Here is a 72089-nt window from a genome sequence, read left to right as displayed (position 1 = left end):
CATGAAACTTCTGCAAGTGAACGATTATCCCATTTCATACCAAATTATTCTTTTTTAGTTTTACGGATTGGCTAACAATGTTCTTATTGCCTTGTGCTCATTATTGTTTTTAATCCACCATGCATAGATGATCGAATTCAAATGTTATTCAGGCATTTTATTCAACTTGTACCAGTGTCAAATTCTCTTGATGTTTAAATTTGAAATCACTTCCAGAATTCCTTCATCTGAGTAGTTTGTCTCCCTATCTTTGAATTTCCCCACAGGTATATTCATGCCCGTCTTCGTAGTTTTACCCTCAAAACTCTATCCGCGTTTACAGAATTGAACGAGAATTCTTCCTTCCAGGTGGGTAATTCCCGATGCTTCTTTCAAAGGAGATTCTCTGCGCTTATCTGGTACAAAACTGATGTGGAAATTGAATTTCTCAAATTCTGGAGTTTGTATCTCACGTGCTTCACTAGTTTCCCTTTTGATGTAATTAATTGTAACTCATAGATTCGGTATTGTTACTTTCATTGACTTTATTTTGGGGTTTATTATCTATGATGGGATTATCGCCCAATGTCAGTCAACTGTAAACAGTTAATTATCTTTTGATGTGGATGACGAAGGATTTTTATTTTCCGTATTTGTTTTAAGCATATACTCAACTTCAAAAATCAACAGTAGTCTTATTGAATTTAGATATGCTCGTGTGAAAAGATTTTGGTCTTGTGTGCGTGCAATGTGTTTGTTAATTATCCCAGTATCAAACTCCTCTATCTTGACAACTTAATGGGTTCTGGTGCATAGATTCGTTGCAATTTAATGTTTTCATTGCAATTATAGGCTTATATTAAATGATCTAAAATCTTTGATTACCAATTTTTTTATCTTTGGCGTAGTGCTTGAAGGAGCTCTTTCTACCATTTTAATATTCCTACAGTAACTGCAATGAGGCGGTGTTTTTGCTTCAAGGTGGATAATTTGTCCTTTCAGCAAATTTTATATTCTGCTTCTTTCTCCCACCATATTGGTTTCCCTTCCAAATTAGGCTACATCCCTTTCTCAATTCTTATTTAGCTTCAAACTTGGCTGCAACTGCTAACTAAAAAATCTCTTTTATGAATTATATGAATATCTGTAATGAACTTTGTCTTTATATCGGAGATTCGAAATTACCCCAATTTCAACGAATACTAGTAAGGTCTTCGTATGCCTACTAGTTGAATTGTTCAATACTACCTTATAATCCTTAACACCCTCAGCACATGATCCCTTACATGATCATTAAATTAATTCTCCTTATTTAATTTTACTAGCTCTACTCTAATAATATTTATGATAAGAACCATTTATCCAATAATATTTATGATAAGAACCATTTATCCGAGGTTGTAAGATTTAATGGATTTACAGGTTCTACTTTAGTTTATTATATCATAACCTCCTGATTTTCCTCAAACTAAAAGTCCTCGTCATTAGTAATTAATTTAGAACTAATTGTATCCCTATGGAAACAACTACTTTCTGCATGCACATAAAATAAGTCAACATTCTACTATATAAAATTTTATTGTTACTCCCCACCATTAATATACTTAATACACCATACAAAATTAATTCAACACACAATATTAAATACTTCAGCAAAAAGCATCAAATGCATAACAAGTTTGAATAAAATGAAAGAGCATAAAATAAGATTTAAGAAAACCATCAATGAAGTACTTGGAAGTTTACACCTACTCACCACCCAACCTAGAAATGTTTTCTTCAGTTCACCCTCGAGCTGAGAACTCCTTGCTAAGAATCAATTCCTCATTGATACCCTTCTCAATTATTAAATATTTGTCTTTCATGATAACGTTTATTTTTAGTGGTGTTTGGCTTTGGTGGATATTATTATCCCCTTGCCTACAATTTTCCCATAAAATCTTGCCTTTGTCTTCCGCGATGCTTTTATGTTTTTTCCAAGCCTAGCATGCATCTCCACCTAAGAAACTTAATGGATATTTATCTCTCATTAATTAAATTTACCTAGAATTTTATCTAGAATTCCTATAATGAAAGAGTTATCCATTCTCATTCACCCATGGGATTTTCTTTGGTAGGAGTCTCATTCATAGGTGTTCTTGTTTCCAAATACACAAGTTCCACTTGTTATTTATTATTGATTATTCATTTACACAATATTTTTCATGACTTCTTTATCATGCCACCCAATACAATTCAATCTTACCAAACGATATTCTAGCAATGGAAGGATATTACTCTAGAGTTAGATCATAAGTCAAAACACGATAATATTTAATATGCTACACCAATTGCAATTGGACCAAAGAAATAAAATGAGAAGATCCGAACACCTTCACCACCACTTTCTAAAGCCAAACACACTTTGTCTAAATATCTTCAAAACTTTCTCCATAACACTTTCCCCATAACAGAGAATTTAAATCCAATGACTCACAAAAAGGAAGAGATTGATTTTTCTATAGGAGCTTTGAGAATTGAAATTGAATTTTATAAACTACTTTTGGATCTACTTTGTCTCCCTCTATGACTCTCTAAAGATACTACAACCACCAACATGATATCCATATAAAATAAGGAGGATGACAAAAGCCTCAAAACTGAGTTTCTCTTTATCCCACATTCAAAGATCTCACTAATTATAACTAGTACAATCATATAAATTAAATGGATGATAAAGCTAATTAGGCATCAATTTATTATAAGCATTAAAACCCTTACTTTGTAACACCTCTAGGGTGTTAAAATTTAAAATAAATAAATAGATAGATAGATAGATAGATAGATAGATAATCATGAATATTTACCTTCATTTTATGATGGAGATTCCTAATTTTTAAATAACTACGACAAAAAAAACATTAAAATAAAACTAATAAAACTAAATTATCTCTTGATTTTAAATTATATATATATATGAAAAGTTTGTTAATCATGAAGATTTACTATCATTTTATGATGGAGATTCCTAATTTATAAATAACTATCACAATCTGAAGAAAGAAATTATTAATTATTAATTTAATGTTGTTGATCATTAGGGAGAAAGAATGATGTTTATGATGAACAACAATAGCTAGTTAGAAAGGTTGGAAAAAATAATTTAATGATATTTAGTTATTAACTTAATTATTAATTATTAATTTAGTTTTGTTGATGTTTATGATGAAGCACATTAGTTAGAAAGGTGGGAAAAAATAAATTAATGAGATGAATCCAAAAGACATAAATCAAAGTTTTCCTAGTCACATAAGTTTAAAAAAAAATTAAAAAAAATTGATTACTAATGATTAAATATTGTATCCAAATAAAAGAGATGTTCATCCTTTTAAACAACGAACATTTTTTATGGTTAGAATTGTAGTAATTTTTATTTAAAAATGATTAAAAAATGAAATATAATGTACTAGTGCAACCATGTAAATTAAATAGTTGGTAAATGTGAAAAGGTGTCGATCCATAATAAGCACCAAAACACTTACTTCATCATATATGTGTCAAGTTGCAAAAATTAAAAAAATCATAGAAAAATAACTAACTTATAACTTTTATTATTATTATTATTATTATTATTATTATTATTTATGATAAAAAAATCAATATATAAGTTCAACATATATTTTAAAAGCATATAACAAGATTATTAACCATAAAGATTCACCTTCACTTTATCTTGGAATTGTTAATTTGAAAATAGGTTTTGTTACAATACCACGAGCAGTACCACATGTCCAAAAAACCATAACTCATTCCCATACGTCCTTTTTTTCTAAATTAATGAATTCAATTAAACTATAAAAAATGACATACTACTTTTGAAATAAATTTGAACATTATATAGGAATTAAATCTCTACCATCCACTCAATAATTAGTAATAATTAAATTAAAATTATGCAAGCCCTATTTCAAAATAGACATGTTAATAAATCTTTAGGATCACATAGGATCCATAAGATATGGATCATAGAAGCCTGAATTCAGTTATAAATATATTGTTTAATATATATAATTTATTTGAAAGCTTTAACCCTTACATGTAAACCAATTCTTAAAAATAGAAAAATATAGGATAATTATATAATTAATATTATTATATTATTTTTTACCATTATAATCCAACCATTAGGGATCAATTTTCTCTTCTTGTTTACATTATTATTTTCATATTGACATCAAACTTTTCATCTCCTCTTCTTCTTTACACTATTATTTTCATGCTGAGATCATATATTTTATCTTAGTCATGACGATTAGCCACACTAGCTAGCTCAAATGAGTGAACCTAGCAATCTGAATGTGATTTTTTTACCAAAAGACTTTTTTTTTTATTACAATAAGGATCACATAAGCCTAAATTTAGAAAATATATGATGTTGAAAACCGAATATATGCTTAGACATTTTTGTCTTTGACTACAAAACCAGAAACGAGGATTGATTTTTCATTTATTCATTTTAATGTTACTTTCTTATAAACCACCAATTCATTAACCCTAAACTACAACATAATATTAGTTCCCTTTACCATATTTACAAAATATCATGGAAAAAAAACCATGCACAAAATATTGGGTAGGTTCCCTTTATTTTTTTTAGTGCACTAGTGTAGGGGGTACCCCCTCTTTCAAACCCCTCAGCAAGAGGGTTGCTACCCCCTATTATGCCTAGCCAAACACCCTATGATGCCCAACGTAGCGTAATAAGGCTTGAAGCTAGTCATACAAAAATATGATGATGATGATGACGATGATGATGGTTAACGTCCACTGAGACCAAATTGGTCTATCGGACCTATAATTTTCTTCCTTAGTTTCTAATTGTCTGGCTCCTCGTCTTTCTTGGAGAGATTGATGTTGTAGCTTTCTTTTTGTTCTCTACAGTCTTCCAATTTTCTTTATCTTGCATCTCTTTCATCTCTTCTGATTCTTTAGACATTGGTGTCGTAGCTTCGCGATCTAATGTGTTCGTCCTTTTGAAGATAGTCGGAGAAGAAGTTTGGTCTAGGAGATTTGCTTCGCTGTTAAATGAAGATTTATTTTCTGCAGTATTCGAACCCTCATAACTGCTTGAGGGGTTGTCGAGTTTACTCTTTTGTTGTTGGGCGGGGCTTCCCCCCTGCTTTTCTTGAGAGTTGTTTCTTTCTTGCCCAATTTCTTGTGATTTAGAGTTTTCGTGAGAGTATTCTTCTTTGATGACAATGTAGTGTTCCTTTTGTGCTCCTTCCCACCACGTAGATCTGTGGTGATCTTTTCTAGCAGAATTTTTCTAGGAGGCTTTTGGGCAATTTTTGGCTAGGTGGCCTGTCTCAAAGTAGGATTGACATCTGAAGAGTACACTTTCATAATCGAGTTTCTGGTTCCACACATAGTCTTTAGTTGTTAGGTGTATTTCCGCTGGGAATCTGGAGCTGAAGTCCATTTCTACACAGATGTGTGCATAGGCGGTTCTAGCATATTCCTCTGTTTCTAAGCACCTGCAATAAAATTTCCCAATTGCATTTCCAATGGCTTCTAGCGAAGAGGAATTCCATAGATGCAAGGGTAGGTTTGGTAATCTTACCCAAACTGGTGCTGAGGTTATCACTGTTGTTAAGGGATAATACTTACTTAACATAATTCAGAAAATTAGTATATAAATTTCAAAATATCAATTTTTTTTAAATAAATTAAAAACATATATAAAATTTAATAAATTAAAATAATGTTATGGCAAATTTAATTAAAAATAAATATATTAATAAATACTATAAAACATTTTTATTTTAAAATTTCAATAGATTGCCCCGGATGGGGGTGAGGAACCCTACGCATGAAGCATCACTTGGCTCATGTTTGTAAACAATTGGCAGAAGGGTGGAGGGACGACCTCCCGGCCCTCTCAAATCACCTCGCGTACGGGGGATAGTTACGGCAACCATGTGAAATAACTTAGTGCCTCAACTAGCGCAGGAGGCAATGATTTAAAGCACATGATGAGTTATCGAAAATTCATTTGCGTTGGAGTTTCAATACGTTTTCACGTTCCAGATTAGTATTCTGCTCACTGATGAAGGAAGTGTCGTCAGTTTTTCAGGGCATGGTGGCAACCCTGGAGTTTCTTCTGAGACTCTTGGCTCTGCAGGTTAGTATCCTTCTTGTTCCAATGGTGGTATCCCATGTTTTTTTGCACATGCAAAGTGTGATTTTCAGAGTCAAATCATTTTTATTTCTGGTTCATCGGGAGATTGGAAGTTGTGGGCTATTGGTTTCTTCGAGGTTGATGGAGGCGATATAGGTGGTGGTGCCTATGGGGGTGGTGGCGGCTCTATGTGACACAGGGGAATGCCCCGATATACCCACAATATGAATATAAAATGCATAATCTCATTCGTCCCAGGAATTACAATGATGCCAAATTGGTCCCAAAATTTCATAAGCTAAGGTTAAGGCCCCTCATTTACTCCTCGTGTCCTAACATTTTTTTAGACTTTCTATACTCTAATACTTCCTTAATATTCTATCAGAACTCTATACTCAACCCTTCATTAAACTCAACCCAATCCTTAATCTTGCACATATATAACCAACCCCACTATATAACTATGGTTATTTGCCTATTCCTCTGTCTTGGAACATTACCTGATGCCTCCCTTTATCGCAATCATAATCTTTCTCTATTGTTAGAACATACCTTTGGAACTCGACTGGCGATATGTGACTGCCTTCCCATCATTGATCTCATTCTCGCATCAACGTTTGTCGCGATAATGCATCAAGCCATCACGTGCCTCCATTGCGTCTCGCATGTGATATGTGATTATAGCTGGCCTTCAAATAACTTAAAGCTGCACCTATAACCTCTTCGGGTCCGCTCTCCACAATTCTTTATCGCGATCCTTCTCCACCATCGATCTTGTCATCGATCTGATAGTAGATGTCTTTTCCTGATCACCAAGCTACCCCAATGCTCTGTGACCGTTGATCTAGTTCCGCTTGATATGACGATCCAAAATGACATCGGGTGGAACATTTATGTGAGGTTTAATGACTTTTCTGTACCCAATGGGAATTATAAACCTTCAATCTATAGAAGTTCAGGTCTGTCCCTGTCGTTAAAGCCCGATCTCTTTACGACCTGATATTCGTTGGTTGACAAGGTCTTTAAATCCTACGATCCAGATTGATTCTTGTCTTCTCTTTCTGCCAGTACTTAGATTGAATCTCTGTCATTCATTTCTTAGCTCTATCTTATGACTTAATCATGGCCGCCTATCACGAACAAATCTTATCCGTTGGTCTTCTAGATCCAATGGCTACTATGCATCAACACTTTGCTTCTTCGCTCTTCCCTTCACTTGGGCTTCTATGCCAATTCTTTAATATTTTCTATGGATTTGGGTTTCCTCAGGGTTTTGTTCCTTCTATTGTTCTACTACGCGACTCCCTCCTAAGCTTAAATCTATGAGTTTTTAACACTGCCACTCCAGAATCTTGACTATGATCGTTCGAATGGATCCAAACAATCCATTAGGATTCTTCATATCGTTCTTCTTTCTCTATATCTCTCCTCTGCTTCTGCTGAAATCCACCTGCATATATATATGATATAGAATCTCTAATTCACACACAGATTATAATTAGCCTATTCCAACACACACATAACTCAAAATTGAGTTTTTTGTATTAATAAACATGTATTTACATAGAGAATTCCTTCCCAGCCTGATCTTTTATATCAGTGGCCTTTCTTCTCCTCTTTCCCGTAGGCTTACAGTGTAACTAACTGACTCACTAGCTACCCTCTAGCTACTGACTAACTATTGACTGACTCGTTCTCGCCTTTTAGGCTTACCTTTATACAAAATGGTTATGTTGAACTAATTCTAGTTCATATCCTTAATCTGTTGAACTAACTCCTCAATGTTCTCTAAGTCCACTTTTAACTCCTACTTATCCCTAAGAGTCCTCTCTATTTCCTCGAATCATGAAGCTAATAAGAGTTACAATTGATTTCTAACTCTCTCATCATCATTAACCACTTATGTTCTCCTACACTTGAGACCATTTACAAATATCCTCACACTTATCTAATTAATTCCCACTTTAACCACTCAAAACATTAACAACTACATATATAGGAATCCAACTTCCTTGAAACACAATATCCCATATGTCTACTAAAATACAATGATAGTTTGGAGCTAATGCTCCAGCATCAGAATCCCAAAGTAGAAAACATTTATGATCTCCTGATCATGTGTCTTCACGTGTTGATAAGAAACCTCGAGGGTCCCAAACTTTTGTTTGTAGTTGTCCGAATGCTTTGCACCTTTTTTGTTATTGTATGTCACCTGTATTTTGTTTCATCTTCCTCTCCTTGTCAATCAGTTTCAAGTTTTGATTGATCATTCTTCTAGTTGCTGTCAACCTCCTCCATATGGACTGCTTCATCATTAACTACCATAACTCTTCAATCTCCATCTCTAGCTTATATTTGGGTTGGTCCATATTCTGTCATTTAATGTTACCTCTTTCTCTCTGCTTCAGGTTGTTGTTGATGTCCACTAACTCTTCAAATTGTTGTTTATTATCTTCTCTTTGAAGTTGTCGGATTTTTACTGCCACCATTTCATCCTTACCCTTTTTCATGATTATCTCGTTCTGCATTGAATCCTAACTTTCCAGTATTCTCTCTAGTAACCTAGCATCTTTGTTCCATGTATTAAATACTTCCACATAATATTTCTCTTTCATTTTTATTTGGCTGCTCATCTTTGCCAAAATTTCTCTAGCATCTACAACTAAACCTGCACTTACAAAACAATTATTAAAATAAAAAACATAAAGCCTCAGTGCCTCTTTTTCCTTTGACAACACATCAGTGTGCTGCTATGATTTCTCCACCTTTATCATAACATCAGTATGGTGATTTGAATTCTCAAAAGAATTCATGAGACTGTCAGTTAGTCTCTCTTCCATACCATCTTCTTCAATGATATCTCTATGCTCTAGTTCAGAATAATGAACTCCTCTTTCTGTGATGTCAATTTGTTGAACTTACATTACATCTCATTTTCTTTATGATTGTCATTCATGAAAATTTCTTTGTCTTCCTTTTTCAACAATCTATTGTGAGTATATATCCTCTGCTTTTCCAACTCTCTTCTTTGAAAATCTAATTTTCCATATAACTCAATAACTTCAATTGGAGTAGAATTTGGAAATTTCCCACAATTTTCCATACCTTCTTTATTGACAAATCATCAAATTTCCTTTCTCCCTTTATTAAATCTTTTGCATAGACTTCTTTTTTCTTAACATCTTTCAGTAGATGTCCTTCTTCTTCAATACATTTTGCCTTGTTGTCCCTTTGTAACTCTTCTTCCAGAGCTATCCTTGTCTCATCATCTGCATTAATACTCTCCTGCATTTTCTCTTCATCAATAGCATTAATCAAATTCATTTGATTAGCTTTCTGAGATAATATTCCTTCATTATTCATCAGAATAATATCCTAATCTTCCATCTCTATGACAGCCTCCATAGACTCATCCATAGACTATTCCCGCTGTATCCAGTCAAATTCTTCATTTTCTGAGAAGTTTTCTTTGTCACCTTTTACTCCTATATCTTCATCTATTCTGAATACATCTTCAAAAGGTTTCTCTTCTTCTGCAGTACCTGCAATCATGTACAAATTATCAGTTTTAAAATCACAAGACCTTGTGGACTCACTTGATACTTCAGTCATCATATTTCCTTGTTGTTCTGAATCCTTCATATGATTCATAAGATCTTCCACAGATCTCCAATTTTCATCTTCACCTAGAATTTCACCCTATTTTGGTTTACAAATGGACTCTTCAATTTCTAACTCAGTTTCTCTGAGTTCTTCCATCATGCTCTTCACTTGCCTCTGCTATAGTCTTCTCTGTAACTTAGACCAGTTCAATGTATTTTTCCTCAAGGGCCAACCGTGTCTTTGGCTTTCCTCCAGTATCCTTCTTAATGCATCGAGTTGTTCTTTTAACTCTGCAATCTCCTTATCATGTTCCTCTTGATTCATCTTCTTTCCATTTGCCTTGGCATTCTCCTTCTTCACTTTTCTTTTGTTGTGGTCTTCTTCCGAACCTCTGTTATCTCTGTTATTACTATCAATAGCCATATTCTTCTCTATCTTCATGAGTGCTTCACTCACTTACTATGAGTTTCATTAAAGCCTCTGGAACAGCGAGTCCTCCCTCCTGCCACTTACCTCACCAAGATTTCCTCTGTACTTGGTTTTTTGGCAAGTACTTCGTTCTCTATTCTCTGAAACCTCTTTTGATCACTTTTCTCTGCTCCTTCTAGGCTTCAACTCATCTACACCTTTAAGAACACAACTCTCCTCTTGTACTTCAATCACTAGTGATTTACTAGGTTCTAACCACCTCTTCTTTCACATAGAAAGTCTTACCACCTTTCTTCGTCCCTTAGAGATTCTACCCACATCCTTTATGGAATTGCCTTTGTAGTTGCAACAATGCCTCTGCAGTAATAAGTCTCCTTCTTACTTCATATGCCTCACTAAGCTTCTCTCCTCTGAGCTTTGTCTTTTGGAATTTCTTAGGTTCTTTCCTCTGGAACCAATTGAGCACTCTTTGCTCTAGGTTGCTGCAATCTTCTCACCTTCCTTTGCTATGACCTGTGTATCAATGTTATTCAAACCAAAGATCATTCCCAAGCTTTCAAAAATTTGCTTCTCAGCTTCCTTTTGAGAACAATGCCCTTATCCTCTCTGACTGATCTTCAATTGGATTCTTCAAGTTCACTGCCACTGCATGGCTTCACAAGCAGTGTCCATCCATTCTTCATATTTGACTGAGCCTCCATTTTCCTGAATGAAAACAACCATCACTATGTTTTATTTATGCTTTTGCAATCTCTTCTTAAGAGTATCACTTAATCTCATCTTATCTCATTCCTTCTACTTATCAAATTCACATAACCTGATCTCCTCTTTCTTTTGGCAGTGACTCTTGTATTCTGCAAAATTATGCTTTAATTCACAAGAGGCTCCAATACCACAAATGACATAGGGGAATACCCCGATATACCCACGTTATGCATATACAATGCATAATCTCATTCGTCCCAGGAATTACAATGATGCCAAATTGGTCCCAAACTTTCATAAGCTAATGTTAAGGCCCTTCATTTACTCCTCATGTCCTAACATTTTTTTAGACTTTCTATAGTCTAATCCTTCTTTAATCTTCTATCAGAACTCTATACTCAACCCAATCCTTAATCTTGCACATATATAACCAACCCCACTCTATAACTATGGTTATTCTCCTTTTCCTTGGTCTTCACACATTACCCGATGCCTCCCTTTATCACAATCCCAATCTTTCTTCACTATTAAAACATAGCTTCATAACTCTTGACTCGCGATATGTGACTGCCTTTCCACCGTTGATTTCATTCTCGCATCAACGGCTATCGCGATATTGCATCAAGCCATCCTGTGCCTCCATTGCCTCTCGCATGCGATATGCGATTATAATCAGACTTCAAATAACTTAAACCCGCACCTATAACTTCTTCGGGTCTGCTCTCTAAAATTCTTTATTGCGATCCTTCTCCACCACCGATATTGTCCTCGATCCGACAATTGATGTCTTTTCCCGATCACCAAGCTAGCCCGATGCTTTGTGATCGTTGATCTAGATCCACTTGATCTGACAGTCCAAAATGATATCGGGTGGAAACATAGTAAACTTTGAAACGGGAACTGATACTGTTACCCATTTCGTAGAGATAGCAAAAAAGTGACCTGATTTTGAAAAGGGGTGATGCAGAACACGTTTTTTTTAGAGCATAGTTTTTCGCACTTTATTTTTTTTTATGTACATTACTTTTTAGAAAGGTAGTGATTTTCATGCTGATTTAAAAAAAAAAATATTCTGCATCACACCCTCTTTTAAAAAACTTATTTTTTGACTTTAAATTTTCTAGTGTATGAAATGTAAATAATTATTTTCTAAATTTGATAGTTTTTGAAGTGGTTGTTTTCTTCATATTTTCTTGTTTTTTATTTTAATTTTATTTTTTTTTGTAGTGAGATTTTTATTGTTTTGCATTTTTAAATTAAAAAGTCGATATTTTGAATTTTAGATAATCTACATATTTATACATCCTTTATTAATTTTTTAATCCACATGAAATAATTGTTTCTAAAAAATAATATTTTTTAACAATGGACATAAAAATAACCATTTTTAACATAAATATAACAAAAAACTACACGTTTTGATAATTTTTTGCTAGAATTGACATGTCAAAATCACAAATTTTATACGAAAATTTTAACTAGAAATGGTTAAATAATAGTTTTTTTAAAATGAATTTCATGTCAAAAAAATAATGATAATCATTTTTTTTTCAAAAAATAATGATCAACTTAAAAATCAATGTGAAAAACACATATTACAAATATTGAACGCATAACAACCTTAATTGATTGATTATTCTTCTCATAAAATGTCAAAGTCAAAACATTGCAAAGCTTAATTTCCAACCGTAACTTAAATTTAATCAACAATGTCACGTAATGCAAACTCTTCATCCTCTCGAGTTTCATCATTGTCTTCTTCCACAATATTTTCTGCTTCCTTTTGCTCATTTTCCTTTTCTAATGGATCTTCGATGTCTGCAAATCCCCCAATGTATGTCTTTCCAAACATTCCATGTAATGGTGGTTGGGGTTCCATTGTCTCTTTTACCACACGTGATTCACTAAAGTCCCCTTTCTTCAACCCAATTTCTTGCATTGCATCTGGAAGAAAATGAAGAGCATTAATTCTTTCCTGAATGAAATTGCACTGTAATGGATCTTTCTCAATTGCAATGCAATTTATTCCTTTTTGAAGGCAACATGCTAGTGTTATACCTAATTATGAAGAACAAAATAAATAATGAAGTAAATTAGTACAATGACACATTAATTAAAAAAAGAACATATTGAAATTCAATTCCATATAATAAAACTTACATGAGCCAAAAAATAAATTCAGAACCCAATCTCCTTCATTTGAACATATGTCTATAAGATAGTTAATCAATAATAGTGGTTTTTGATAAATGTTAACTATCTCTCCTTTTGTTTCTTTGTATTCATATGTTAGTTTTCTCACAACAGAATCATAAGTCAGTATTTGGCTATGACTCTTTCCGTCCACCTGCTTAACAATCATAGACATATGGCTATCATCTTTTGCCCAACTATCAATATGAATGGAATCATAGTCATTTATAAATTGTTGATCTTCATTGTTAAGAAGATTTGACTTTTTCCTGTCACATGAAATAGTAAAAGTTCAATTAACTTGTACATAAATGAATTTTTCAACATTAATCAAATATACATTTTAAATGTCTTACAATGTAAGCTGCATCCTTGAATTTTTTTTCTCCTTGAAGCTTGATAATATCATTGCCAATTTTGTGTCTGAATGAAATGTCACAAATCTTTAATGGTGATAACATCACTTCTACAAATCCCACAACCACTTTGTTAAAAGCTTGATAAGTATAAGGGTCACTATCATAGTAAATATTTGGAATATTGAAACCATGGGAAATATTTGCAATAACTAGGGCATAATCCCTTTTTGGTATGAGTTTAGCAATGTCTTCATAGTCGCCTTGTATTACTTGATATTGGAGAGTGTCTAGCCCATTCCAAAAGAAATGATTAAGAGTTGAATCAAGTTCAATATTATTAATACGTTGCTTCCTCAGTCTTTCAATCTTTATTTTTTCAATAAAAGTCTTGAAACTGTCTGGTGCTCCATTATCTTCCTTCCTCATCTTTTATCAAATAAAAAAATGTATGTGTAAGTTTTAAATTAAAAATAGTACATAGATGAATAAAAATGAATGTATAAATCAAAATACATTTTTAATGTAAGATAAAAATCTTTTAATGTTGATGTAGAACTTGAATTTGGATAGTTACGTACAACATCATCCCAACTATCCTCATTCAACAATCTAACCATTTGTTCTTAAATTTTCATGTAAACTTTGTGACTACATAGATAAAGTAAGAAAAATTTAATATAATGATATGTATAACAAATACTACCAAGAACAACATGTTTTATTTAAAAGATAACTATAATCTAGAAATAAATAAAAATAATTCAGCAAACTTACTTTTGAAATTCTTCTGACATTTCCTCCAATGATAATTCCCCTGACCTCACACGAGATAATATTGTTTTGACAATTTTTTCATCTTTCACTCCTTGCATCACCCTCCAAGGTGTGATAGTCATATCATTTGGAAGTTGCTTTAATTGAGGAGCTAATATACTATTGCTACATATCAATGTCTTAGACTTTTTGACCCTCTAGTTTTTAATGCCAATGTGTCAGGCGGAAAGAGTCGATAGTGCGGACACAACCAACCTCCCTAGGAGCCTAAGACTCTCTAGTGACAAACAAGACAAACAAAAGCAATCGTTCTCTAAACATGCATTTACCATACAAGAAATCAAGTGTTTAGATCCTACCTGTAATCCAACGCTGTTGTAGTAGTCTAGCCTCGCCGATCCCAATGAGCTCCTCCTTCACTTCGAAACCTGCATTCACTAACAATCAAACGATTAAATAGAACTTGATAATCTCATAAAATAAAACATATTTAACATATAGACCAAGGAGTATATGAAATAACTCATAAATAACAAGTTATTGAGAAGAATGGACTCATTTGCATTAATAGGAAACAAAAGGAACAATTACAACCTGAGCCTTGGTGTTGTGCAAGTCCCTCCCAGGGTCCATCAAGAGTTCTCCTTTACTTTGACAAAGCTCACCCACTTCCAAATGGAACAAGTAACGATGAGAATCTCTCCTCACAAGCTTCTAAATGGGAGTCCTAATTCCAGCAGCATCTACCCTTAGAAATGTTTAGTTTTCAACCTCCCCTCCTTCTGGCCCAATGCCTGTATTTATAGTGCTCAAGAGGAAGTTAATCAGGTCCACCATCAATGGGATAATCCCCTCTTTGGATGGGATAGCTCCTCTCTTGATGGGATAAGTTCCTCTTTCATAGGGGTACATGAACCATCTGGAGGCGCTCAATACTCGTCGAACAACCTTCTAGAATGCTCTAGAAATGACCACAAGTAACTTTTTAAAGATGAAACTCACGCCTTTTGACCTTTACAGGGGTACGCACCTGCCCCTTTACATACAGAGCGTACAAGTACGCAGTTTTTGTGAACATTAGGTGCGTATACACAGGTAAGGCCGAGAGAATCTGCGTACCCAGAGATAAACACATTTACAAAGACTTTCTCTCTTTTTTGGAGTTTGACATGGAGAGCAGAGGCATAAGACTTGCCCAGGAGGATAGCATGACTGTTGATAGAGCCATACTAACTGTAAATAGTCATGGTGACATTTTTTAGTGTAACAGATTGCCCCCTAAAGTGCGAACCCTGTAGTAGATTAGGGTTTTGTATTATCTAGGAAGGGTGAAGCGCTTTATCATTTCAAGGATTATCTCGTGGAGAGCCTAGTCAGAACCTGCAATTTTCAACACAAAATACATGTATAAGATTATATCATCGCTGAGGTAGGCATTCCCATACTCAGATCAAAACTTTAACTAACAGACTAACTATTCTGATACAGGAATGATCTTGCAGTACATCATAATCATAGACTTTTGTAGACACAGTATGGACGCAGCCATCTGTTTATGATTAGTCTACTAGATAATGAATACAAAACTCCTCGCAGCCTGGATGGTGGGAACTAGATCCAGGGTCTTCATTTCTACTTCCCGAATTGGTACGATTTTAGCCATGCGAATAAATCAGTTGATGTCGAACATGGTAGAAACCACTTGATTACCAGTCGATGATGTAAACTGTTAACAAGTGTGAGAGAGACCACCAGTAATGTCAATGGTTCTCAAAGTACCTAGTACAATCCATGAGATGTGAATGAATGAGTTGATGTCGAACATTTCACGGAATCCTTCGATCGAAAGTCAACGATGTAAACTGACGTCAAAGGCGAGAAACCTGCCATTGATGCATGCAGACTTCAAGGTACTGACGATCTCTAAGTCATCTTTCTAGATAATGTGCTGATGTCGATAGAAAGCGACCTGTTGCAGGCAAGCCCACAACACGAAATCATAGTTCAAGTTGAAGAAATATTGCTGTAAGGACTGACTCAGGGATGGTCAAAATGGATGACAAGTATTTTGCAGATGAAAGTTTTATTTGCAGACCTCTTGAACACATAACGAAACAACAGATGGCTTGGTAACAAATGACTCAAAGTTAATCCCCGAAACCCGGCTGAAGACTTTCAATGTGGTTTGATCAACTGTGAGGTAAAGGATCTCCCAACCCAAGTGAATGAAAAGTGTCGTGTTCAAGAGTGGTAATAAGGTTTTTTCTGAGACAAAGGATAACAAATAGGCTCATTCTTCTCTCTTTTCCCCCACCATTTCTGGCAAGTACCTCTTTATTTTTAACAAGCTTGAGGAGGATAACATATGCTTGATTATAAGCTCATCCTTCGGATGAGTCCAACCTAGTTTTGATTCGAACCCTAGGAAGGAGTGGTTCGTTCCTGTTTGTAATTGAACAGGCCCTTTACTGTGAAATTTTAACGAGCCCAGTATAGGAGAAACTCGGCATTTTTCAATTTTAGAGAGTCTGAAAAACTTAAGAAGACTCCAGGTTGAACTTTTTCATAAATTTGTGTCCCCCAAGCCCGAAAAAGTATAAAATAATACCTGGGAGAACCGCTTGATCTTGCGACCAAGGAGTACTTTCATGATTAGTGCCACTGACCTGAAAAGTAAAAAGCGATCAAAGACACGTCGTTTTATTTCCTTATCGAGTTTGAAACGACAAAAACCGGCAATCTTTTCCTGTTTTTACGGTCAGAAAAGAGCTATAAGGGGACCGTCTTCTAATTCCGTTTTAACGAGTGTAAAAGAAACGCTCGGCAATCTTTTCATATTTTTAGGAGTCAGAAAAGGGCTTAAAAGATGACTCTGATGTTTTGGTTCGTGAAAAATGACAATTTTCCCTCTAAATCCTTTTGTCCTGCACAAAAACAACACATTACTCATACCTCTTTAAGATAGGCAAAAATACATTGAAAAATATCCTTTCATGGTGAAAAATAAACAAACTTAGCATTCATTCATCCAAAAAACCTATAAAAAGACTTTTTACCATGTTATTTTTACCATTTCACTGTTGAGGTTGAGAAAAGGGCCTTTGACAAGAAAACTTCCCATGGACATTGCGGAGAATCCGACCGTCAGAATCGAGCGCTGTCTCTTTCAGGTATTCCACAACATCCTCCTCTTCAATTTCATCCGTTTAGAATTTCATTTCAAGTTTTAGTTTGATTTTTTAGGGGGTTTAGGGTTTTAGGATATGTTTCTCGGGGTACGCAGGTGCCCCATGGGCGACCTGCGTACTCCGACCTTTTTCGTATATAGGAAAAAGGTCGGGGTACGCAGCCCGCCTTCAGACCAGCTACGTACCGCTGCTCTGTGTTCTGAACGCGGGGTGCGTACCCCGTGAAACACACATTTTGAAACCCCAAACTCCAATTTCAACCAACCAAATTTTATTTAATGAATTCTAACTATTGTTTTTTGGTGTGTAGGGCAGTCACCATGCTAGATTGGAGAGAAAGAGAACACGAGGACGTTGATTTGGCCGCAATAAATCATCAACCCTCCATTGATGCGTTAAAAGCATGCGGTCTGTACAAATACTGGGCCATACCTAGCATGAGGGGCCAGGTGTCATTCCTTGAGTGGCTGGTTGAAAGGTGGAATGTTCAGGATCAGTGTTTCTACATCGGAGAGCACCAGCTCGAGATAGAGTCCTCCGACATATATTTTCTCACTGGCTTGCCTAACAGGGGCGAGCAACTCTCTCTATTCGGGACTAGGCCGGGTGGCCAATCCCTTACTAGTCTCCAGCTAGAGTGGTGTAACAACCAAAACCAAAAGAAGGGGATAGAAATCAAATACATATCCTGACCTGAACTTATGGTGATAGCCTTCACTGTTACCAGACTTTGCGGAACAGCCGCTTTGCACCATGCCACCGGGTCCCAAATGCGAATGGCTATAGATTGCTTCCAAGGCACCATTTTCAACTGGTGCGATGCTGTGTTGGCCAATATGAAGGGCCAACTGACTAGTGGAAAGACTGGACGATTGAAGACCTTTGGATATGGGCCTTTGGTCGTGAGATTTTCCCTAGAGAGAGTTCCAATGCTGGTCCCCCAGCATCTTACTGTTCCAGTTGGGCCTCCTCGGGAGCCTAAGTTGACGAGATGGGTTGCGGTAATGGCCCGGCATCCTGATGAGGGAGCAGCAGTTGTTCGATTTCCTGATGGTTACTTTCACTGGTTGGAAAACTAGGTCTTTGCGATTCAGGATTTTCCTTATGCCGGAATGGATTTTCGGAATGATCCGGACATGGTTTTTCCACAGGGAGAACAATGGGATGACAGAGGTACTTTCATTTTTCACAAGTTTTTAAATTATCTATTTTTTTGTTTTTTATATATATCGTCTCAAACTGACAGTAAAATGTTTCAAAATGCAGATGTAGGTCCACGGCGTCCGGCCAATCTCCGGGCTTTTGAGAGGAGACAGCCAGTTGCACCGGCACCGGCCCCACAGGACGCGGCTGCAGAGACACTAGCTGAGTTGGAGCAGGATCTAGAGCGTCTGACGGCGGGTATACCAGAGACGACTATAGATGACATTCCTATCAGATTGCAGCGCTATGTAGTCGCAGTCCCGGGACCCTTTAGGAGTTTTTTGTGTAGAGTAGCCCGTGCAGTGGTGTCGTATAGAGAGCATCACCAGTGATTGGCTAGTCACTCTGTAGACACATGTGACATTTTGGTTTTTTGTACTTATCATTTTTGCCGATCATAAGGTGTTTTTCAACCTATGATCGAAGACGATGTATATTTTTTGACACACTCCTATCTATATATATATATCATTATTACCAGCTTATCTTGTTTAACATATGTGATGAAATGTTTTTTTAAATTTACTTGCATGATTATCGCAAATGGTTGTCCAACATTCGAGAAGAAATTGCATCTGCTAATGTATTTAAAGACCTTGGAATATGCTTATATTCAATGTAATCAAATTCACGTTCCAAGAGACGCACTCTCAAAAAAAACCTTAATAACACAAGATTTCTAATGGCATATACTCTATTAAGCTGTAATACAACGAGTTCAGAATCTAACCTCACTATCAAATGTCGAATTCCAAATGAAATAGATTCAGACAATAATTCAACCACTGCACTGTATTCTGCAATGTTGTTCGTTGTTTGACCGAGGCTCACCCCATGCATAGAAACTAACTCGTCAGAGGGCGAATAGATAACCCAAGCTGCGAAAGAGATATTCTGTGTACTACGACAAGCACCATCGGCAAATCCAATGTACGTTTGGAGAGGCGTCGACATCTGCAATATCAAGAGTAAAACCAAGATAAGCCAGAATAACAACGAAAAAACACACTTTCTAAGCTAAGCACACTATCTAAAATAACAAACATACTAGCTAGAAAGAAAACCTAACCTAACTAAAAATTCTCCATACCCACCATTTAAGCATAATACCTCTTTAGGTAAAGTCCATTTCTGGGTTTACCCAAAGAGTCCCCATCAAAATCTACCAGCTCATAGGCCCCTTTTGCTAGCTTTCGCTTTACAATGTAGGGTCCATGCCACATAGGAACGAATTTTCCAGCACCTAGCTTATCGTTAGCTTGATCATATAATAGCACTAGGTCTCCTCCGAAAAACTTCGAGGGGTCACATTTCTATCATACTGAGCTTTCATTCGCTTCGCGTGAGTCTCGATTGCCAATGCAGCGTCACGTCGAGTCTCATCTAATTGAGCTAAGTATAATAAACGTTTCTCCTCTTCGGAAGTAGCTGGGAGTAATTCGACAACCATTTGAAGTGATGGGATTTCGCATTCAATGGGTAACACAGCTTCCAAGCCATAAACTAGTTGGAAAGGAGTGAACCCTGTTGATGTTTTCACTGAGGTTCGGTATGCCCATAGCGCTGAAAATAACATGTTGTGCCAATTTGACCGATGAATGCCAATGATTCGTCGGATCATGATAACGAGAACTTTGTTGATAGACTCAACCAAACCATTGGCTTGTGGATAATAAGGAGTAGAGCTATCATAGCGCAAACCAAGCTGGCTTGTAAGCTCAGTCATCATGATGTTTCGAAAATGGCTCCCATGGTCAGTGATAATCGCTTGCGGGACACCAAACCTAGTTATAATGTGATTGAATATGAAAACTGCAGTTGTTTTGCCGCTTGCGTCGAATGTAGGCATCGCCTCGGCCCATTTAGTAAAATAATCAACCGCGAGGATGATATACGCATGCCCCCCGGCCGAGTGAGGGTTACAAGTAATAAAATCGACACCCCATTTGGCGAAAGGACCAACGGCAATTATGGGGTGGAGAGGAGCAGGTGGTGCGCGCATCTTGCGATCAAACACTTGATAGTTGTGGCATTTTCGGACCGCAATGATGCAATCTTTAAACATGGACGGCCAGAAATAGCCAGCACGCAACACCTTCTGAGCTGTGACATACCCAGACATATGACCGCCACATGCTCCAGAGTGACAATCATTCAAAACTCTCTCAGCCTCTTCGTGAGTTAAACAACGTCGAAAAACCAAGTCTGCCCCCTGGCAATAAAGTGTATCTCCAATAATTTTGTATTGCTGGGACTGGAATCGAGTTTTTCGACGCTCTGACTTCGAAGCTTCAGGCCGAAAGGTTTGGTTTTGGAGATAGATGATTATATCCCCATACCACGGATCTAAAGTACTGATAAGAAACAAATATTCATCCGCAATGGACTCCTCTGCCACAGTTTCTGTGTCAGCACACGGGAAATCACACATCAATTCTGCAAAAACTAAGGATTTCTTAGACTTGGACTTCTCAAACTCCAAGTCGAACTCTTGCAGGATAACGATCCATTTAGAGTACTTGCCCCCTAGTAGTTGTTTAGTCAAAATATAAATCATAGGGTTGCAATCCGAAATAACTGTAGTTTTACGGAGAAGAATGTAGTGACGAAAACGCTGGACAGCTTGAACGACTGCCAGGGCCAATTTCTCCACATGCGAATATTTTAGCTCAGTTGGATTTAACGTTCGACTAAGGTAATATATCACATGTTCCGTTCCGAATTCGTCTTCCTGAACTAAGACCATCCCAATGGTGGAGTGGGAGGCAGCGAGGTACAAAAAGTAATCCTGGTTGTAGTTGGGAGGATGCAGCAACGGTGCATGGGTCAACGCGTGCTTAAGTGCATCAAAAGATTTCTGAGCTATCTCATCCCAAGAGAATTGAGCATTTTGTTTTAACAACCGGGTGAAACCCTTTGTAACCTCGGCGTAGTTAGGAATGAATCGACGTAAAAAGTTTGCTTTCCCTTGCAAACTCTGGAGTTGGCGCAAACTCGAAGGAGGAGGCAATTTGATGATAGCTTCGACCTTCGAGGGATCAACGCGAATGCCGGCTTTTGAAACAACAAATCCCAGCAATCGACCTGCTTCTATACAGAATACACACTTGTGCGGATTCAACCGAATACGATAATGCCTACGCCTCATAAAGATTGCTCGTAAGTGGACAAGGTGATCAGCTCGATGTAAAGAATGAGCAGGCAAATCATCGAGGTACGGTTGCAGAATGTGTTTGATGTCATGAAATGCATAAGACATCGCCTGTTGAAAAGTGGCTCCGGCATTCTTAAGCCCAAAGGGTAATTTGCAGTAAGCAAATGTCCCCCATGGACAAATGAATGCCGTTTTTGGTTGATCGGCAGGTAGAATATTGATTTGATTATAGCCCAAAAAACCATCCATAAAGGAAAACATTTCACTTCCGGCACAATCATCAATTATTTGATCGATATAGGGCGTAGGATAGTTGTCTTTTGGACAAGCTCGATTTATATCCCTATAGTCGATACAGATTCTTATTGTTCCTTGTTTCTTGTTAACCAGAACAATATTCGATACCCAATCCGTTAACGGGATCAGATAAATGAAACCTGCTTTCAACAGCTTTTCAACTTCTGCTTTAATGGCAGCCGCTTTTCGAGGGTGAATCTGACGCAACCGTTGACGGACGGGTTTAGCGTCTGGGTAGGTCTTGATTTCATGGACAACAATAGCGGGATCGATTCCTGGCATTTCCTCGTAGGACCAGGCAAACACGTCGCGGAATTCTTGGAATAAGGCCTTGTAAATTTGAATTTCATCATCTGTACACGAGGCACCTATATGAATGTTCTCAACAATTCCGGGCTTCACTGAAATGTCAATGGGAACAGTTCGAGAAATATTCCCTAAATTCAACTCTGAATCAGGATGTTTCGTTGGATTTTGAGCTTCTTTGACATATTCAGCGGTAAAGATTGATGAAAAATCATTTTCAAAGACATCGCCCTCAGGTAAAAACGAAGATCTATGATGAAGATCTTCCCATGGTAGATCATCTACACTTAGGATTTCGCGAAGTTGCTCGTCAGATGACACGACTTCGGGAAACGCTATCCGTTCTGAGGTTGGTGTGAAAAGTGATTCCTCACTGACCACATTCATTTGGTCGATTTGGGTTGAATGGGAGTCGGTAAAAGACATGATGGCTTCATAAGCAATTTCATATGGACTCAAAGGCATAGCATCACCGAATGAGTCTATCTCAGATTCAGATGGGACAATCCAAGGATTGTCGTAAATAATGGTGTCTGATGTAATCATATGAATTGATGCAAATGAAGGGTCTGCGTTGATTGGAGGGAAAGGAAAAGTTCCCAGTAAACCGGAATCTTTAACTAAACCGACGCCAACGTCCCTATAAGGGATTGTCGTCTTACCGACATGCTGGATACTCTCTGAAGAGGCTGGGTCGGATGAAAAGTATGTCAGCTGATCAATTGTCACGATCTTACCGTTATGTGGAAACTTTATTACTCTGAAGACCGATGAAATGACTGCTGTCATAGCATATGACCAACTTCGACACAAAAGAAGGTTGTAGTCTAGAGGGGCATCAACCACCTCCACATCCAGACTAACGGTTTTACCTTCTACCCCTATAGGCAATTCCTGTAGAATACCAAACGGACGGAACCCACGGCCATCAAAGGCCTTAAGGATGGTCGGGGATTGGTTCAGCGAAGGAGAACCAAGCGATCTCCAACACTGAATCGACATAATACACGTAGAAGCTCCTTCATCAATCACAGTCCGATGAATAGGCCTGTTTTTTACTATCACTGGAATCTGGAAAGCCATCTGATGAGGGAGACGCGGTGTACTATTTTCTAGATCAAAGATTATCAGGTTCGGGTCCTGAATATCAACAGCTCCTATAGCCGACAAAAGTAATTTTCGTTGTGCTGGGCATGATTGCAGCACTTCTAAAGCCGACATTGCTGAGGGTGAAACAGCTAAGTCCTCAATAATGTTGTAATTCTGGGCCGCTCTCGCATGTGGATTGAAAGCAGACCTTCGAATTACACCCTTGGCGGGCAGTTTGATTACTAAGTCCGGGTTAGGTTTTTCGATCTGTAGTGGATCAGAACCAGGAGCTGAGGTTGATGGACTAGAATGAGAAGATTCTGCTTCCTTAACATCAACAGGATTCTTACTACCATAATCTTGTGATCGAGTCGCAATCCGCACATGAGACATCATCAAAATGGGTTCTTCACTAGCACTCGAGGAAGAACCTATCATCTTACTCTCCTGCTTTGGAAATGGATCTTTCAAAACAGCAGGAGTTGGGGAACCTTTAACGATTTTCACAACCTCTGCCCGATGAGGGAAATCTCTTGTAAAATGATCCTCTTCACAAATAATACAAGGATATCGAGGTTTGCGCTTTTCGTCATTGGTTTCCGACTTTTCTGTTTTCTCCTTCAGAGCCTTGTCTGCTTTAGCCTTCTTCTTTCCTTTCTTCTTTCCACCATTTTTTGATTTGGCCGTAGATGATTCTACAGCATGAACATCGGCGGAAAGTTCAGGAGAAGACTCTCCTGTCGGGGAATCAGGCAAGGTGATTATAGGAGTAGTAGAATTCTTGGAAGACTTCTTCTTGCTCTTTGTGTTCACCGTACCAATCATACCATCAGCGGCATGAGATCCCGAAGGAGCAGCAGCGATTTGGTTCGACTTTGGAAGATCTGGGATCTTCTCGTGTAACGTACCCGACTGAGTGTAAACTAAGTCAAGATACTGGGCTTGAGCAATGACTTGCTCCTCAGTAACTACTCCGGCCTTAGCTACATCTTCAGTAATCTTCGGTAATAATGATTTGACAAACCATTCAGCTAAGATTTGGTCCGGGATAAAAACTTTCACTAAACGTCTTCGACGTCTCCATTCATGGATATGATCAGAAATATAAGTGGACGTCGATTGTTTTAATGAAGTTAATAACTCAGTACCATTATCGTATCTGACCGGCAACTGAAAATGAGTTAGGAACGAGGTAGCTAACTGGCTAAAGTTATAAAAAGAGGCCTGTGGTAACTCAATGTACCACTTGGCCGCGAGACCAATGAGCGTACGCTGGAAAAGACGTAAGCGGATCGAATCATCCGAGATAGAATTCGAAGCACACCAGAGGTGGTAAGTCATCACGTGATTTGATGGATCCTCTCCAGACTTACCTTCAAACTTGGGTATATCGCTGGGCAACTTATTTGGCATTGGCGGCCAGAACGGAAGATAATTTATTGGATCGTTCGTTAGGCGCGTCAAGTCGGGTAAATCCAAAGTTGCGATAAACGGCAATTGCCGGTTAGGATCTCTAAAACTCTGGGTCACAAGACCAGTCCCAGGAGGAGGATATCCAGGATAACTTGGAACAGGAATCGCATTCGGGATATTATACCCTCCTGGAAAACCAGGATTAACCAGACCGTACTGGGGTTGTTGAGGTTGTTGATAAGTGTACCCAGGATACGGTTGATACTGGTAAACCGGTTGTTGGACAGCAGGCCCGTATTGGTACTGTCCCTGGTGCTGTTGATAACTAAATTGTGGTTGACTTGTTACAACAGTACTTAAACCGGCTGCCCTACAGGCATTTGGACCGTGGTTTGAATCGTAGATCCGGACAACGGTAAAGATGTCTGAGGGGTGGTTGCAGAGACAATAGAAACCGGAGCTGTCGATACTCCAGAAGTAAGTGTGGTAGACGTTGCGGTAGTTGCAGCAGCCATTTGAGATAGAGTAATAGGTGCGATTGGTGGCTGAGTAACTACCGAAGTTACAGAAGTTTGAACATTTGATTGGACAGGTTGTGGTTGTTGGGGTGGACCAGAAACTACAGGTTGTCCAGTTTGAGGTAACGATTGTATACTTGGCTGCAACACCTGTTGACCTTGTGATGGATCCCACACTATCATTCCGGGGTATTGACCCGTAACAGGTTGAGGATACTGAGATCCGTAACCAGGTTGAGGGTAGGGTTGATAATTGAAAGGTACATTTCCCGGACCTTGAACATAAGACTGACCCTGAGGTGGTTGATAACCTTGACTCGAGTACTGACCTTGGGGTAGATACCCTTGAGGTAAGTACTGATACTGGGGTTGACCTTGAGGCATAAATTGATACTGAGGTTGACCTTGAGGTACATATTGAGGTTGGGGTTGACCCTGAGGAACGTATTGCACCATAGGTACATACTGTCCTTGAGGCTGCCCCCCAGCCGCAACTTGAGTACCTTGAGGTTGCCCCCCAGGCATTAATTGAGGCTGCCCCCAGGCAGAAATTGACCACCTTGAGGTTGAGAACTTGGAATTGAACCTGACATCATATAAACGTCTCCTACACCCAACGGTCTATTACCATTGCTTCCAGCTAATGACCCATGTCCAATGGGTTGAGGAGATGCTCCCGCAAAGGTACCAGAAAGTGATTGATACCCAGTAGGAACAGAAGGACCACCATACAAGAAAGATTCAGGAGATTGAGTAGACACGGACGACGAACTAGACATATTTACAGGAGTATAAATACCTCTGGGTGGATAAGGAGTACGAGGTGGAGAAAAACTTATCCCTGAATTGTCTAAATAATTAGTTAATGAAAGATACCAAGTAGTACTCCTAGGTGGACTGTAAAAGATAGATTCACGCTCTCTTAAGTCAAGAGTAGGTTGATCTTCAAGAACAGGGCCTACTTCTTCTTCTGGAGTAAGTTCTTCAATAGCTATCAAACCAGAAGGAAGATTCTCGGTTATGACTCTTTCAATCCTAGGTGAATCAGGAACACTAGAAGTTGGAGTAACAGGTTCAGATATTTCAGGTTCTTCGCCTATATCACTAGTAGATGAAAAACTACCAGCAAGCTTAGAAACTGCAACAACTTCAGGATTGTAACCTGTCTCTAAACCTTGGTAATCTGGATGGACTACCAACGAAGACTCTCCTTCTTCAGGTGAACCTACTCTACTGCCACTAGGAGGAGTTACAAGGACTTTCAAACCTTCGTAATGACCCGGGACGTCTTCAGGAGGTCCACCCCGCGATCTACGGAGTTTCCTCAACAAATCGGTTCCGGTAACAATCTCAGGTGACTTGCCCCGAAGTCTACGGGACTGTCTCGGTAATTCTGCCACAGCTAAAAACTTTTAACTACTACACACGAAAACAAAGTAAAATCTCAAATCAAGCCACCTAAAGTCTCTAAAGAACCAAACAAATTTGAAGCACACACCTAAAGAATCTAGGGCATCAAACCAAGCACAAACAGTAGCCTTCCGGACCGAAAACGCTAGTTGGTGATGAAGCCCAACATCGCCGAATTCAGTACAGAAGTGGTGGGTGGAACAGTTACCCCGGCAACCTGCTTAATGAATAGACCGGCACAAGTTCCTCCACTTTAACCGTCTCGAGTGAAGTGAACCCCCCGGAAAATCCAAGTGAGTCTAGCCGACGTCTGCTCCAGGTACAGTGGGATCTTCCCTCCACCGTCACCTCGGGTGGAATCCTAAAGATAATGGTCACTAAGGTTACCAACAGCAACAAATACACCTGGGGGAACAGTCTACACTCCGACAGCACGCAAGGGCAGAGTATCAAGCTCAATCCCCTTGCCGGCTCCTTGACAATAATCCAAGGTTTACCGACAAGTGACCCCTTGCTCCTCGACAATGGTTAATCCGAGGTTTACCATTTGTAATACGTGCGTGTCTGGCGTCGTTCCCAACGAGGGAGGATTGATCCCCTCACTGGTTTGGACACGAGCTCGTGCTTCGCCTTTAAGAGGAGCTTTCCCAGAGTATAAATGAAACAGTTGGATTTATCCTACCACAAGATCAGCTACTTGTTTGGTTTTGCTGTCTTGGAGAGTTAATTACTCACCTACTCCAAGACACTAGCCTGATCTATATTGGTGTTTCAGAGCCCTAGTAAATAAAAGTTACTAAGTTGATTTTACTTTAAGCGTTAATTTTATGGTTTTCTTTACAGACAAAAGGTAGCGGAAATGAAACCAATGGTGTGTAGACTCGACTCAAACCACTACAAAGATGCACTTAGGATGATTTACACTACTTTTCTTTTTCAATGAAATTCTTAGCTAAGAAAGTTTAGAAAATGCAAATTTTATAGAAAACAACTTTCTTAACAAAGACAATCAAAGAAACAATTCTCTTTATCTTTTCAAAACATGCAACTCATGACCACTAATTATTCACACGAAAAACCCTTTTCTTCAAAAGACTACAAATGCAACCAAAGCAAACTTGTTTCCAAAGAATTTTTTTTTATATTTTTCCTATATTAATCAAGCATGTAAATCTATTTTAACGAAAATCAATCTCAAAATCTATAAAATCTATGAAAAATTCACTCAAAAGGAAATTTAAAGCAAACCTAATGAGGCAAAAGCCTACAAGGATGATTATAGGTTGTTTTACTTGACCATAATCAAGTCAAGAACCAGCTAATGCAGAATCAAAAAACCAGTCAAAACAAAACTCAAATCTTTTTGTTCTTTTTGTAAAATGGAATTCAATACTCAATCACCAAGCACTTCGAAATTCGCCAAAGAGACAACTCAAAGGTAAGTTGCTCTCACAGGTAGACTTTATGACAGGTCCGACTCCTAAGAAGGCTGACAAAACCAGAGAGATCTAAGGCTTGACAACTTCTATCTGCAAAGTCACTACAGGACCCACTCAAAAATCAAACCCTAGGGCTTAAACTTCTATGAAATCCACTAAAACACTCAATGCTATCGAAACAAGTTCAGGTGAAGATCTTTGACAGGAGACTAAAGGATCTGGGCAGTAAAAACTAAGAAAAAGCAAAATCTAAGAGGAAAATTGTAAAAAATGGAAATTTCTTAATTTTTAGCAGGGTACGCAGGCAACATGTTAAGACAGGTGTGGGCCCGCTCTGTGCACACAGAAACAGTGCGTACAGGTACGCACTGTGCAATACTCAGAGGGTGCGTACTACTGGAAAAACCAAGAAAAACTAGTTCTAATTTAACCCTAAGCTAGCCCACCCAAATACAAAGTCACATAGTCAAAATCCAGAAAATAAATGACTTTTGTCAGATCAAAGTTGCATACAAAGGAAAAAACTTTCACATCAATGGAGTCCCCAGTGGAGTCGCCATTTTGTCAGGCGGAAAGAGTCGATAGTGCGGACACAACCAACCTCCCTAGGAGCCTAAGACTCTCTAGTGACAAACAAGACAAACAAAAGCAATCCTTCTCTAAACATGCATTTACCATACAAGAAATCAAGTGTTTAGATCCTACCTGTAATCCAACACTGTTGTAGTAGTCTAGCCTCGCCGATCCCGATGAGCTCCTCCTTCACTTCGAAACCTGCATTCACTAACAATCAAACGATTAAATAGCACTTGATAATCTCATAAAATAAAACATATTTAACATATAGACCAAGGAGTATATGAAATAACTCATAAATAACAAGTTATTGAGAAGAATGGACTCATTTGCATTAATAGGAAACAAAAGGAACAATTACAACCTGAGCCTTGGTGTTGTGCAAGTCCCTCCCAGGGTCCATCAAGAGTTCTCCTTTACTTTGACAAAGCTCACCCACTTCCAAATGGAACAAGTAACGATGGGAATCTCTCCTCACAAGCTTCTAAATGGGAGTCCTAATTCCAGCAACATCTACCCTTAGAAATGTTTAGCTTTCAATCTCCCCTCCTTCTGGCCCAATGCCTGTATTTATAGTGCTCAAGAGGAAGTTAATCAGGTCCACCATCAATGGGATAATCCCCTCTTTGGATGGGATAGCTCCTCTCTTGATGGGATAAGTTCCTCTTTCATAGGGGTACATGAACCATCTGGAGGTGCTCAATACACGTTGAACAACCTTCTAGAATGCTCTAGAAATGACCACAAGTAACTTTTTAAAGATGAAACTCGCGCCTTTTGACCTTTACAGGGGTACGCACCTACCCCTTTACATACAGAGCGTACAAGTACGCAGTTTTTGTGAACATTAGGTGCGTATACGCAGGTAAGGCCGAGAGAATCTGCGTACCCAGAGATAAACACATTTACAAAGACTTTCTCTCTTTTTTGGAGTTTGACATGGAGAGCAGAGGCATAAGACTTGCCCAGGAGGATAGCATGACTGTTGATAGAGCCATACTAACTGTAAATAGTCATGGTGACATTTTTTAGTGTAACACAATGTCTTACCGCATGCTAAAAATATCATCAATCAACTTCCAAACATCTCCAGTTCTAAGTGCCAATTGGAAAATGTTATCAACACCTCTGAATAAATCTCTATTTTTGTTGCATTTTCCACCTTTTGAATTGGTTTTCTCTTCAATTTGATAGCCTATTTCCATACAACATTCCTTTCGGAAATCTGCTGTAACATTTATCCTATCCCCACCACATTTTTCTTGAAAATCACTATGAATAAATCTAACCCTTTGGATGAAAGTCATAGACACCCTATATTCATTATCTGAATTATGATCCTGTGCCACTAACTTTGCTTCTGTTTCATTTAAACCAACATAAATGATACATTTCATTTTTTCAAAATGTGGGTTATTAGGATATTTCTCCATCAATTGTCTTTGAGCTTCTACAGAATGGTTACCCCTAAGCACATAATAATTGTATTCAAAACATTTTTGACTTATCAAATGCTTCTTTGTTGGGAACTTGAAGTGCATCAACAAAAAGCACATAACTAACCACATGAGCATGTGGATTGTACTTCATCAATGCCTTCAAGTTGTGAACATGCAGATAATGTGGCTTTCTAACTTGATATTGGCATTGTCCTTCACTTACCTTATAGGTTTGTTTAACATTAAGCTGAAATGTATGACCACCATCAATTAAGTTTCTTTTTGTCAAATTCTATAGAATGGCATTTTGTTTTGTTTTGATAATGCCACCATCTAAATCAGCTCCTGGTGTATGATTTCTTTGCTTTCTTTTGAAGTTTCACTAGGTTCTTGACTGCTGGTAATGACTACTTCAAAATCTTCAACTTTACTTTTCTTCGTCATAACATTCTCAACAGATTTATTCTTGGGCATTGTTACTTTTGGTCTTTTACGACTTTTCTCAATTCTAATGTCATCTTCAGTAATGGCAACATATGCTTCACTGTCAGCTTCAACTTCATCATCCTCAAAAGTAACTTGTTTACCCTTGCTAGATTTATCCAGCAGAGGCCTTTTTTTTTCTGATTCTTTGAATGTAGTTTTGTAGCATCATCAATTACTACAGTCTTCTTGTTTTCCATATTTATTTTGACAATGAGTAGAAATTGCTGACAACTTTCATGATATCATGCTCTATGAAATGAATGCCTCCCAACCTAATTGAACAACTTTCAACAAAATTCTACCAAACAAAATATCATATGTCAATAAAAACAAAGCTAAAAAATATAGCGAGACACTTTTAAGAACGCAAAATACAAATATAAATAACAATACTTACGATGTTTTGTGTCATCTCATTTACGATTTGTTTACAAAACTTGGTAGATACCTCTCTCATGTCATATAATGAATATGATAGTCGGTATTTAATCCTTTCATGTGACTTGGGCGCATTTCTAAGTATGTAAACAACTTCAGTGTTTGGTACTTAACACATATCTATGACTCTTCCCATCACCTCAACATTTCCATTATCATTCGGTATATCAATATATAGATATATATTCAAATCTGTGCTTTCTCTTTCTTTCACATACCACACTCTTGATGGAAATTTCACTTCTTTTGAATTCTTCTTGTCTAAAATTATCTTCTTATCACTTGAGGCACTTGAAAAATTTGTAGCCATGAGCTCAGGTGGAGTTCGTTCACCAATGTTTTTTGAAGATGCACCTTTAAGAGTCTTTGGTCCATAAAGATTCACAGAAATTTTCTTTGATGCCATTTTCCTGAAAAATAGAAACACATAAATTAGAAAATAACAAAAACATATTAACCTAAATTAGCAACGAAAATATATCATAAATTTTTTATTTGTATAATCAGAATCCCCAGCCACCCCTAATGGGCGGGTCGATGGGCGGGCGGGAGGTCGGGTGAGGGACGGCGGGGCTGGGTGGACAGCCAGATGGGTGAGGGCAGGTGGGCCAGGTGGGTGTGGGCGATAGGGGTGCACGGGTGTGGGAGGGGGCGAACATGTGGGAACGTCGCACCCGACCCCCTTTCACCCCCATGCGCCCACGTCGACCCTCTTCCCTCACAACCACCTGCCTCTCCCCTATCCCTCTCGCCGCCCCTCACCCGCATGTCCTCTCCGCCACTCTCTCCACCCACATGCCCCCACCTCCCCCAAAATGTGCGCTCCCCTCTCCCACCCCCTTACGCCCTGCTCCTCCCTCTCAGCACCCCTCCACCCACATCCACCCACTCCTCCCCTACACATCCACGCTGTTTCCACCCCACTTCGACCGCCCGCCTCCCTCCCCTTAACCCCCCTCCACCTCCCCCTTGACCCCCCACCTTTTCTCTCCCCCATTCACGACCCTTCCTGGCCCCCCTTTCCCCACCTCCCTTCCCCACTTCCCCCTTAATCGCCCCCCTCACCCTCACCCTACCTCCCTTTCTGCCCCCTTGAACCCCCCTTCTCCCCATGACCCTTCCCTTCCCCGTACCCCCTTCCCCTTCCCCTCCCCGTACCCCCTTCCCCTTCCCCACATTCCCCACCACCCTTTCCACCCCCCTTTCCCTACCTTCCTCCTCCCCCCTCCCCTTCCTCTACCTCCACCCTCACCCCCCGCCCCTTTACCCTTACCCCTCACCCCCTACCCCTTCCCATTAACCTACTACCCCACCCCTTATGCGCCCTTCCCTACCCCACCCCTTATGTGCCCCTTCCTCACCCACCTCTCTTCCCCCTCACCTCTCTCCATGCCCCACCCCTCACGCACCCCCCTCCCTCACCTCTCTCCCCCCGTTCCTCCCTACCCCAACCCTCATGCTCCCCCCCACTCTACCCAGCCCCCCCCTCCCATCTCTCTCCCTCCTACCCCACTCACCTCTCACCTCCCCCAATGCCCCACCCCCACTCTACTCCGCCCTCACCCCCCTCACCTCTCTCCCAACCCCGCATGCGCACCCCCAACCTTGTCACCCCGTGCCCCATCCCCCTCACCTCTCACCACCCCCCAATGCCCCACCCACCGTCGCACCCTCCCGTCTCCTCCCTCCCGCTGTCAGCCACCCCTCTCCCCTTGCCCCTCCCCCCACCGCCAACCCCCTTCTGCTCCCCCTTGCCACCCTCCTCCCCCTCCCTACTGCATCCCACAGCCTCCCCTGCCACCCTCTCACCCTCCCCACCCCCTCTCCTCCCTCCCCTCGCCCACCCCCACCGCCCTTCCGCTCTCCTCCCCATCCCCCTCCCCACACCCACTCCACACCCCCCTCCACCCCCCCCCCCCGCTCCCCTCCCCTCCCACGACCTCCTCCGCCCTCGCCGTCCCCCCTCCCAGCCGCCACCCCTGTGCCCCAGTCCCCCACCCGACCGGTGCCTGGAATCGCCCGACTGTCGGTCGTGCGGGGGGGCGAGCCACCAGGGTGGCGTGGCCTCTCTGCCCCCCACTCCCCTCCCCTCCCACGGCCTCCTCCACCCTCGCTAGTGGCTAGCCCCCCCACTCGACCACCACCCCTCCAACCGCCCCCCCACCCGACCAGCCCCCGGAATTGCCCGGCCGCCAGTCGGGCGGGGGGGCGAGCCGCAGAGGTGGCGTCGGCCTCACCACCTCGGCGTCCTGCCCCCCCACCCGACCGATCACTGGGCGATTCCTGGAATCACCTGGCCACCATTTGGTTGGGGGTGGGGCGTAGGGGTGGAGCACGGCCGAGCGACCCACCCCCTGCCCGACTGGTGGCCGGGGGGCGGACTGCTCAGGTGGTTCTAGCCTTGGCTGCGGCACCCCGGCAGCTCGTCGCCCCTGCCCGGCCATCGGTTGGGCGGGGCGGCGAGCGGCAGGGGTGGGCGGCTTGCCCCTGCACCCGACTGGCGACCGGGTGATTCCCGGAATCACCCAGCTGCCGGTTGGGTGGGGGGCGGCCCATCACCCTGCTGAACAGGGGGCCAAGCGATTCCCACACGGCCGAGGCCAGCACCACCCCTGCGACGCACCCCCCACTCAACCGGCGGCTGGGAAATTCACAGAATCGCCGTCGGTCGGGCGGGGGGCGGCCTACCCCACCCCCCCTCCACCAACTGGCAGCCAGGCGATTCCGAGAATCACCTGGCCACAGTCAGGCGGGGGGGCGGGTCACCAGCAAGGGCGAAGGACACTGTGGGAGGGGAGGGAAGGTGGAGAGAGGGAGGGGAGGGTGAGAGGGTTGCAGGGGAGGTCATGGGAAGGGGGGAGCGGAGGCAGGAGAGGCGGTGAGGGAGGGGGGTGGAGTGGAACGTGGGAGGGGGAGAGAGGTGAGGAGGGTTGTAGGCGGCAGGTTGGAGGGAGAGAGAGTTGGGGGAGGGGGGTTGGGCGGGCATGAGTGGGTGGGGGGCGGCAAGAGGTGAGGGGGGTGGGCGGTGGGGCATGTGGGGGGGAGGGGCAAGAGGTGAGGGGGGTGGACGGGAGAGAGAGGTGGGGGGTGCGCGGGCATGGGGGGGGGGGGGGGGGGGCGAGAGGGGAGGGCGGTGGGAGGAGGGGGCGAGCGGTGAGGGTGTGCGGGGCATGGTGGTTGGGAATGCGGGGGTAGGGGGTGCGGCATGGGTGGGTGAGAGGGAGGTGAGGGCGAGGTGGGCAGGAGAGGCATCGTGGGTGAGGGGGGGTGAGGGAGGAATGTGAGGGGTCGTGGCAGGGGTGGGGGAGATGGGGTGCGGAGTGTGAGGCAGGGTAGGGGTCGTGGGTGAAGGGGGTAGGGGGAGGCTGTGGGTGGAGAGGTGGTGGAGGGCATGGGGAGGGAGAGGGGCCCGACGGGGAGGGGTGTGGGGAGGCCATTGGAGGGGGTAAGGAGCGGGCTAGGAGTGGTGGAGGGTGGGCGCGGGGGGAAGGGATGGAGTGAGGAGAGCCAGGGTGGGAGGGTGGCTGAGGTGGGCGAGAGGGCGAGTGTGAGGGGATGGGGAGGGTCGCCGCGTGGGGAGGGCACATGAGGTAAGGTGGTGGATGACAGGGAGGGCGTGCGGGTGAGGGGGTAGGTGCGGGTAGAGATGGGAGTGTTGACGAGTCATGTGGGGATGTGGAGGGGGGGTAAGGAGGTAGGGGCACGGGGTGTGGTTGAAAGGGGTCAGAGTGTCGAGAATGGGGGTTGGTGATAGGCGGCGAGTCGAGTTGCGGCATCCACCTCGGCAGCTCACCCGCCTGCGTGACGTTGGGCGATACTGAGAATCACCCAACCCCCGCGACAGGTGAGCGAGCCGCCAGGGTGGGCGTCGAAGCCCTCACACCCCACCCCCCCGGCGCCCTCACACCCCGCCCGACCTCCCCGCCCACTGAACGACACCATGGCGGCCCACCTAGGGCTATTGGGTGATCGAGTTTGATCAGGTCCACCATGCTCACGATGGACGTAATTTTTATCTTGGCTTAGAAAAATTATTAATTAAAAAAAAAAAAAAATCTTCTTCATTAAATTAATTTAATATGAAAATTTTGAAGGAAAAGAATTTAACTTGCCTTTCAATTGCGAGAATTTTTTGTTGAATATGTTGTTGATAGCAATATCACTACTCCACAAATTCACAAGTCTTTCAACAAACTTCAGAAAACCTGGATGTGATGTGAGTAATAGTGATAAAATTTAATATATAAGTGAAATTACGGAGACGTTTTTCCGTACGATTAATGTGGGATAATTTGTTTTAAAATATCATAAAGCAAATATTGTAGAATTGTTTTACAACGGGTTGAATGTGGGATTAATTTGTTTTAGAATATATTATAAAAATTAAAAAAAAACAAATTATTGTTTAGTAAATATTATATAGTTTAACTATTAGAATAATTAATGCAGAAGTTGTAGTTTACAATTTTAATTTTAGTGATTTATTTCATAAAAAAATTTAGTTTACATTTTTCAATAAATTGTAGAATAAAATAATGAAGGTAAGTAAATCTAACAAACATTTTGGAGAGAAATATTTTGGCAAAAATTTTTAGAGGGAAATATTTTCGCTAAAATTTTTGGAGCGAAATATTTTCGCGAAACTTTTTAGAGGGAAAATTTCATTCTTTAAGCTATATAATATCCTTAGGAGACTTTCCATTTGTATCATTCAACATCTTCTATTTGAAAGGGATAGATTGTTCTGATAGTGAAGTTTCGATCTATACACCATCAACATCTTCATCGCATAACAACTCTATTCATATTGATGAATATAGTGGGAATTCTTCCACTATGAATAAAAAGTCAATTCTTCCACTTAGTCCTGATTCTAAAGACTACGAGAGCAACATTAATGAAAGAGGGGATGGAGAATTTCAAATAAATAAAGAGTCACAGATTCCACTTAGTCCTAATTCTAAGGACTATGAAAGCAGTGGTGATGAAGAGCATGATGGTGAAGTTCAAAATAATGGAGCGTCACAATATCCACTTAGTCCTAATTATGAGGACTATGAGAGTAGCAGTTTTGAATATCATGATGGCGAATTTCAAAAGAATGGAGTGTCACGGTGTCCACTTAGTCCTAATTGTAAGGACTATGAGAGCAGCAGTGATGAAAAGCGTGATAACGAATTTCAAAAGAATGGATGTCAAAGTGTCCACTTAGTCCTAATTCTAAGGACTATGAGAGCAGCAGTGATGAGCAACATGATGATGAATTTCAAAAGTATGGAGTGTCACGGTGTCTAGTTAGTCCTAATTCTAAGGACTATGCGAGCAGCAATGATGAAGAGCGGGATGATGAAGTTCAAAAGATTGGAGTGTCACGGTGTCCACTTAGTCCTAATTCTAAGGACTATGAGAGCAGTAGTGATGAACAACATGATGATTAATTTCAAAAGTATGGAGTGTCACGGTGTCCAGTTTGTCCTAATTCTAAGGACTATGAGAGTAGCAGTGATGAAGGACCGAATGATGCACTTACTCCTAATTCTAATGAGTATAGAGGTACCAGTGACAAAGGACAAGATGTAGCATCTTCAATAAGTAAACAGTCACATTTTTGACGTAGTCCTAATTCTATGGACTATGAGAGTAGTACTAACAATGCACATGAGGAAGAATATCCATTAAACATCGAGTCAAATTTTCCATTCAGTCTGAATTCTAAAGACTATGACAGTAGCACTGAAGAAGGGGAAGATGAAGAATATCCTCCAAGTCAATATTTGAAAAGCAGAGCTGATCATAGTGTGGATAACTTTCCTCTTAATGATGATGAAAATCTTTATATAAATGATGATCCAATGATGGAGATGTTGCCAAGAAATATTGTATCGAGGTGTAGGAGCAGACCTTTTCGTATCAATGCAAGTTGTTCTAGTTATACAAGGGGTAGAGCAGAATATCTGACGAAAAGAAGTTCTGTCAGTGCTCTCCTTTCAAGTGAATGTTGCCAAAAAAATTGCTTGAAACATATGGATTTCACATTTGCATTAGAAAGCAGGAAGAGATATTTGTCAATGAATAAAAGCATGCAAAATTCATATTTAGTTGGGTGCATGAAATTTACATTGTCAGGTTATAATTATCATATTAGGAATTTATATATGTGTAAAAAAGATTTCAAAATGTTTCATTCGATTGGGAATTTAAGAAAATTTGGAAAATGATCCCACATTTTATTCAGAAGTACGTCATAAAAGACAGTTTGGGCCATTATCAAATACTGCAATCTCATGGATGAAACATTTCTTTTCAAAGCATGGAGAGTGTATGACAAATAGAGAGACAATACATATTCCAGATAATTTTTCAAGACGAGAAATCTACAACTTATACAAAGAATATGCAGAAGGTGCTCAGGGACATGGCCAATTTATTACATATCAATATTTTGTGAAGGTATGGAAAAAAGAATTCAACAATGTCTGTATTCCTAAGAAGACAAGGATGGGGATTTGTAGTACATGTTCTTCTCTTAAATAAAAAAGGGACAAATGTGAAGGCTCAGAAAGAGGTAAGCATTCATAACTTTAACTTTTAAAATTGTATAGTCATCAACTATGAAAACATATTATTTAATCAATTTCTTTTATGTTGTGTAGATTTAATTGTCAAAGAACTTCAGGAGTATCGCGAACAACAAACAAACAAAAGGAAGAAGTTGTACAAGCATCAAAAGAAGTGTTATGATCATCTGAATAAATATTTGGGTTTGATAATTGATGGTATGGACCGGAAGAAAACACTTTTACCACATTTTGTTCGCACACCCAAACATTTACAGGAGGAAAATTTTATTCAGTTTCACTTGGTCGGTTGTATGGTCTTCAATGGGAAAATGTTGCCAAGGGTGTACTTCATAGCTCCAAATATTCATAATGATGCAAATCTGACCATAACCATAATTCATGATGTGATTTCTCATTGGTCTAGTAAACTTCCTGAAGTTTTGTATCTACAATTGGACAACACTTGCCGTGAAGACAAAAATCAGGTTGTTTTTGGATATCTAAACATGCTTGTTGAATTGAGAATTTTTCAAAAGGTAAAGGTTGGTTTCCTTCTTGTTGGGCACACTCATGACCATATTGATCAGATGTTCAGTCATTTTCCAGTCACATTGAGGAGGAAAGAAGTTGGGAGCTTGCCATCACTAATTGAATGTATTAAGAAATCATACATGCCAGAGCCTACCTTTGATGTGTTGGAAGAAACTGTTGACATGAGAAGTTTTATTCTTAGATCATATGGTAAGGGGAAATGCATTGAACAACTTGATGACATTAGCTTCCAACATCAATTTCGTATCAAAAAAATTGATGGGAAAACACTAATATGGGGCAAGAAGTATTCAACTACTACAGAATGTGCACCATCATCAGGTTTGCAATTTTTGAAGTTCATTCCAGATCATCTAATATTTGCATCAAAAATATTGTTACTACAATCAGTTGGTGAAGTTCAGAATGCATGCAGACAGAATAGAGATATAAATTATTCTGATTGCCTAGAAGAAATTAAAAAATGTATTAGATATACATATGAGTACTTTGACATTGATGATTCAGTTTGGTGGGAGTCATTTTTCAATAATCAAAGTGATATCATTTCAACAACAACAAATGAAGATATACCTTTGAAAAATCCATTTATTTGGCCACAAAATGTGTCAAATGAACTTGAGGAAGTAAACATTGTTGAACAGCAACAATCTCAAGGTATTATTAATTCTTCACAGGCAGCGGAAAGAGAGATGTATATTGGTTCCAGAAGATCTCGTGTACAATGTAAAGCCATGGAAGACCTTTATAGGGGTTCAGTACATGATATTAAGGAGGGTTGCATGATTGCAGTGCTAGCAGATGGAGATCCCAATGGCTATCCCTTTTGGGTTGCTAAAGTTATAAAGGTCTTTACAGAAAATGAGGATGTTACAAGTGTTGATGTACATTGGTATCCCACAAATACACACCCATTCAATGGTATGTATAAGCCAGATATGGTAGCTCACAAAAAAAATGGCGAAAAAAGAAAAAGAAAGGGTACAAATATAAATCGCCGCCACACAGACATATTAAAATTGGAGGATGATGACATACTTGTTTATGACTTCAATTTAACAAAGAGAGGAACTCTTCGCTTCAAGATGATAGATATTCTGAAAAGGTTGTTACCAGAAGGAACAATGTTGACATGGGAGTTTGCTGAAACCGGTCGTAGATATAGAAGAATTTTGAAACCTGAAATGTTGGGCATGCATGTGGACTCAGATGGGGCACTAGTTGATGAAAGGGAAGAAAATGGAACATCTTCGTCAGCATCCAATCACTCATCTAAAGATGTGAATTCTGATGGTGTGCAAGAAAATATGAGTGATTTTGAATAATTGTTTAAGGTAGTTTATATAACTAATGTATGCATCGTATCTTCAAATAAAATTAATGTTTTCCATATGGTGTTAAATGAGAAGTTATGAGGCATTTTTATGTTGTTGGATTATATGTCTTAATTATGATAATTTTTATTGTTTAAAATATCTACAATGCAATATTAAATTAGAGATATAATGTATGTTTTATTCAATATACGAATAATGACTTTTGAATTCATTTAGTGATGTAATTTGTTCATAATGTCATGGTTTTTTAATTTTATAGTTGAAAAAATTTCAATTTCTTTTCTATCTAGCATGTTATAGGGGAAAACATGTTAAATTTATACTTAAGAAAGAAAAATGATATTCTACCAAAAATATTAATGTGTTTTTTCCTCATAAACAACTTTGTTTGACACATAAAAATTTGGTTTTACTAGCATTTTTTTAAAATTTTGAAAATTGACCCTTAAAAAAAAATCATTGTTCCAGTATCATCACTTTCATTTTGAAGCTATATTTTGGACGAAAATCTCATAGTAAATTTCGTAGTCAATGCCATTTTTAAAACATGTTCAAAATTGACACCTAAAAAATAAAAACATCGTTCGACTATACACACTTTTCGTTTTTAGCACTATTTTTCATGCTTTTTTGGGGTTTTTGGGCCAGAGTTCCCATTTTGAGTTTATAGTTCCTGTTTCAAAGTTTACTATGTTTGGAACATTTACGTGAGGTTTAATGCCTTTTCCGAACCTAATGGAAATTATAAACTTTCAATCTATAGAAGTTTGGGTCTGTCCCTGCCGTTAAAGCCCGATCTCTTTACAGCCTGATATCCATTGGATGACGAGGTCTTTAAATCCTACGGTCCAGATCGATTCTTGTCTTCTCTTTCCACCAATACTTAGATTGAATCTTCGCCATTCATTTCTTAGCTCTATCTTATGACTTAATCCTAGCTGCCTATTATGAACAAATATTGTCGGTTGATCTTCTAGATCCAACGGCTACTGTGCATCAACACTTCACTTCTTCACTCTTTTCTTCACTTGGGCTTCTATGCCAATTCTTTAATGTTTTCTATGGATTTTGGATTCTTCAGGGTTTTTTTCTTCTGCTATTCTACTGCATGACTCCCTCATGAGCTTAACTTTGCGAGTTTTTAACACAGCCACCCTAGAATCTTGACTGTGATTGTTCGAATAGATCCATGCAATCCATTAGGATTCTTAATATCATTCTTCTTTCTCTGTATCTCGCCTCTGGTTCTGCTGAACTCCACTTGCATATATATATGATACAGAATCTCTAATTCACACACAGATTACAATTAACCTATTCCAACACACACATAACTCAAGATTGAGTTGTTTTTATTAATAAACATGTATTTACATAGAGAATTCCTTATCGGCCTAATCTTCTATATCAGTGGCCTTTCTTATTCTCTTGCCCGTAGGCTTACAATCTAGCTGATTGACTCACTAGCTACCCTCTAGCCACTGACTAACTACTGACTGATTCGTTCTCGTCTTTCAGGCTTAACTACTGACTCACTCCTCAATATTTTATAAGTCCACTTTTAAATTCTACTTATCCCTAAGAGTCCTCTCTAGTTCCTCGAATCATGAGGCCAATAAGACTTACAATTGATTTCTAACTCTATCATAAACCACTCATGTTCTCCTACACTTGAGACCATTTACAAATATCCTCACACTTATCTAATTAATTCCATTTTAAGAACTCAAAACATTAATAACTTCCAACTTCCTTGAAACATAAGACCCCCTATGTCTACTAAAATACAATGATAGTTTCGAGCTAATGCTCCTGCATCACTATGTGTGGTTCTCCTTCATAGGTTGTTGGGTCGATAATTAGGACTCTTCGCTTCTCAGTGTATGGTTTTATGTGTTTTCTAGGGCGAAGGGAGTCGTGTCCTTGAACGTTTCCATTGCTTCATGTCTTTGATGCAGTTGGGGAGGCGCTCCTTGGAGTGCTTCGAGTAGGGTTGACTATTAGTCGAACCTTCTTCTTCTGAATTTTCAAAATTATAGTGAGTTTATGTGTCAGAGCCTAGGGTGGCAAGATTCGTGGGGTGGCGGAAATTTGGTAGGTGTGTGTCGCTGCTTCGGGGATGAAAGTGATAGCGCTGAGTCGTGCCTAGGTGGTTGGTGGCTTTAGCCTTGGGCGAGGCCAGCGTGGTGGTTAGGGGTCGGGTGTGTTTGGACGGTTGTCGGCAATTCCTGCATTCTTGAGTCCAGTATCGACGTTGTCGTTTTGGGTCTAGCTAGTATGTGCCCATCTCTATGGCGAGGGAAGTCCTTCCTCCCAGCAAAGCCTGGCTCAACTCGACGTGGGGACCGAGAAGCACAAATATACTCTTTGGACCTGGGGGTGGAGGCATTAGGGGCTCGCTCGGGTGGTTAGACAACTGGGCAGTCTCGGTGAAGGATGGTTGGTGTGCGAGGTGGTCATGGAGGTGGCGACTCGGTGATGGGCTGTGTGGGGCGATCGCATCAACCACAGTGGAGTGGTGGCGTGTGGCGTGGTGGCATGTGAAGGCACGGGTCTATAAGGTGTTCGAAACCTGTTCTGAGGGTAATTGAACATTGTTGTCTAGAGAATTGTCACGAGCTAACACAATCCTTGATGGAGCGGTTGGAAATAGTTGAATGGATTTGAAGAGAGGAGTATGTAGAATTGGTAGCCACCTTGGATAGAATGCAGTACTTCCAGTGCCAGGTTTGAGAGCGAGGGATGGTGGTATGGCGTGGACAAAACCTGCTAATCAGAGAAGGTGGAGAAGATGGAGTCTTAGATGGCTCACCTCGAAGGGCATGCCCAATGCTCCTTTCACCATCCGCCTCCTTGTGGGACAACCCAACTTCCATCACGTTGGATGACTAGCATGACTATAGGTGTTCTGTTTGTGTTACTTGTCTTTTGGTGTTTCTAGCATTCTCGGTTATGGACGATGTTCTTAGTCTCCTTTTTATTTTTTAATTTTCATATGTTGCAAACAGTGGTCAACAAACTTGGTCGGAATGAGACCGCCTGTTTTTTGTTAATCCTAATATACATCTTTTTTAACTATCCTATGTACATCTTTTTTTACAAATGAATAGAATTTCAACTTAAAAAAATATTAAAAAATTCAATAAATTGAATTAAATAACTTTGAAGATATGTGTGATGAAAATTTCTACTAATATTAACCACAATGTAATTTCATAAATATAATTTTAAATATTTTTATTATAAATTTAGTTAGAATTGTATATTTTTTTATTATAAATTTAGTTAGAATTGTATATTTTTTTATAAAATGTATTCAAATGCTTGAATTTAATCTTTTAAAAATTATTATATACCTAATTTAATAAAGTTTGGATATTACATTTTTAAATAGATGATTTATTTATGAAAAATTGTAATTACATTAAAATATAAAATTCTGTTATTAGTAAAAATAATATTTCTTATGATTGATAAACGAAGAATTCCATATATTTAAAAAATTTATATATCGAATTCTAATGACACACATAAGATGAAGTTCCTCTATCAATCAACACAATCTCCTTAAAACGTTACTAGTATTCAATTAATAATAATAAAAATTAATTAGTTGTTAAGTATTTCTTAATAACTTGTATAATTAATATAATGTTCATGACTGAGGCTCGACATGTATATATAAATGTAGAATAATCATATTGACATATGCTAAACATTAAGATTAATGTATCAATTTATATGTCTGAACTCCAAGATAAAATACGTCAACTGAAATTCGTTAAAACATCTAAGTAATAATTTTAAAATTTGATGGGTGAAAGTGATAAGTGATGATTTGCAAATGGAAATTTCCCAAATCATTCCTATTTCACATCCCAAACGTAATTCTTCTGGTTCCAAACGTAATTCTTCTGGTTGCAGTGAAAATGTAACTTTCTTTCAGAATTGTAGTGTCGCGACAGACGAACATTCAAACCAGATATTGGTCATGCATACCTATTGAATCACGGACTTCTCCGAGTAAAGCAAAAGAGGAGAACCAAACACGTCAACTACTGAATTCAGGTTGATTTGATCTCCGGCTTTCACAAAGTCTATATACCGGATTACATCGGAGTCCTGAGCCTATATATGCATTCAACCTAAAAGGGGTAACCAGATGTGGTATTGAATCTCCAGATGGAAGGGCAGATGCTGGCAGTTTTGATGATTTTCTGCACTTTATTCTGTAATACTGGGAACTTGTGTCGTGCAGCCCAGAACGACAGTGAGGTGAATATAGGCGTGCTCTTGAACTACAATTCTTGGGTCGGAAAAGTAGCCAAAACCGCCCTTGAAATAGCACGGGACGACATTAATAAGGACACCCAGGTTCTTAACGGCTCTCGCCTGGTTCTTCTGTTCCGTGACACGCGTGGTGATGCTATTCAGGGTGCTTCGGCGGGTAATTTAAATCTCTTCGCTATTTTCAATCCTGGGTTGTTTTCTTTATATATAGATAGAAAACCATCCTGTTTGTCAGATTTCCTCTTTCATATTCATTCTTTTATAATGAAGGAATGATTCTCCGTCCGTGGGACAGACCCACTGCCGTGAGAAGGTATGTGGATTCAAAAGATATAATCAATACACAAGGTCAAGAGCAGACGAAAAGATTCAAATTTCACCAAAATAATGAATCTATATTGTCATTCGCTTAATTATTTTCTTTAATTTCTTCTTTTATCTCCTTTCTTGGCGGTTTGATATTAATTATTATTTATGTTTTTGTAAAATTAGCTCTTGATTTGCTCGAAAAGGAAGTGGTTGCAATAATTGGACCACAGGCGTCAGAAGTTGCAGAATTCATATTGCATCTGGGAGATGCAGCTAAAGTCCCAATTGTTTCCTTCTCCGTTACTAGTCCGTTGCTCTCCAACCACAAATTTCGATATTTTGTTCGTATGGTACATAGTGATGCCTTGCAAATGAAGCCCGTTGCAGCCCTGGCTCAGGCCTTTGGCTGGAGAAGAGTTACAGCTATTTATTCCGACGATAAATTCGCTTCCGGTGCAGTCGCCTCATTGAGTGATTCTCTTAGGGATGTTGGATCCGAATTAGCATATAGAACAGTCATATCGCTAACCGCAGACCAGGTTGCCATAGAGAGGGAGCTATACAAATTAATGACAAAGGAATCGAGAGTTTTCGTTTCCTATATGCAGTCTGTCGATCTTTCCTCAAAATTATTTATGAAAGCCCATGAAATAGGAATGATGGATAGTGGTTATGTCTGGATAACCACAGATGAATTTACTAGCCTTTGGGATGTTCTGTTAAATGCTTCTTCCATGGAATACATGCAAGGCCTTCTGGGAGTCAAAACTTATATCCAGAATTCCAACAAGTTTCGAGATGTCCGTCGAAGGTGGAAACGCCAATTTAGACTCGAATACCCTCATGAAGAAAAGGCTGAACTAAATGTCTACGGCTCATTTGCATACGATGCCGTCTGGATGATAGCTCGGGCAATTGGGAATTTAGGAAAAACAGGTTTTCATTTCATGAAGCCCATAAGTTCTTCGCCACGTTTTACACAACCTAAGGTCTTTCAGGAAGGTCCACAGTTATTGACAGAGCTCCTCAAGACAGACTTTAGCAGTGTGAGCGGAGTTGTTCAGCTAAACGACGGAGAAATTGCGGGTTCTACTTATGAGATCGTGAATGTTATGGGTAATGGCTACAGTGTAGTTGGGTATTGGAATAATGAATCTCAGCTCTTCAAACAACTTCCCTCTGGTGCATCATCGCGGTCCAGGCACAACAATGCTAATGACGATCTGAAAACTGTCATTTGGCCCGGCGGATCTACAGAAGTGCCTCGTGGTTGGGAACAACCTACTAGTGGCAAGAGATTGAAAATTGGAGTTCCCATAACACAAGGATTCCGTGAATTTGTCACAGTTGCATTTGATAGTAGCGGTAACCGAAGAAGCGTCACTGGTTTCTGTATAGACGTATTTGAGGCGGTTGTGAATAGACTGGATTATGCACTGCCTTATGATCTCATTCCATACGAGAACAACAACCATACACACTACTATGATGACCTTGTCAATCAAGTTTATCTCAAGGTACCTTCTATATTCCGTTGAATTATGTTAGATTTATAATTCTTGTGATTAGCAAGAATTCAACTCCTATCCATATTGATTTCGAGATTTGCTGGCAGAAATTTGATGCAGTTGTGGGCGATATCACAATTTTTGCTAATCGAAGTAATTATGTCGATTTCACACAACCATTCACGAAATCAGGTCTTGTGATGGTAGTCCCTGTCAAGGCAGACGAAGCAAATAACGCTTGGGCGTTCATGCTGCCTTTTACTCCAGGCATGTGGTTCACAACAGGGGCATTTTTCATATTCACAGGAACCGTCATATGGTTATTTGAGCACAGGGTAAATCCTGAGTTCAGAGGAAAACCAAGAGACCAAGTGGTGACTCTACTCTGGTATTGTTCCAACAATAATTTACTCTAAATACTTATCCATGTTCTGCGGACTGTTTTATTTATGTTCGTGGTGTTTAAAATCTCCAATAAGCTGACTTTTCTTCTTTTCCATTTGCCCTGCTGTTCCAGGTTTTCGTTCTCGACGATGGTTTTCTCTCACAGTAAGCGATTCTCCTTCCCTTTGAAATGCTTCGTTCTGTTCTCTGGTTTGAAAAATTAGAAAAACAGAATGTCACCATCTAGTATTTACATGGCTTTATATGAACTTCTCTATCCTTATCTATAAACTGTACTGCAGAGGAGACGTTAGTGAGCAGTTTGTCTCGATTAGTGCTTGTAATCTGGCTATTCGTAGTTCTGATTATAACATCCAGCTATACGGCTAGCTTGACGTCGATTCTCACTGTACAAAAGTTGAATCCTGCTGTTAGAGATGTGAAATCTCTCCGCTCCAGTGGAGCGCCAGTAGGGTATCAGGAAGGCTCTTTTGTAGGTGAATACCTAAGAGAGCAGTTGAACATAGCCAACGAAAGTCTTAGAACATTTTCTTCAGCAGAGGAAGCTGGAGAGGCTTTTTCAAACGGTACAGTGGCTGCCATTTTCGACGAAATTCCTTATATCCGCATTTTTCTAGCTTCACAATGCGGATATACAATGGTTGGACCTATCTACAGGACAGGAGGTTTGGGCTTTGTAAGTTGCTTTAGATTTTCAATAATATGTCTAAATTCAAATGCATAAATTACTTCTGTATATGGGTAGTCTCTCACGATCATCACTTTTGCACAGGTATTCCCCAAGGGTTCTCCGCTGCTCTCTGATATTTCCAGGGCTGTTCTATCTCTTTCAGAGGACAAAGAAATGCAACAGATTGAAACCATGTGGTTTAATAACACGGCCTGCACAGATTCGGGAGCAAAAGTAGGTTCCAATAGGTTGAGCATGGGCAGTTTCTGGGGTCTCTACTTGATTACTGGATCGGTGTCATTGGTAGCTGTGACCATGTTCTTTTTCCGTCTTCTCTGCAATTATATGAGAGATCCTAACGTTAATGATGACAATAATAACGAGCTGGGTGAGCCCTCAACAGGGAAGTCATTGAAGAGGGCGATGAAATCATTCATGGTGTATGCTGCCCAGAAGGAGAGTTCAGCCTCGTCTCCCAAGACAAGACTATCAGAAATTAGCCTGAGCCAGAGAAGCAGTCAATTCTCTCCGGCAAATTTCACAAATAGCCCTTCCGCTCCGGGAACTAGTCCTTTCAGGATCAGCATCAGCACCCTTTCCAGGAGAAGCTCCTTCCGCTCCGGGAACTAGTCCTTTCAGCATCAGCACGCTGTCCTCGACCATGACCATGTTGTCGATGTAGATGAAAACGAAACTGCACGCACTTCATCCTTCAAACACGCGGAGATAAGGAAACACTTTTGTATACTACCGTAACCTCGTTAATAATATTCGCGAATGGCATTATTCTGCACAGGCCATCATCTTTCAGAGTCAAAGATCTGATAATTTATAAAAACATAATTTATTGTGATTATACATTCATGTATTTTTTAAATGTGCTCCTCTAATTATTATGATTATATATTCATGTATTTTTTAAATATGCAGCGGAGTTTGTTATCGCTGAGATATAAAAAAAAATCACTGTATAATAACGTTTTTCCGTTAGAAAGATGCTTAGAAATACGCGTCGGTAAACATTTAATATTTAAACATCAGTTTAATTAAAAAATAATAAAGTTAAAAGTAATATAGCGATAAGGGAGATGTTGTAATATTAGTGTGTAAACATTTAATGTTGATTTAATGAATATTAAAAAATTAAAAATAATAATTTTTTTGGGTTATATTGTAATCTTTTTGGTAAATTTAAGTTAGAAATTATGTTTTATCAAAAATTATAAAATAATTAATTATGCTAAATTAATAGTGGTTGAAAGATTGTTGTTTTAATAAGATTTAATTGATAGTAAGTATGTTATTTAAAAAAAAAAAAGGGATAATTATTTTGCAAAATTTAAAAATAAAAAATTATTATGCATATTTTACTATCATGTATAAATGTTACAATCTTACAAGCAGGCCAATGAATCTAGCTAGGAAAGGACTTACTCACCTGGTCAATTCATCTATCTATATGGAGGAAATCACTTTGATCCCGCCTAAGCCTCTAACTACGCTGCTTCACTCTAGCCAGAGTAGATGGTATATGGAAATATAATGAAATCTAAGCGTAGCCGTGGTGGGCTATCTTACTACTAGCTGAGGCTTGCCATCAAATGAAATCTAGGCATAGCCATGGTGGGACTATATTGCTGGCTGGTGGGCTGGTTCCCCATAAAATATATGACACTTTTTTACATGAAATTCTAATCAGTAAAAGTTACAATGAAACCTTGGAATTATGGTCAATAATAATGTTGAATAAACAAATAAATTGTTAGAAACATCAGTAAAATCATTAAAGAGGACAAGGAAATCATTCATGGTGTATGTTGACCAGAAGGAGAATTCAGCCTCATCTCCCAAGACAAGATTATCAGAAACTAGCCTAAGCCAGCGAAACAGTCAATTCTCTCCGACAAATTTCACAAATAGCCCTTCCGCTCCGGGAACTAGTTCTTTCAGCGTCAGCACGCTTTCCACGAGAAGCTTCTTCGTTCTGGGTAATGATCATGTTGTCGATATAGATGAAAACGTAACTGCACCTAATCATCTAACAAAAGAGGTTCCACCAAACACGCAGAGATGAGCAAAGAATTTTGTATACTATTGTAACAACGTACACACCCGAGCTGCACAGATATCAACCTTGTTAATATTCGCGAATCGAATGATTCCGCACAAGCCATAATAGCAATAATGTTTTTAGAGTCAAAGATCTGATAAGACCCCCTGCGAGCATAGACTATTGTTTTGTTTTCCGAGTCAAAACATTAATATTTTTTTTTTTTAACCAAACATTGTGATTGAGCAATTTCCTATTGTTAAATTATTAATTTCAACCGCAGGGTGGTTTTGGAAAACCGCCCGGACTTCCCCGCACCGCCATTCGCAAATGGCTGTACCCGTGAAGGAGGCTCCGACACAATCAAACGCCGCCACGCGTCCACTGTACATCTGCCATACCGCCTGCTCCCTGGACGTTAAAGGTCGATTGGTTTGCCCGAGGATGGTGTGCGAACCGCGTCGGATCAGCTCAGCGGGCCCAGATCCGAGTCAATCTGCGCGCGCGCGATCTCAGCCGTCGATTTCCCGAAGGTGTTGTCCGCCCGTGACACATCAAATTTTTGTCGTTTTCTTGTTGACCGCCGTAGGTGAAAATTTATGGAATTTAATGTTTTTCTTGTAGATTTAGGTGGAGGTTTTAATATCGTTATGGGCATATGTTTAATATCGTTATGGGCATATGTTTTTATTTTTTTTATATGTTTTTCATATGTTGTTATGTAAGTCTGCGCGTAACGTTTTTTCTTTGAGTCTTCTTCTTCCTGTATGCAGAGAATGCACTGTAGTGCGAAAATTTTAATACCACAGGGGCTGTAATGGTTATTTACCATTGTTAAAAATACAGGAGCATCAAGAAACTGATTTTGTAATATCCACAGCAGTGGAAAACCTGTGAGCGTAATAGAGTTTTTTGTTTGTTTTGTGAATCCCTCTCTGGAAGAGGATGAAATTGTATCAGTCTTTTGTTCTAAATCAATAGAAATGTTTTATGGCTGTGTAATGGACTGTTCTCAGTAAATTTGTTTTAAAAGCTTCCCAGTCAAGGATCCTGGACAGAGGAAACAGAGCATTGTCTCTGTGGTGTGTAATTTGTTTGTTTTTGGTATTTTCCCATTAAAAATACCCAACAATGGTATCAGAGCAGGTCCAGGCTCTTTAAAGAAGTTAAAGAAGCTGAAGGGAGAAGGTTGTTGCTGCAGCAAAACTTCTCAGGCAGACAGAAGACTCAGACAACGAAGGATTCAGGTATTCTTCATAGCTATCTTGTTTGTTATTGTTGGAACAGTCAGTGTTTATACACACAGTCAAGGTTTTAAAGCCTTAGTTCAAAATGCAAGGAATGACAAGCACAAGCATGGGTATGTTTAACACCCAGCTCCCACAGTTTAATGGGAAGAACTATGACTACTGGTCAATAACTATGACAGCCTTGTTTGCCTCTCAAGATTTATGGGAAATAGTTGAAGATGGTTTTGAAGAACCAGCAGATGAAACTGAGTTCAATGCATTAACTCAGGGAGAGAGAGATCTACTGAAGAGCAATAGGAAGAAGGATTCAAAAGCCCGTATGTTGTTGTATCTAGCAGTAGACCAGAGTGTGTTTCCAAGGTTAGCAGCAGCTAAGACAGCCAATGAAGCATGGCAAACCCTCAAGACAGCCTATCAAGGCATGGAGAGAGTGAAGACAGCAAAACTACAATTGCTGAGGAAGGATTTTGAGAATCTGAACATGAAGGAGTCAGACAACATTGACTCATTCTTCACACATGTGATTGGATTGGTCACACAGATAAGAACTCATGGAGAAACCATTGAAGATAGAAGGATTGTGGAGAAAATATTGAGGGTCTTACCCTCAAGGTTTGATGCCATAGTCACCACCATTGAAGAGACAAAGGATCTCTCAAACTATTCAGTTGATGAGCTACATGCATCACTGATAACACATGAGCAGAGGTTGAGTAGGAATGAAAACTCATCTCTTGAGCAAGCCTTCAAGACCCAGATGTCCTTTGGAAGAGGAAGAGGTCAAGGAAGAGGAAACCGAAGAGGAAGAGGCAGAAGCCAGAACAGAGGTGGAAGGAACAGCCCATCAAATGCACAAGGAAGAGGCAACAATCCAAATCAGAACCAAGGTCACGGCAGCAGCCAATAGAGAGAACAGTATCATGCTCAAGGACAAAGGTATGATAAATCTAATGTTCAATGCTATTATTGCAAAAAGTATGGACATTATGCAAGTGATTGTAGAAAGAAACAGCATGATATGAACAGTAGACAAGATGCAAATGTTACAAGAGAAAACAACAGTCAAGAAAATGTCCTGATAGCTTGTAACATGACTGAAACACATAGTGAAGACATATGGTTTTTAGACTCAGGTTGCAGCAACCATATGACAGGAAACATTGCCCTCTTCTCAGCCTTAAATCAAAACTTGAAGTCAAAGGTCACACTAGGAACTGATAGTAAAGTGTCTGTTATGGGAAAAGGAGAAGTAAAAATATTTACAAAACAAGGAGAAAGGAAAACCATAGCAGATGTCTACTATGTCCCCGGAATGAGATGTAACCTCTTGATTATTGGACAACTCATTCAAAAGGGTTACAATGTCTTTTTTGTGAATGATGTATGCACCATCATGGATATACCACCCAGTAAAAGATGCATTGCTGAAGCGAAGATGACAACGAACAGGATGTTCCCTCTCCGGATCAGGGCAGACTTGAAGAACAAAAAGGAAATGGCAGCAGTCACCCAAGAGGCCTTCCAAAGCGTGCCAAAGGATGAAAATTGGTTATGGCACTTGAGATTCAGGCATCTAAATTTTGGAGGTCTAAACCTATTAAGCAGAAAAGGAATGGTAAGAGGATTACCATTGATAGAGAAGCCGGACAGCCTTTGTGAAGGTTGTATATTGGGCAAACAACATAGAGAAAGTTTTCCATCAGGGAAAAGCATAAGGGCAAAGGCACCCTTAGAGATTATCCACTCAGATTTGTGTGGACCAATGCAAGCTCCATCATTAGCAGGCAGCCTATATTTCTTAACATTCATTGATGATTTTACAAGGAAGACTTGGATATATTTCCTTAAAAACAAAAGTGAAGTGTTTGAGAAATTCCAAAATTTCAAAGCACTTGTGGAGAACCAAAGCAGGCTACATAAAAAAGTTTTGAGAACTGATAGAGGAGGTGAGTATATCTCCAATGAATTCCTAAAGTTTTGTAGAGAAAATGGAATTCATAAACAGTTTACAGCCAGGTACACCCCACAGCAAAATGGAGTTGCTGAAAGGAAGAACAGGACCATCATGGATATGGCGAGGAGCATGCTGAAGGCAAAGCATTTGCCAAATGATTATTGGGCTGAAGCTGTACATTGTGCAGTTTATATTTTGAACACGTGTCCTACAAAAGCAGTGATGAACAAAGTGCCAGAAGAGGCATGGAGTGGGAGAAAGCATGGAGTCACCCACATGAGAGTTTTTGGATGTGTGGCCTATGCACACATTCCAGATCAGCTAAGGAGGAAGTTGGACATCAAAGGGGAGAAATGTCTTTTCATTGGATACAGTGATGAATCCAAAGCCTAAAGACTGTACATCCCATCTACCAAGAAGTTCTTTGTCAGCAGAGATGTTCAATTCATTGAAGAGGAAGCTTGGGATGGAAGCATAGAGAAAACAGTGAATGTTAAAAGATGTTTGTCTCATGATGAGGATGAAGAGGAGGTGGCTGAAATGAATCCCCAAACAGCAGCACCAACACAAGAACAGCAAGGTACACCATTGAGGATCAATGAGAGTGCTTCTCCAAGCACACCACAAGGAGGAAATTCAAGTGCATCTTCAAGCACTTGCACACCAAATGAAAGAGGTACAAAGTTTAGAAATTTAAGTGAAATTTATGAAGAAGGAATGAATTCCTTATTTGCCTTGTTTTGTCATGTTGATGATCCTATTCATTTCGAAGAAGCAATTAAAGATAGGAAATGGATAGAAGCTATGGATGAGGAGATCAATGCCATAGAGAGAAACAAAACATGGGATTTGGTTGAGTTACCAAAAGGCAAAGAAGTCATTGGTGTGAAATGGGTCTACAAGACCAAGAGCAATGCTGAAGGCAAGATTGAAAGGCATAAAGCAAGGCTGGTTGTCAAAGGCTACAAGCAGCAGTATGGGAGAGATTATGAGGAGACTTTCGCCCCGGTTGCAAGGATGGAAACTGTGAGAACAGTGTTGTCCATAGCAGCTCAAAACAAATGGAAAGTCTACCAAATGGATGTGAAATCAGCATTCCTAAATGGAGTGTTAATGGAAGAGGTTTATGTGGAACAGCCTCTCGGATATGAGAAGAAAGGAGAAGAGCACAAAGTGTGCAAATTGAAGAAAGCTCTTTATGGGCTGAAGCAAGCGCCAAGAGCATGGTACAGCAGGATAGATTCATATCTATTGGATAATGAATTTGACAAATGTGAAGGAGAACCCACAGTCTACATCAAGGAAAAGGATGGTAAAATTTTGATTGTTGTCTTATATGTTGATGATGTTATTTTCACAGGTAATGATGATCAGCTCATTGAGAATTTTAAATCAGTCATGAAGGATGAATTTGAAATGACTGACATGGGTTTGTTGAGATACTTCTTAGGCATAGAAGTAGATCAAAATGAAAAAGGAATTTTTATCTCACAAGCAAGATATGTAAATCAAGTATTGGGCAGATTTAACATGCAAGAGTGCAAGGCAGCAATCACTCCCACAGTGATGGGATTAAAGCTCAGCAGAGAGGACAGCAGCAAGGATTTTGATCCTAGTTTGTACAAAAGTGTTGTAGGCAGTCTTATGTATTTAACAGCAACTAGGCCTGATATTATGTTTGCTGTTAGTTTAATTTCCAGATTCATGGAGAGGCCAAAGGAGGCACATTGGCAGGCAGCAAAAAGAATTTTAAGGTATGTCAAAGGTACCAAAATGTTTGGCATATTATATAATGTCTCAGAACATTCAGATTTAGTTGGATACACTGAGAGTGATTGGGCTGGAAGTGTAGATGATCGGAAAAGCACTTCTGGTTATGTTTTTCATATGGGTTCAGGAGCCATTTCATGGGCTTCTAAGAAGCAGTCCATTGTAGCATTGTCTACAGCAGAGGCTGAGTATGTGGCAGCGACAGCAGCAGCATGTCAAGCAGTTTGGATGAGAAGGATGTTGAGAAGCCTAGGCCAAGAGCAGGCAAAAGCGACAGTGGTTTTTTGTGACAATAGCTCAGCTATTGCTTTGTCAAAGAATTCAGTGTTTCATAAGAGAACGAAACACATTGATACAAGGTTTCACTACATCAGAGAATTAGTGAACAATGGAGAGATTGTCCTAGAACATTGCAGGACTCAGGAACAGGTTGCAGACATCTTGACAAAGCCACTAGATCAGAAAAGCTTTGAATTTTTGAGAAAGAGCTTGGGTATGTCCGAATGCCCAGCTGTTGAAATTAAAGGGGAGTGTTAAATTATTAATTTCAACCGCAGGGTGGTTTTGGAAAACCGCCCGGACTTCCCCGCACTGCCATTCGCAAATGGCTGTACCCGTGAAGGAGGCTCCGACACAATCAAACGCCGCCACGCGTCCACTGTACATCCGCCATACCGCCTGCTCCCCGGACGTTAAAGGTCGATTGGTTTGCCCGAGGATGGTGTGCGAACCGCGTCGGATCAGCTCAGCGGGCCCAGATCCGAGTCAATCTGCGCGCGCGCGATCTCAGCCGTCGATTTCCCGAAGGTGCTGTCCGCCCGCGACACATCAAATTTTTGTCGTTTTCCCGTTGACCGCCGTAGGTGAAAATTTATGGAATTTAATGTTTTTTTCGTAGATTTAGGTGGAGGTTTTAATATCGTTATGGGCATATGTTTAATATCGTTATGGGCATATGTTTTTATTTTTTTTATATGTTTTTCATATTTTGTTATGTAAGTCTGCGCGTAAAGTTTTTTCTTTGAGTGTTCTTCTTCCTGTATGTATAGAATGCAATGTAGTGCGAAAATTTTAATACCACAGGGGCTGTAATGGTTATTTACCATTGTTAAAAATACAGGAGCATCAAGAAACTGATTTTGTAATATCCACAGCAGTGGAAAACCTGTGAGCGTAACAGAGTTTTTTTTTGTTTTGTGAATCCCTCTCTGGAAGAGGATGAAATTGTATCAGTCTTTTGTTGTAAATCAATAGAAATGTTTTATGGCTGTGTAATGGACTGTTCTCAGTAAATTTGTTTTAAAAGCTTCCCAGTCAAGGATCTTGGAAAGAGGAAACAGAGCATTGTCTCTGTGGTGTGTAATTTGTTTGTTTTTGGTATTTTCCCATTAAAAATACCCAACACCTATTACAATCAACTGTAGCATAAGTGAAAACTAAGCTATGAGAATGTGAGTGAAAATTAAACCGTGAGAATATGCTGGGAAAGCAGTCCCTTCTCTTGTGCTTATATTAAAAAATTCATAGATTTCTATAGCTATTCTTGAACATTGTCTAACATATTGTACTACTAGTAAAGCAAATTTACATAACATTGATTCTCGGGTATTTTTTCATGGTTTGTAGACTAACTACTCATGAGGGCTGATTCTTCTTATCTTGGATTCCATTTGGTTTGCTTCCTTCATTTTCTTCTTGGGCCCCTGTTCCTTGTGCTTGTTGTTCCCTCTGTTGTTGCATTGTTCTTTTCGCTTATTGTTCTTTTTGTTGGCTTCAACTGTTCTTTTTGTTGGCTTCAACTGTTCCTTCTGTTGTTTTGTTGTTCCTTCTACTTGTTGTTGTGTTGTTCCTTTTGTTGGCTGTGGTTGTTCCTTCTGTTGTTGTGTTGTTCATTTTGCTTGCTATTCCTTTTGTTGTTGTGTTGTTCCTTCTCCCTATTGTTCCTCCCATTATTGTGTTGTCCCTTCTACTTGTTGGTCCTTCTATTCGCTGTCGCTGCTTCTTGTTCCTTCTACTTGTTACTTGGCCTTCCTCAGTGTGACTCACAAGGAGGAGAGGTGTTGATGTGGGTAGGTAAAGAATGGTTGCTGCGGGGAAAGATTGGTGGCCAGAGGTTTGCACAATGCAGATCGCTGGAAGCTTGACCCTAATCAAAACGTTTTGACTCTTTATGAGTGGGCATATATTTTTTCTAACCTAATTTTCATGTAAATATAAAAAAAATTGAATTCTTAAATTTTATTTTATAAATGTAAAAACATCCTGTAATTATTATGATTATATATTCATAATTTATAAAAACATCCTTTATTATGATTATATATTCATGTATTTTTTAAATGTGCCGCTGAGATAATTTTTTTTTTAAATGTGGAGCGGAGATTATTGTCGTTGAGATATTAAAAAAAAAAACCAGTTTATAACAGGGTAGAAATATATGTTTGTAAATATTTAATATTTATATATGGTTTTAATTAAAAAATAATAAAATGTTAAAAGTAATATAGAGATCAATATAATAGAGATGTTGTAGAATTCTTGTGTAAACATTTAATGTTAACTTAATGAATAATTAAAAAGTAAAAATAATAAAAATTATAATATTTTTTTGGTTATATTGTAATTTTTTTTGCAAATTCAAGTTAGAAACTATGCTCTATGAAAAATTGAGTAAATAATTACAACTTGCATCAGTTTATGCTCAATTAATAGTGATTGAAACACTCTTGTTTTGGCAGGAAGTAATTGATGGTAAATATGTTATTTGTTATATGTTACTTTCAAAGATTTTAATTTTTGAGAGTTTTTTGCAAAGCTTAAGAATAAAAAATCACTATAGATATGTAAAAATCATGCATAAATGTTGCAACCTTCTACTTAAATAATAACATAAAATAAATGACACTTATCCACATGGAATTATTATCTGCAAAGGTTACAATAAGACCTTCAAGTTATGATGAATAATAATGTTCAACAGATAGATGGATTGTTAGAAACATCCCGATAATTACTCATGACATTTATTTTTAATTTAACCTTGAATTCAAATATTTAAATTTGGAAAAAGAATTGACTAAATATTATATTTTGTTGTTTAAAAAAGAATGAAATTATATTTGTTGTTACAAGCCTTGATAATGTTTTAAGAGTTGTTAGGTGGAACTTAACTCCTAATTGTCGGGAGTTAGTTATGCCCAAGAGGAGGGAAAAATCAAAAGAAGAAAATGTTCTCCATTTCACATTATTGAAAAGGAGACCTCACACGAGATACATGCCTTCAAGTTATGATGAATAATAATGTTCTGGATTGTTAGAAACATCCCAATAATTACTCATAACATTTATTTTTAATTTAACCTTGAATTGAAATGATTAAATTTGGAAAAAGAATTGACTAATATAAATATTATATTTTGTTGTTTAAAAAAGAATGAAATTATATTTGCTGTTACAAGCCTTGATAATGTTTTAAGAGTTGTTATGTGGAACTTAACTCCTAATTGTCAGGAGTTAGTTATGCCCAAGAGGAGGGAAAAGTCAAAAGAAGAAAATGTTCTCCATTTGACATTATTGAAAAGGAGAGATGAGAAAAGTATGACCTCACACGAGATACATGCCATGGATCTGGATCTCCTTAGAAATCTCGTGGGAGAGAAAGACAATGATTTGCGATTATAACTATGGGGAGAAAAAAACTGGTTGAAGCCTCATAAAGGTAGTAGGACACTGGTTAGAGGTTCATGAGAATTAGTTCTTGGTAAGGAAGTGAGAATTCTCGAGGTTGTTTCCGTGAGAGGAAGGAGAAGATCTAGGGGATAGCTCGTTGAGAAGAGACAACAACAAGCTTATGGTTGGGAGGACCGAGATAACTCTCATCACATTCCTAGGAAAAAGAATAGATAAGTATCTGGTTGATTTAGTTATTTACTGATTACTTTTGACATAAAGATATTAGAGATTATGATAATGAAAATTGTCTAATGACTACTATTAATATAATTCTATTGATTCATACAAAATTATTTAGTCTAAACCTGTAATAGTGGTGGCTGTGGTGCAGGTTCCTGGCATCGAGCATATAACCATCCTTAGTCAAACTGATGCCAGGGTAAACACCCGCACATACCCACAATATGCATTCTTTAGTGATGCATCCACAACTCTTATCCCAGGATATTTAACTCTTCAATGGAGTTAAATCTTAAGACCATAAATGGTCAAGGCCGCTTTATACAGCCGTTCCTTTGTATCGAAACCAATCACCCTGCTGTAATCCTCTATCGGGACAATATTAACCCTTCAGAACCTTTTAAATCCTTTATCCATGCATATATAAGTTTACCCTTCTAAATCTTGGTTAATATATGCTATATCGCACGACTTGCACTATCAGCGCTTTACCACTTTATATCCCATTACAAAGGAAATCCATTTACAAAGGGAAATACTCCCAAACACATTTTCTGCCTTCATTACGGTTCAACACATATTTCGAGGTTAAAACCTCTATTGCAATCGCTATCAGCTATTGGGACTTCCACAGTCTTAACACATATACACCATCCTCCTCCTTCGATCCGATCTCTGATATCAGAGCAATAACACATAATTTTGTGTTAAAAGGTTGCACCATATAACTATCAGAATATTAATCAATTGGGAATACAAAGGAATTCCCACTCCAACCGCATACGCCAGATTTCAAATTCATTACAACCACGACTATAATATCGTCAGGTCTATTCACCATTGTTCCTACACTATTTCTCTGATCTCCACCAGCACTGATGCCCGCTCGCCAATAAGCCCCGACGTCGATCGGCGATATCAAAACAGTCATACGTCGCTTACCCTTGGCACCTTCGATCGCTAATATGCGATTAAATCATGACCGTTGATCTGGCCACGATCCAACAGTCCACGATTAATCACTGCTCGCTCTTATTTCGATAACTTCAAATGGACTCCCGCTGATGCGATTGATTCTCAGCTGTTGATCTAACTGATTGAATGGTTGCTGAGTGTCAAACTTCACTTCTCTGTTCGTCCTCTTTTACTTGGGTTTTATGCATTTTCTTTAGTTTCTCTGTGTATTCTGAGTTTCTTTAAGGTTATGCCTTACACCCTTTCGCTGCTCGCTCTTCCTCCTAGGCTTGACTCCTTTAGCAAATTCTTGCTTTGCAATTTCACCCCAGATTTCCACTCCGGTCTTTGATTGGATTCAACGATCCTTTGTGGTTCCTCTATCAATATTACGCCCCAGCGTACTTCAGAACTCTGCCTGCACTCTGTCATAGAACCTATGAGTTCAACACAGTAATTCAAACATTTGTGAAATACTCTTCAGTACTCTGACACAATCAAGAACCAACATCTGCATATATTAATATAAAAGCAAAGATTACATCCGAGACACTTCGGTCTCATGCACACACACACACAGGCCTATTTATACTATTGGTGGCCTCCTCCTATTGAACACGCAGGTTCACTTATTTATAAGAATGCATTGGAGGATCCGATTACCCCTCCAACAAAAGCCCTAAAGCTCTTTGCATGCATACATATGTAGCAGATAAGTTTCCTTGAGACTTTATCCATTCCATCTTTTCCTCTATTTTAAAACAGAAAATTCTTCTTATCAGCTTCCCATTTAATGCCTAAAATCTCTCTCTCTTTCCTAGAATCATGGAATTGTTTAAGAGTTGGATTTGACTTCTACCACTCATGTTCTCATTTATTTATTTTTGGGAGCATTTACATATTCTCCCATTAGCTAATTAAATCACATTTCAAGGCATAAATATTGTCTTAACTTGATACTTAAGAAAACTATTTCCTAAAATGCATGACCCCCTATGTCTACTATTTACAATCATTTTCCTAGGGCTGAATGGTCTTGCATCAGACTCCCAAAGTAGAAAATATTCATGATCTCCTGATCATGTGTCTTTTTTTCTTGGTCTTTCTAGATCCCACACTTTGTTCTGTAATTCTCCAGATGCTTTATTCCTTTGCTGCCGCTGCACTTCTATTGTCTTTTGCTCCATTTTCTTCTTCCAGTCAATCAGGTTCAGCTTCTGATTGATCTTGCTTGCTGCTGTTACCATTTTACTCCATTTGAATTGCTTCATCATCTACTGCCATATTTCTTCAATTTCTATGTCTAGCATATCTTTGGGATGGTCCATATTCTGCTTTGTATTTCTTTGTTCCAGGTTACTGTTGCTATCTTCTATGCTGACTTTTTCTTTGCTTGCTCCAACTTTTGGTTTGCTTTCTTTTGCTTCAACGCTTGTTGTGACTCTTACGCTGACTTCTCTTTTACTTGCTTCATTCTTTGGTTTACTTGCTACCTCCCTATCATCCTTACCCTCTTTCATGATTAAATCATGCCTGTTTAGCACTCTTTCCAACAATTTAATTTTTCCATTCCAAGGATTGAATTCTTCCATGAAGTCTTCTTCTTTCATCTTTACTTGGCTGCTCACCTATGCTAAATCTCCTCCAATAATTGCAACAAAACCTGCATTCACAAAACACTTGTTAAAATTAAAAACATGAGGCCTTGGTGCCTCTTCTTTCTTTGGAAACATTTCAGTTTGTTGCTCTATTTCCTCTTCCTCTGTCAGCATATCAATATGTTGATTCGAATTCTCAGTAGAATTCATGAGATTGTCCATTAGTCTCTCTTTCACACCATCTGTTCTAATGATGTCTTCCTGCTTGGGTTCACAGTAGTGAACTTCTCCTCCTTTAACTTGCTGCTGGTTATCGTCACTTTGAAATTGTTTGATTCCTCCTACCTCTTTACCATATTCAAACAACATCTGCTCAGTCTCTCTTATCACATACTCATACTCATTCATGCTTTTTAATGAACCTGCAAACAAATTATTGCATCTTCCTGTCTCCATGGCTACTTGAGACACATCTTCTTCTTCAGAAACTGTAACTGCAGCTTCTGTTCTACTATCAAGTTCTCTCATCAGTTTCTCCAGTAGTTTAATCTCTTCTTCACACTTAGCAAGCACTTCATCACAATGCTCTCTTCTTCCAAATTCATCCTTTACATGCTGTGTTACGGTATTAAAACACTGTCTTCCTTTGATCCTTGTAATCTCAAGGTCTTTCTGCTGTAGCAAATCACTACTTCCCTCATTCAAGAGGTCTTCTCCATCATACTTTGTTCTCCTAGAGTACTTCTCGAGACTTTCGATATCTTCAAAAGACTGTCCATCCTCTTCAAAACACTCATTTGTTAGTGTTCCTTTTCCCAAGGTTAAATCCTTTGCATAGGGTTCCTCTGTCAGTATTACGCCCCAACGTACTTCAGAAATCTACCTTCACTTTGTCACAAAACCTACGAGTTCAACACAATAATTCAAACACTCATGAAATACTCTTCAATACTCTAACACAGTCAGGAACCAACATCTGAATATATTAATATAAAAGCAAAAATTACAACTGAGACACTTCAATCTCATGCACACACACACAGGCTTGATTCTACTATTGGTGGCCTCCTCCTATTGAACCTATAGGTTCACTTATTTATAAGAATGCATTGGATTGGATCGTTGGAGGATCCGATCACCCCTCTAAAAGAATCCCTAAAGCTCTCAACATGCATACATATGTGGGAGATAAGTCTCCTTGAAAATTTATCCATTCCATATTTTCCTCTGTTTTAAAATAGAAAATTCTTCTTATCAGCTTCCCATTTAATGCCTAAAAGCTCTCTCTTGTTCCTAGAATCATGGAACTGTTTAAGCGTTGGATTTGACTTCTACCACTCATGTTCTCATTTATTTATTTTTGGGAGCATTTACATATTCTTCCATTATCTAATTAAATCATACTTAAAGGCCTAAATATTGCCTTAACTTGATACTTAAGAAAACTATTTCCTAAAATACATGACCCCCTATGTCTACTATTTCCAATGATTTTCCTTGTGCTGAATGCTCTTGCATAAGGCTGCACTAGCTTTCCCAATTTATATAAGGTAAAAAAAATGCAAGAAATTTTGTAAAGAGATTTATGTGTAGGTAAGGGTTTCGTTTCCAAAGGAAAGAGAAACATATTGTTATGAAGAAATAAATGAAGGTAGTTAGAATAATTATGACCACTCCCATTATTGTAATTAGGATAAGGATTAAAGGAAATAAATTTAGGAAAGCTTTAAATGTATTAATGTAAATGCCTATAGTTTTGAAAGTTTTGATAAGTATATTGCTAGTAATAAGGATATATAGGTGAACCACATTACCCTAGAATGAGGACGGCAAAGTCACACCCACACTTCCAACTCAGTAACAGTCCTAGGGTTCCATAAGTAGGTCACAGAAAAAGAAGGCAAGGGTGCCATAAGTAGGTCGCAAAAAAAGAAGTCAAGGGTTCTTATGTATTTCATTGTATGCAGTTGGGTAATTTAATTTTCAATTAAATATTTTTTATTTAATATCCAAACTTGGAACTCATATCCTTGTGATGTACACTTATACAATATATGTTACGAATCGAGTTTCAATTTTAAAGTGTAAAAATGAAAGTAAAAAAAAATGCAAAGCTTATTCTAAAAAATGTGATGAAATTCTGAATGAAAATGAATTTTATGAAAGCAATTCTAAAACAAGGCGCACACATATTGCAATTGAAAAGAAAAGCATAAAACTTTGTAGTCTATGAAAGCATTGAATCTTTAAGACAACAATTGTTCCTAGAAAGCAATGGAAATCCTAATTTATCAAATTTGGAAATCTTAATATAAGAAAATAAAGGCACTTTTAAATCCATAACAACTTTAATATAGAGAAGCAATCTGTTATGTGAATGAAATTGTGTATGTTCTAAGAGTAGTAAGGAAAGAAAACGAGTTTAATAAAAAAATTACTACTTTCAATCTTTTGAAGTGAACTGGTTATTGAATGGTAAATGATTCCTAAGATATGAAATAAAATAACTACTTGCAATGGAACTATAAACAAACTACTTTATTTTGCGCATGTTGGCTCTAAGAGTTCACTCGTATTTAAAATTCTTGTGCAAAAATGTATATTTTATCTATGAATTTTCAGACTGAAATGATTGCGGAACTAAAAGACTTATAACAAAGGTGATTAGAAAATATTTTTGGTGTTTTGAAATGGCTTATCCAATCGCTTAGTTACTGCAAAGAATAAGAAACAAATTAGCATTCATGCAATAATGAAAACAGAGTACTAAAAATGCAAAGAGATGTCACCATTAACCTGTAACAAAACATATCATGAATATAAAATGCGTAAATGAAAGAATGGAAAGGGAACTAAACTGCAATATCGTGAACATAAGCGGAACCTCCAGGTGAACACGAGAGACTTGAAAATGTAGAATCAATCTTTTGAATTGAGGTATGGAACTCTTCATTTGAACTGAGGTAATGAACTGCAAGTTTGGATTAAAATAAAAGTGTGTAAATGAACTTCAAAATTCTCCAAAGAGTATATTCTAATGTTCCCCATCTCATATCCAGTGAGGATTTTATAATGTTTCCAGAGTTTAACAATCTATGGAAAGTAGGCTATAAATAAGAGAAGCAATATTGAAAACCCATTATCTTATTAGAATTCAAACTTTAGGCCCATAAGAATGGATTGTATCATCGTCATTCAAATTTTATTGCTTGAATTTGGCCATGGAATATTATTTTCCTGCCACAAATTGGCTAGAACATAGCTCATTCTAACTTCTTTGGTTGACAATGCATTGAATGGCACATTAGTAAACTGTTTACTCATGCAATCTCCAAAATGGGGCTCCAAATAGCTAGGAAAATATCCCAAATCAAAAAAAAAATTATAAAACCGCTTAATTAGAGCCTAATTAGACTCATTCTAAAGAAAACCCATGTTTTATTTTTCCAAGATTCAGTGTCATTTGGTCATAAACTGCATTCGAAGTTGACTTGTCAAAACTACTATGTTTTTCCTTTGATCTCTTGTTAGAGGTTCACACATGTGATCTGCGTGAGCTTTGACTAACAAAAACCCATATTGGAACCTTTAGAAACAAATTCCATGTGCCATATTTCTTTCTAGAATGGTGCTACTACCTAAATCACGAAGATAGCTACGGAAACATGAGTTGAGCTACATAATTTGAACTCACCAAATTGTCATTAGTACAACAAAGAAAAATCCTAATTAATTCATTAAAAGTAAAGGAAATAAAAATAATAAACCATGTCAACATGTATACGGGAGTTTGGTGCGTTTATGAAGAAATATGGTTAACAGTGACGACAATGGGTGAGTGGAATATGTGAAATGGACAGTTTGAGAAACAAAAGCATGACAAGTTGGAGGCCCAACATTCCCCCACACCTGAGTTTTTCATGTCATGCAAATAAAGCTTTGCAAAATTTCATAATCCAACTGGTTCTTAGTAATCCTTTATTTTGATATCTCAACTAAATCCTTAACCAACGCTTCAAGAGATTTGTGTAGATCATCTATCTTGGTAAGATTTTCCTTTCTTTCTTAATAGGCAAACCAATGAATTTGTTCTCCAAAATTACATGTATGGTACAACAACCCTTTGTTTCAACACTTGCTTCTTGTTTGATATACAAATTGATAGTTGTAAATTGAAAACAAGGGTTATCCATCCTCTTGTTGAAGTGGTAATGCTATATTATGTTGCTCACGAATGATATGGAGGTAGAGATGATGCTTGTTGATTTGTTCTTCCCTAATAAAAAAACATCCATGCATTAATTATTAGCCCCTTGCACATTATCATATATAATTTGTGTGAAAGGAAAGGGTACCCACAAAGTAGCACATCCAAGTACTTGTCACTATTGTCAAAGTCTTTGCAAATTCATTCTTTTTAAAATATATCTCTTTTAATAACTTGGGAACAATTTATGAGGTTCTTGTCGCTACTTAACTACGCACGATTTGTCCAATCCTTTGTAGAATACCATATTGTGAAGTCCTCATAAAGACTCTTACTACATCCATAGAATGTGCTTTCCATCCTTGTGAAATTCATCCCATTAGTATGGTTGGAAATGATCATAAATTGCAACCCATAATACTCATCTTATTAGCATTCATGCACAAAGAACCATGTAGAAAGACATTCCAAAGCATCCAAACTTACTTCAATAATGTTGTCGCATAGCCTCTTCAAGCACTGACCAATTAATGAATGGTATCCATGTGCAACATGAATGTTGTATGCAATAATACCACCACATGTGAAATTTTAACAAGATGAATTGCACATAACAAAAAATAAGAGTTATTGATGCGGGTTGTACACAATTTACCAAAGAGAACAAATACTCTTCGAAATAATTCCAATAATGTGTGAACACAAACTTGTTGCGTCCTTTTTTTTCTTGTAGCCATGTACAAATTATTTCTTGGCTTCCATCAATAATCTAAATATGAACATTTGTTTATGACACATAGTCCAAATATTTCTCCATGTACCTTTTGAACGGCTACAAATTATTTCTTGGCTTCCATCAATAATCTAAATATGAACATTTGTTTATGACACATAGTCCAAATATTTCTCCATGTACCTTTTGATCATGTGCTACAAACATGTACCATGAATTCAAGTTGTTCTATGTGTAAAATAATTATTTTTCTCAAGAACATCATGTTGATGGACCATTAAGGAAAGCACGTCCATATTCCTAATTAATCTCATATGAAGGCCAAAAGGTCAGATTATTCATCAAGGAAGTTTAATTCAATTTATATGGCAGCTACAAGAGGAATTTCAACAAGAGAGTGGTGAAATTTTTAAAAGAATAATGTGCTTTTGGTTCCATTAAATATTATGGAGAAAAAGACTTTGTTCATTAGGAATGAATCATAGAATGTAGGATTGGTCGTTAAAGTGCATGAAAAATCATAATGGAGGAGAAATTGGTACTACATGTTTACAATAGTTATCTCATCAAAATTTGTAAAATTTATAATAAATTAAAAAGTCTAAAGCTCGTTTTACCTCAAGTTTACCTTCACATTGAATTTTGATGTGTTGCAGGCTGAAATTGAAGTTTTATGGAAGATGGTACATGCTAGCTGAAGTTCAAGATTAAATAATGTATGCTTATCTCATCCGTTAAAGGAGGATCTTTGAATTGTTGTCAATTTTTATGATATCCAATGTTGTACAAATACCTACACCACAAACTCATTTAATTCCAAATTGGGTGATTCAAAATGGAAACAATGTATTTTTACGCTTTTCAACATAAACATGCCTTCAAAATCCCATTTTGATGAAGAAAATATGTTTTTGTGCCAAAAAGCCAAATTTTGTCCTAATTTTTGCACAGTGATGAAAATAAAGGATCTTCCTTAAAAACCCACCAAAATTTCATTCAAAATTGCATAATTTTGGAATTGTGCCAGCGTCTTGTTTAATCTATCATACTATGAGAAAACCCCACATTTGAAAATTATTTACGTTTGCTCCATTTTCTTGTAATATATGTGTCAAAACTTCTCTGTAATAGGTTGCTACAACAATAAAACAAGGTGCTACCACAAATTTCCGTGGCTACAACAACTTTTGGTAGCTACTGCATACTTTCCACAGTTGTTTCTATTTTTATTTTAGAAATTGTCTTCTCTGAGTTTGAGTTTCTGATTTGGAATTTGCGTTGAGTGTTGAAGTAGAGACCATGAAATCTGAGGCATGTTGGTTGAAATTGATCTAATTTTATTGATTTTCCAAAAAAGTAAATTAATGAAGAAGAGTTCTAGTAGTGCCATCATGCTGCTATTGGATAAAAGTTTTTATGTGAACAAAAGAAGAACATGCTACTATAATAAACTTTTAGAACAATAAAATGAATTGCTGCAAGTTGTTGTTGATTTCATTAAACCATCTAGTCTTCATCAAAAATCCATGGTACAATTATTACCATGTGAATGAATGAGTCGATGTCCAGGTTGGAAAGAAACCATTAGATTACTGATAACTGATGAAAATACTTAACTAATGCGAGACAACTAACCGATAATGTAAATGAGTTTAAATGTACCTGAGTGCATCTTCATAGGGAAAAATGAATGTGTTGAATTCGAGTCACATGCAAGGTCTTATAATAAAGAGACATTGTTGTGAGTGATGAGGCTTTCCATTCATGAAAGCAAGCTTCAAGGCACATAAAATAATCTATGATCTTGGTCCCAAATTAAGTGTTGAAATAGGTGGGACAAGATCTATTGGAAGGTGGGCCTTAAGGAATCCCATATCATCCAACTCGAGCATAAAACCAAAACTGATTTGAAGAACCATAATAAATGATTGAGACCATCATTAAATTCCATAACTTATTGTTAACTTTGCTTGCCAATTGTCTAGTTTTTAAGAAAATCTCATGTCCAATTGCACTAGTGAACTATTTTTGATAGTAGCACTTTTTTTTATTTTTATTTTTTTATTTGTATATGCTACTCTACTTGAAAAAAAATATCCTTCAAGTATAGGAATACTTCCAATGGAAACACGTGCATCACATGATGACAAATAAATTCATATGTAGGTTTGATAAATATGCTTTCATATATACGAGAATATGAGAAACTAGTTGTTTTGATTGAGATTATGTCAAGAACTATTGAAGAAGAAAGTGGTGCTCCATCTCAATGATTGTCTGAAACCAAAGTTATATATAGTTTTGATTCCATTGGTTCATTTTCCCATATGGATCATTATATATGTCTTCCTCCACCATGTCATTGAGATATCTTACTATGGGTTGATCGATCTCTTGAATGCATAAAGGATTTGATGACAACCATAGTATAAATTCCACGATCTCTCGTTCCAATGACCGCACTTCATCATATCTGGTCCACGATTCTTTATCCTTCTTTGTATCTTCTTCTTCTTCTGGACGTTGTTCCTCAAAGACAACTAGAGAATCATTTTTTGTAATAGGCTTCCTGATCTAATATGAATATCATTTAGATCAAGAGGATTTGTTTGAATATTTTGTATCTCAACATTCTAAGTGGATTGGGGTCTTTTATTATTGGTGAGCCGAAATGATTTTTCAAGTAGAATGTGTCTTTGAGGTTCTTGTGTAGGTGGTAATGGGAAAAGTTGAATTGAGGTCAACTGAGAGTGAAAATGATGTGGTGGTGGAGGTGAGTGGTACGGATAACATTGATATTAGTATTGAGGATAGCGAGGAAAATATTGAGGATATGGTAGATTTCTTTCGTAAGGCCCTTGCCATACTTTTTTCCAAGATCGGTTTTGAGGTTGGTATTGAGATAACCAAGTTTTCCAAGGCAACAATGCGTTTAAATTACTTTTATATTGTTGTGTATAACCTTGACATTAAGAATTAAGATATCACATCATACCTAGTTAGCGAGGCTGCCATGGTGACCTTCTTGGAACTACATAGTAGGGTTGTTGCCATGTTTGATTTGCTCCTTGGTAAACTACATTCAATCCTGGTATTGATGGGAAATCTTTAGTAGCATGTGATTCTACATAAATAACACAAATTTCAATATCAAGTGGTCATTCTTGTAAAGAATGTTTCTTTCTACATTTAGGGAAAAATATAAATGAAGCAACATTCTCAAAATTTTTATTGTTTGACTTCTTAGAATATCAATCTATTTACTTAAATTACAAATAATATTTAGCAAATTGTTAAGTTTAGTTTGAATTACCAATCCTGATGCTGACTTACTTACTCTTTCCATTACTGGATCTTAGGGGGATCTGCCATACTTCACTTTTCCCCTTGATATGTTCTTGCACAGTTTAAAAATCTCTTGAAATAACAATTGAGAGACATCTCCTTTACCCACTAGGTTAAGAGATCAGTCCACTCATCCCTTATAGCTTTTAATAGGAGAGTATTTAATATGTAAAATCCTAAATCATGCAATTTAGCTCTTTTGACATTATAAGCAAACCTCTCCACTAAAGCTTCTAGGATTTCATCCTCTTTTGGTTCATATTAAAGACTTCATCTCTAAGGTCATGGTGTGTGCAATAATTTTTATATTTCTCCAAAAATACTCTTTTCATATCGTCACATTTATTTATAGAACTTTTTCTAAACTCATGAACCATTTAAGAGCTCTATCCTTCAATATTGCTGGAAATTTTCAATTTTTGATTGTTTAGTAAGTAATTGTAAGATTAGGGAAGCGAAAAATTGGCGGGAAGGAGTAGCGACGGTGCAGAGAATAGCAGAGACAGTCTCCAATGGAGGGTGGTAGAGGAGGGAGCTCAACTCCCTCCTACAAGGACGCGGTTTCCAGCAAAAAAAAAACAACAACTTGATAAACAGTAAAGGCATGGCTAGGGAATAAAAGAGTGATAATGATAAGGGGACAGAGGGAAATAAGACCAAGGTCAACAGTAGCACAAAGGACAAGGAGGAAGAAGACAAAAATCATGGATCATGAGACCATAGACAAAAGGGACCTTGCAAGCCTAAAGCTGAAATCACTCCAAGAGTAATGTTAAATGACCCCGCCCTACAAGCACACAAAGAACACATAGGGAACTATGTCATTATCTATAAATTCATGGGACTATGGCCCACAGAAAAAGTTTTACAAACGTGGATAAAGTATCATTGGAAACCCAAAGGAAGCATTGACCTACATCTTGGGTCAAAGGGATTCTTCACAGTAGTGTTCTCAAACATCGAAGACAAAGACAAAATATTCGAAGGAGGACCCTACTTTTATGCAGAAGCTGGTCTCTATATGAGGCCTTGGATGATGAACTTTGTCCCAGAGCAGGAGACCTTCACCTCGGTTCCAGTATGGATAAGGTTGTATTCTCTTCCTCTTTATTATTAGCAAAATGAATCGCTAGCAGCTATTGGTAATAAACTAGGGCGCTTTGTCAAAGTTTCTGAAGCTACATGAAGAGGGAAATATACTTCATTTGCAAGGATATGTGTGGAAATGGATCTATCAGAAGCTCTTCCGGATGAAGTGATTTTGGAAGTTTTTGATGAGGAGTGGGTGAAAACAGTGGACTACGAGCACATCCCATTTAGATGCCGTAGATGCCATGAGAATGGACATATGTTCAGAGATTGCCCTCCCAGTAAAACAGAGAACAAAGGGAACCTTAATACTTTGAAGGAGACAAAGAGCTTTCAGAAAGTGGTAAGCAGAGGTAAAGGAGGAAAAAAGGGAATAGAGCAACAACAGAACGAAAGGCAGAAGAGTAGTCAGAACAAGTTTCAAGTGCTGGAAGAGAATGAAGAAAACACAAAGGAATATAACTCTCAGGGGAAAGATCCTACGATAGAGAAAAGGAAGAAAACATTAAACAATCTTAAGATATGGGACATCAAAATGAAACTATGATGAGTGAGACAGAAATGGAGATGGAACAGGAAATGACCCAAAGCGAAATAGATCCGGAGGATCATAAATTATAGGAAATTCGAGACAAGGAAAACCTGGATCTGGAAGGATTCCCGAGGCAAGGAACCAAGGGAGGAATAGAACCAAGGGAGGAAGAGGACCAAGGGAGGAATAGAATCAATACCTCCTGAATAATGCTCTAGAATACAACAGTTATTTTTGTGGAAAACCCAGGAAAGAGGGTCAAATAAAGGTAAAAGTATCCACAAGTAGGAGCACAGAGGCATGAAAACTATTAAATCCACTCCAGGATTAGCAGCTAAAAATCTAGGAAAGAAAAGGGGCATGAAAAAGAAAAACGAGCTCTTGATGGAATGTGGAAAGCTAATGATAGATTCAGGTAAGATGAAAGACCTAACCAATTACTCTTTCACAGATCTTTAATTATGAAGTTCATATCTTGGAATATCAGAGGTCTAGGTAATAAAAGAAAACAAAGAATGTTAAGTAACAGAATTAAAATAGCAACACCAGATATAATCTTTATTTAGGAAACTAAATGTTCAATTCAAAAATTGAAGCAAATCCATAGCAAATGGATGGACAGATTTGAGTTTCTCGAAGTGAAAGTTGAAAACACAGCGGGAGGCATCCTCACTCTATGGAACCCCCAAAAAATTAGCATATTAGATGCGGAGGCTTCAAGAAATTATTTATCTGTAATTATTCAACCGGTGGGAGTTGTGGATACCTTCCTCGTTACAAATGTTTATGGGCCACAAAGAATAGATGAGAAACTAAGACTCTTAAACTCCTTGGCATAGCTCAGAAGCAGACATGAATATATACCTTGGGTCCTAGGAGGAGATTTTAATATGATCAAATCACTTTTGGGAAAAAAAGGAGGCACCAGACTGCTTAATAAAGACTCAGAGTTATTCCAAACCTTCACAGATGACGTGAATCTAGTTGACTCGACAATGCATAATGGCCTTTTTACTTGGAACGACAAAAGGGGAGGTGAGGCTCAGGTTGCCTCCAAGTTAGACAAATTTTTGATCTCAGAGGAGCTTATGCTAGCAAATAGAGAAATAATAGCTAAAGTTCTCCCCTTTGGAGGTTTTGATCACTGGCCGATCCAATTAGAACTCAAGGGGTTCGATTCTCCCAGGAATAGACCCTTCAGGTTTGAGAATCTCTGGCTCCCTCACCCAAAATTCATTAGCAACATTGAAAAATGGTGGGTAGAAGATCTGCAGATCCAGGGCACTAAAATGTTCACCCTACACAAAAGACTTTAGAAAATTAAATTCAGACTCAAAGAATGGAACAAATTGGTTTTTGGCAACATTTTTATGGATAAAAAGGAAGTGGAAGACAAACTACAGGAACTCAATCAAACATTGATCACATAGGGTTTTGATAAAGTTAAAAGTTAGCAAGCTGATAAATACCACCAAGAATGGGAGAAATTATGCATACAAGAGGAAATCTTTTGGAGACAAAAGTCTTGAATTCAATGGCTCAAAGAAGGTTAACGTAATACTAATTTTTTTCACAGATCAACCATAGCCAATAGAGCTCACAACAAAATCTCTTCGATTTTGAATGATAACGGGCAGCTCTAGACCTTTCACAAGAACATCGAGGATGTGTTGGTTCAACATTTCAGAAGTATCACTAAGGAAAACAATCTAGACAAAGAGAAATGTATAAAAGAAATTACCAAAAATATTCCCAAGGTGGTGTCAAGAGAGGACAATTTTAACTTGAACAAACTAGTTACCAAAGAGGAAGTCAGTGAGGTTATCAAGGACATGCAGAATGGCAAAGCTCCGGGTCCAAATGGCTTTAATGTGGATTTTTTTAAGGCCTACTGGAACATTGTCAAACA

The 72089-nt window shown here is 38.5% G+C and overlaps 1 protein-coding gene across 3 annotated transcripts; it reads left to right on the top strand.

The window, feature by feature from the left end:
• Positions 1-43685: 43685 nt before the first annotated feature.
• On the top strand, positions 43686-47640 carry LOC149139513 (glutamate receptor 2.7-like). Of its 3 annotated transcripts, none has more exons than XM_089448079.1 (6): positions 43686-44051; positions 44387-45720; positions 45819-46099; positions 46229-46260; positions 46398-46781; positions 46889-47065. In XM_089448079.1, the coding sequence occupies exons 1-6, from the start codon at positions 43787-43789 to the stop codon at positions 46918-46920; spliced, it is 2328 nt and encodes a 775-aa protein (XP_089304205.1). In that variant the 5' UTR covers positions 43686-43786; the 3' UTR covers positions 46921-47065. The 3 variants fall into 3 exon arrangements, with proteins under 3 accessions (XP_089304205.1, XP_089304203.1, XP_089304204.1); XM_089448077.1 differs by having other exon boundaries at positions 43688-44051; positions 46398-46792; positions 46889-47640; XM_089448078.1 differs by lacking the exon at positions 43686-44051 and adding an exon at positions 44076-44207 and having other exon boundaries at positions 46398-46792; positions 46889-47640.
• Positions 47641-72089: the final 24449 nt, after the last annotated feature.

Source organism: Pinus tabuliformis, chromosome X (assembly GCF_031772625.1).
Source record: "Pinus tabuliformis cultivar Carrire ecotype Pingquan chromosome X, CPIR1, whole genome shotgun sequence".
Classification (NCBI taxonomy): Eukaryota; Viridiplantae; Streptophyta; class Pinopsida; order Pinales; family Pinaceae; genus Pinus; species Pinus tabuliformis.
The sequence above is the reverse complement of the archived record's forward strand: the minus strand, read 5'-3'. Positions and strand labels throughout refer to the sequence as shown.

What these genes read in the sequence shown, in the direction of transcription:
- LOC149139513 (XM_089448077.1), top strand. Translation starts at nt 43,787, where the DNA reads ATGGAAGGGCAGATGCTGGCAGTTTTGATGATTTTCTGCACTTTATTC. An exon ending in TATTCAGGGTGCTTCGGCGG is followed by an intron (nt 44,052 to 44,386) that starts GTAATTTAAATC and finishes TTGTAAAATTAG; the next exon opens with CTCTTGATTTGCTCGAAAAG. An exon ending in GACGATGGTTTTCTCTCACA is followed by an intron (nt 46,261 to 46,397) that starts GTAAGCGATTCT and finishes ACTGTACTGCAG; the next exon opens with AGGAGACGTTAGTGAGCAGT.